Source organism: Hemiscyllium ocellatum, chromosome 2, assembly GCF_020745735.1.
Source record: "Hemiscyllium ocellatum isolate sHemOce1 chromosome 2, sHemOce1.pat.X.cur, whole genome shotgun sequence".
NCBI lineage: Eukaryota > Metazoa > Chordata > Chondrichthyes > Orectolobiformes > Hemiscylliidae > Hemiscyllium > Hemiscyllium ocellatum.
Genome location: NC_083402.1, coordinates 10,802,706 through 10,874,794, shown reverse-complemented (window position 1 = coordinate 10,874,794; position 72,089 = coordinate 10,802,706). Strand labels below are relative to the sequence as shown.

Below are 72,089 nucleotides of genomic sequence, written 5' to 3'. Positions count from 1 at the left end.
AGTATTCCAGGCTTCATAAACAGAGGCATAGAGTAGAAGTGTTACAATGAACTTACCTAAGAACCTGAATAGACTGAGCTGAAGCATTACATACATTATAGAGAGGATGCGAATGCATTGGTGAGAGTGCAGAAGAGATTAACAAGAATGTTTTTAGGGAAGTGGACTGTTCAATTAGGAGGACAGGTTGAAGCATTTTGGATTGCTTTCCACAGTCAGATGTTCAACCTGAGATTTGAAAGAAGTTTTCAAAGTAATGAGGGGTCTGAACAGTGTAGATAGGGAGAAATTACTCCTGTAAATGGAACAAGAACCAAGGGGCACAGATTTAAAGAATTTTGCAAAAGGAGCAAATGCAAGGTTATGAGAAAAGTTCTTGCTGTGTGCTAACGTTAAGGTATGGAATGCAATATCTGGAAATGTAATGGATGAAGATTCAATTAAGGTTTTCAAGTGGGCATTGGATGATTATTTAAATAAAACAATATGCAGGATTCCGGACCAAAAATGGGTGATTGGCTCGAAGTTAAAAAAGCTCACACAGTGCAGACATCAATCTCCCTGTGTCTGTGTGGGTTTCGTCCGGGTGCTTCAGTTTCCTCCCTCAGTGCAGGTGAGGTGGCTTGGCCATGCTAAACTGCCCATGGTGTTCAGGAATGTGTAATGTAGGTGCATTAGTCGGGGGAAATATAGGAAAAGGGGAATAGGTCTGGGCGGGTTACTCTTCGGAGGGTCGATGTGGACTTGTTGGCCCAAATGGCCTGTTTCCACACTATAGGGTCGATGTGGACTTGTTGGCCCAAATGGCCTGTTTCCACACTGTAGGGAATCTATGAGCAAGCGTCCTCCTTCTGTCCTGCAACAATTCTGCCACTGTTATTAAAGATGACCAAAACCATACTGTTCGAGATTAGATTAGATTACTTACAGTGTGGAAACAGGCCCTTCGGCCCAACAAGTCCACACCGACCCGCCACCCACCCATACCCCTACATATACCCCTTACCTAACACTACGGACAAGTTAGCATGGCCAATTCCCCTGACCAGCACATCTTTGGACTGTGGGAGGAAACCGGAGCACCCGGAGGAAACCCACGCAGACACGGGGAGAATGTGCAAACTCCACACAGTCAGTCGCCCGAGGCGGGAATTGAACCCAGGTCCCTGGCGCTGTGAGGCAGCAGTGCTAACCACTGTGCCACCGTGCCGCCCTTAAATATAGATATACTTTCTCTAATAGCCTGTATAACTAAAGCTTACCTTTTTAAATATATGTTCAATTTCCCTTATTATAAAGGATAACCTGCATGCTAACCTTTTGTTATTCTTCATTAAAACAACTAGAATTTCCTCACACCTTGGGAAATCTGCAGCCATTCACCATGAAAGGAATACTCTTTTCTCCATTCTTCCTGCCAAAGTGAACAACTTCATATTTTCCCCACATTGTACCACATCTGCACCAATTTTACTCATTCACTCAACTTAAATATAACTCGTCGCAGCTTCCTTCTGCCCTCCCTATCTTTGGGAGCACTGTGGGGGTTTGGGGCAGAGGGGGAAAGGTGCTTTTTAGGCTCCTAGTTTGTCAGGTTTTTACTTTCGCAGGATACATTGAGCTCAGTATAAGGGACCAGTACAAAACAAAGAGTCACAGGAAAACAATATGTTCATTGATTGGTAGAACATGACAGTGCAGTACAGGCCCTTCAGCCCTCGATATTGCACCGACCTGTGGAACCAATCTGAAGCCCAGTTAACCAATACTAGTCCATTCTCGTCCATATGCCTATCCAATGACCATTTAAATGCTCTTAAAGTTGGCGAGTCCACTACTGTTGCAGGCAGTGCATTCCACACACCTACTATTCTGAGTAAAGAAACTACCTTTGGCATCTGTCTATATTTATCATCTCTCAATTTAAAGCTATGTCCTCTCATGTTAGCTATCACCGCTAATAAGACCAGAAGACATAGGAGTGGAAGCAAGACCATTCAGCCCATCAAGTCCACTCCGCCATTTAATCATGGCAGATGGGCGTGTCAATTCCACTTACCCGCACTCTCCCCGTAGTCCTTAATTCCATGCGAGATCAAGAATTTATCAGTTCCTGCCTTGAAGACATTTAACTTCCCAGCCTCCACTGCGCTCTGTGGCAATGAATTCCACAGGCCCACCCCTCTCTGGCTGAAGAAATGTCTCATTTCCTTTCTAAATTGACCCCCTCTAACTTTAAGGCTATGCCCATGGGTCCTAGTCTCTCTGCCTAACAGAAGCAACTTCCCAGCATCCACCCTTTCTAAGTCATTCATTATCTTGTAAGTTTCTATTAGATCTTCCCTAAACCTTCTAAACTCCTATGGGATCCTCAGCTGGTCATTGTATGTTCGGCCTATCATTCCAGGGTTCATCTGTGTGAATCGCCGCTGGATACGCTCCAGTGCCAGTATGTCCTTCCTGAGGTGTGGGGCCCAAAATTGGACACAGTATTCTAAATGGGGCCTAACTAGAGCTTTATAAAGTCTCAGAAGCACATCGCTGCGTTTATATTCCAACCTTCTTGAGATAAACAACAGCATTACATTCACTTTATTAATCTCAGACTCAACCTGCAAATCAATCTTTAGAGAATCCTAGACTAGCACTGCCAGATCCCTTTGTACTTTGGCTTTATGAATTTTCTCACCGTTTAAAAAGTAGTTCATACCTGTGTTCATTTTTCCAAAGTGCAAGCCCTCACACTTGCGCACGCTGAATTTCACCAGCCATTTCCTGGCCAGCCATTGTTAGTTATAGCTGCTAATTTGGCTGTCTGTTGTAGGTTACTTTCAGAATGAACTTAAATAGCAAAGACTAATAGGAATTAAACAAAAACAAACTAAGAACTAAGTAAATAAAACAGAGATTCAGGGCCAGGCTGTGTGTTGTACCGGAATGTGGGAGCTGGTGGACCCCATTTTGGCTGAGTAACCACATTTGTCACAAGCTTTAGCTGGTTGGAAAATTAAAAATCAAAGGTAAAGGAAAATGAAGTTAGTTATGGGGTGGATTGTTACCACAAAATAAAAGGAAGGCACAGTATGTGTGAATCTCACATTGTACCAAGGAATCATACAAGTCCAGGGAAACTCAAAAAGGATAAACTTAAAGGCTGTGGATCTTGATGCATGAAGCATTTGGAATACGATGTGATTGCAATGTTATTACAGAAGCATGGCTACAAGGAGATCCAAACTAGGAACTCAACATTCAGGGACAGATATCAAGAGTGTGTTGCTGGAAAAGCACAGAAGGTCAGCAGATGAATCGACATTTTAAGTAAAAGCCCTTCATTCAGGGATAGTTGACCATTTGGACAGACAGGAGGAATGGAAAAGCTGTTAATAAGAAATAAAACGAGGACCGTTGTGAGAGGTGATTTAGGCTCGGATGATGTAGTATTCAGTTGAAGTTCGATTGACTAAAGTACAGGTCAGACAGAAGCCTTCATCAATAGGAAGGAATTCTACTTGCTAATGCACAACTGAGCAGCAATCTAGATCTCGAAAATGCTGAGGAGTTTTGACCAGGTGGATGTGGAGAGTATGTCATGAGAGAATCTAGAACTAAGGGTCACTGTTAGAAAACAAAGGGTTGCCCATTTAAAACAGATAAGGAGATATTATTTTCTCACAGAGGATCGTATGTCTTTGGAACTCTCTTCCCCAAAAGATGGTGGAAACATAGTCTCTGAGCCCTCTGGTTGATGATTCTCCCATGAGGGGAAACACTCTCTCAGCGTTTACCCTGTTAAGTCCCTTAAGCTTCCTTTGCTTGTAAGACAATCCCTTCATACAGGGATCATCCAAGTGAATCTTCTCGGAACTGCCTCTTCACTGTATTCCTCATATAGTGGAATCATTTATTAAGCCTGCCTCATTACCCATTACCAGATCCAAAAACTAGCTTGCTCCCTGTTGGCTCCATGACATATTGCTCTAGGAAACTTTCCCTAATGCACTCGATGAATGCGTTGCATAGCTACCCTTTCCAATTTGACTTAATCTTCATGTTGATAGGGTAAATCACCCATAATTATTGTTCTATTAGTTTTCCCTGATTTACCACCTTTCCCAAAGAGTAGCTATTATTTGGAGGCCTGGACACAACTTCTATCACCATCTTTGCTTTTCTATTTTTTTTACTTCCATCAACCCACTGCATATTTCACATCATTTGATGCTTTAAAATTAAGTACCATTACACTTTGAATGTCTGGTAACATGCTGAAACAATAATTGAACTCCTTTGGAGGTCAGTCTTAACTTTTTTTTTTCACATTGCTTTGTGATCATTTTGGTTCCTTGATGGCAATGATTTACTGTCACATCACAGGGAGATATTTCACAGTACTTAGTATGAATGTTTTTGGGGTGCGGGGATCATTTTTATTTGGAAACAGTCGCAGTGCCTTGCTCTACATTCTGGTTGAGTTTAGTCACCGAATCATAAAGTTATACAGTAGAAAGAAATCAGAGTTAACGTTTCGGGTCCAGTGACCCTTCTTCAGAACTGGTGATAGCTAGGAAAAAGAAGATGATTTATATACAGTAGATGGGGTGTTTGGAGTATGGGGAAGAGTAAGCAATAGGTGAAGATAACCTACACAGAGAGGAAAACAGTTGGACAAAGGAGGGGTTAAAGGTTAGTTTGAGGAAAGGTACAACTGCCACAATTGTCCCCATTAGCAGCTATTCATGCTTACCTTGTCAAGACCGTTTGGGACCTTATACACTTCAATCAACTCACCTCTCACACTGTCAACACTAGTGATAAAAAGCCCAGCCTGTCCAACCTTTCCTCATAAAAGCACATGCACATAACAGGTTTCTGAGAGCATTTATTGAGTTGAATTGAATTTATTGTCACGTATACCGAGGCACAGTGAAAAGCTTTGTCTTGTGAGCAATCCAGGCAGATCACAGAGTTAAGTAGCATAGATAAGTAAACAATCAGTAAACAGTAGCAAAAACAAAAACACAGGTACAGGTGAATGTTAAGAGTTTGTGAGTCCACTCAGTATTCTGACAACAGTCAGGTAGAAACTGTTACAAAACCGGCTGGTGCGTGTTCAGGCTTCTGTACCTTCTCCTCGATGGTAGAGGTTGTAGAAAAACATTGCCAGGCTGGGATGGATCTTTGAGAATGCTGGTGGCCTTTCCTTGACAGCGGGCCTGGGAGATGGATTCTGTAGTTGGGAGGTTGGTCTTTGTGATTGTCCGGGCCGAGTTCACCACTCTCTGATCTTGAATGGTTGCCATCCCAGGTAGTGATACATCCAGACAGAATGCTCTCGATGGCACACCTATAAAAGTTGGCAAGGGTATTCGCTGTCATGCCAAATTTCCTTAGCTGCCTGAGGAAGAGAAGACATTGTTGGGCCTTTGTAACCAGTGCATCCACATGAAGAGTCCAAGAAAGCTTGTTGTGGATGACCACTGCCAGAAGCTTGACACTCTCCATTTATTCCATCTCTGTGCTGTTAATGTGCATGAGTAACATCCCACCAAAAGTCAATAATGAATTACTTTGTTTTGCCAGCATTGAGAGCTAGGCTGTTCTCAGTGCACCATTTTACTAGGTCTGCCACCTCCCCTCTGTAGTCTGTTTCATTGCCATCTGAGATTCGACTGACTATGGTGGTGTCATCAGTGAACTAGTCTGCTATTTGGTGACGCAGTCATGGGTATAAAGTGAGTACAGTAGGGTGCTGGGTATGCACCCCTGGGAGGCTCTAGTGTTGAGTGTTAGTGATGATTAAATATTGTCCCCAGTCTTCACCGATTGTGGCCTGTGGGTCAGGAAACTGAGGATCCAGTTGCAGAGAGTGGAGCTTAGTCCGAGATCATTAAGTTTAGTAAACAGTCTCGAGGGGATAATAGTGTAGTCAATAATTAGGATTCTTCTGTAGTTTTTCTTGGTGTCAAGATGTTCTAGGGAGGAGTGAAGGACAAGTGATATGCATCTGATGTGGATCTGTTGATCCGATAGGCAAATTGGAGTGGATCAAGAGCAGTGCGGAGGCTGGAGTTGATTAATGCCATGACCAGCTTTTCAAAGCACTTCGTGACCACTGAAGTTAGGGCCACTGGGCGGTAGTCATCGAGACATGCTGCATGAGCCTTCTTAGGCACAGGGATGATGTTGGCCCTCTTGAAACAGGCAAGGACAGTGGCCTGTTGCAGGGAGAGGTTGAAGATGTCCGAAAAGACCTCTGCCAGTTGATCTGCGCATGCTCCGAGTGCACGGCCTGGTACTCCATCTGGTCCCATCACGTTCCTTGGATTCACATGAAGGAAAACTGATCTGACCTCTGATGCAGTGACTGTTGGGATAGGCTCATCAGAATTTATTGGAATAGATCAGATTAGATTAGATTACTAACAATTTGGAAACAGGCCCTTTGGCCCAACAAGTCCACACCGACCCTCGGAACAGCAACCCACCCAGATCCATTCCCCTACATTTACCCCTTCACCTAATACTATGAGCAATTTAGCATGGCCAATTCACCTAACCTGCACATTTTTTTTGGAGTGTGGGAGGAAACTGGAGCACCCGGAGGAAACTCAGAGACACGGGAAGAAAGTGCAAACTCCACACAAACAGTTGCCTGAGGCGGGAATTGAACCTGGGTCTCTGGTGCTGTGAGGCAGCAGTGCTAACCACTGTGCCACCGTACTACCCATAGGTGTTACTTCTCTGCTGAAATTCTGCTCAAAGTGAATGTAGAAGGTATTGAGATGATCTGGGAGGGAAATGTCATCGTCTGCTATCTTGCAATTACACTTTTCTTAAGAACCTGTGATGCCATTGAATCCTTGCCATAGTCACTGGGTATCTGTCTGGGTCTCTAGTTTGGATCAGCAGCGGTTCTTGGCTGTCTTAATGGCTCTGCGAAGGAGGTCATACTTGGATTCCTTATATTTAATTGGTTCTCCTGATCTGAAGGCCTCATGCCTGGTTTTTAGCAGGTTCTGTATGTCCCGAATCATCCAGGGTTTCCCGTTGGGGAACACCCGGATTGACTTCCTCTGTATACGGTCCTCCACACACTTTCTCTGTCACTGATAAAGCCTGTGACAGTGGTGGCGTACTCGTCCAAGGTGCCTGCGGACTGTTTGAACATGGCCCAATCAGCTGATTCCAGACAGCACCGGAGTTGATCCACTGCCTCTCCGACCAGCGCTGGACCTGTATCTGTGAGGGGGTCTCCTGCTTGAATTTTTACCTGTAAGCCTGGAGAAGAAGCATGGCATTGTGGTTGGAGTTCCCAAAATGATGCCGGGGGATGAGTGATAGGCACAGTGGTGTAGCAGTGGTCTAAAATGTTCGGGCCATTGGTGGGGCAGTAATATTCTGGTGGTACTTGGGCAACACCTTCCTTAGATTGGCATGATTAAAATCGCCAGTCACAATAAACAGGGCGTCAGGGTGTTGGTGGTGGAGTACAGCACATTCAGAGCTTCCTCATCCTTAGTTTGTGATGGTATGTACACAGCAGTTAGCATAGCAGTGGTAAATTCCCCTGGTAGATGGAAGGGGCTGCATTTGATGGTGAGGAAGTCAAGGTTTGGGGAGCAATGCCATGTCCGTGCCCCACAAATTGTTGATTAAAAAGCAAACCCGTCCACACTTCGTCTTATGTGAGGACGCTATACAGTCCATACGATAGAATGTAGAAACATCTTAACATAAGCAGCAAAAAAGAAAAAAATTCATGACTGCATAAGAAAAACGAGTGTACAGTTTGCAGAAAACACAAAAATACGGTTAGGGATTGGGACGAGCACTTTGACAAGAAGGATTGGAGCGATTTGGGGGTCCCCTTACACAAAGCAGAATATGCCAGCATCTGAGTTAGGCAGGCAATTGGGTAACTAGAGTCCTTTATTTCAAAGACCATAAAAGTAGGGAGGTATTGTAAAAAATATACAAGGCACGAGTCAGACCAACCCTGGAAAGATACATTGGCATTAGAGGTGGTCCAGTGATGGAATCAAGAGTGGTACAGTAAAGTGGAGTTGTGGATTATTAGATCAGCCACGATCTTATTGAATGGTAAAGCAGACATATTAGGACAGAGTAGTTTGCTCCTGTGGTCTAACACTTTTTCCACTAATATCCTATACAGACATTCAACCCCAATTAAATATCATTCCTATCTTAAGTTTTTAATTTCTTAATTAACTGATGAGGTCTTCCCCATCAACAATTTTCTATACATTCTTGAATGATTTGTTACATCACCACCTCCGTTGAGTTGCACACACACTAGCTTCATCACTGACTTTACCTAACGGGAACCCAAGAAAATCCGGTCTACTTACACTGCTAAAAGTTTCGAAAAACTTCTTCCTAGTTTGGAAAGCTTGGACTGCCACAAACCATCCTTCTCTAGTAGTGAACCACTCAACAGAAATCAGATCGTGATCCTTGGTTTGTTTTTCTGAATGTTGTTTTGAACGTGAGCCACGTATATTCTTGGAAATGATGGTTTTGAACTTGCTGTTCAAAATGATTTTCTGACTTCCATGAAAAGAAACAAGTCACATTCACAGTTCCGAAAACTAAAATCTCTTTTTCTTTCCACTTCTGAATTCAAGTTCCCAAATAATAACAAAAATTCAAAGAACTATGGATTCTGTTAATCAGAAACAAAACCAGAAATTGCTGGAAAAGCTCAGCAGGTCTGGCAGCATTTGTGAAGAGAAATCAGAGTTAACGTTTCAGTGACCAGGGTTCTGAGGAAGGGTCAGCAGACTGAAACGCTAACTCTGACCTGGATGCAAGTTTACTTGCTGAGCTGGAAGGTTAATTTTCTCTTAATTCATTAACCTTGATTTCTCTTCATAGATGCTGCCAGACCTGCTGAGCTTTTCCAGCAATTTCTATTTTTGTTCACAAATACTAACAATGTTCTACAAACGTTCATCACATTACTTATCTTAATACTAGCAAATTTAGCTCCCACATACTTATTGACGAATATTGTAAATAGTCAAGGACCTGGTATTGCTTCCAATCACAGTCCAGTAATTACAGTTTGCCAAGTTGAAAATGATCTGTTAAGAAAAATTGCCTCTCGTGAAACTATTGGCAAGTTGCCAGAATGAGTTTAAAAGTGGAAAGACAAAGAAAGCAAAGAAAAAAGTGTTAATAAACTGAAAAGAGCTCACTTGGGAGTAGTGAGAAGTGGAGTTGTACAGGAATTTGTTCCAAGTCTTCTGGTAGATACACCATGATCCTACATATGCTGACATATCGACATTGACAGCTTGCTGCACGGCTGGAGGTGTTGCCGCCTGGAAGATGTTCTACCCTTTTAGTTGAATGTAGAATATCACAACTACTTCTAGGAAGAGGGGGGAAGCATTCCCCCTGGTGCCCTGACTTACTTACTTGTCAATCAACATGAGAAAAATGTTGTTATTTAGCCCTCACCTCATTTCTGGGAGCTACACAAACTGACTGCACTGCTTCCTAATAAAGTGACTACTCCTGAAGTAGTTCATTGCTGAAAACCAGATTTGAGTCATCCTGAAGTTATGAAAAGTGCTACATAAATGCAAGTTTTTTCCCCCTCATTAAACTGGTTGAATAATTGGAATTTTGGAGTGGAATATTATGAAATTTTCTTCTTTCTGCACAGTAGGTTTTATGCAAAGGAACAGAAACTGCCTACACAACTGCTCCATCTTGTGGCTGACAGCATTTCCCCAGTCTATCATATTCAGCTGTAATATTTACATACTTCATACACTTTTGGATGCTTCTAAGAACTTGCATCTTCTTCCTATTGAATCTTAGCTGTTAATCCACACAGTTTTCAGACAGGTTGGAAAGTGCAGACATGAAGGCGTTTGGTATGCTTTCCTTTATTGGTCAGAGTATTGAGTACAGGAGTTGGGAGGTCATGTTGCGGCTGTACAGGACATTGGTAAGGCCACTGTTGGAATATTGCATGCAATTCTGGTCTCCTTCCTATTGGAAAGATGTTGTGAAACTTGAAAGGGTTCAGAAAAGATTTACAAGGATGTTGCCAAGGTTGGAGGATCTAAGCTACAGGGAGAGGCTGAACAGGCTGGGGCTGTTTTCTCTGGAGCGTCAGAGGCTGAGGAGTGACCTTCGAGATTTACAAAATTATGAGGGGCATGGATAGGATAAATAGACAAAGTCTCTTCCCTGGGGTCAGGATGTCCAGAACTAGAGGGCATAGGTTTATAGCAAGAGGGGAAAGATATAAGAGAGACATAAGGGGCAACGTTTTCCATGCAGAGGGTGGTACGTGTATGGAATGAGCTGCCAGAGGGTGTGGTGGAAGCTGGTACAATTGCAACATTTAAGAGGCATTTGGTTGGGTATATGAATAGGAAAGGTTTGGAAGGATATGGGCTGGGTGCGAGCAGGTTGGCGTGGATGGGTTGGACCAAAGGGTCTGTTCCCATGCTGTACATCTCTATGACTCTAAAGAAAGAAATTGAGTCAAGATCAGAGTAGTGCTGGAAAAGCACAGCAGGTCAGGCAGCATCCGAGGAGGAGGAGAATCAACTTTTCGGGCAAAAGCCCTTCATCCGGAATGAGACAGGGAGTCTCCGGAGTGGAGAGATAAATGAGAGTTGGGTGGGGCAGGGGAGAAGGTAGTCAAGAGTACACTAGATGGATGGAGGTGATGATGAAGGTGATAGGTCAGAGAGGAGGGTGGAGCAGATAGGTGGGAAGGAAGATTAGCAGATAGGACAGGTCATGAGGGCGGTGCTGAGCTGGAAGGTTAGAACTGGAGGAAGGTGGGGGGAGGGGAAATGAGGAAACTGGTGAAGTCCACATTGATGCCCTGGGGTTGAAGTGTCCTGAGGCAGAAGATGAGGCGTTCTTCCTCCAGGTGTCTGGTGGTGAGGGAGCGGCAGTGAAGGAGGCCCAGGACCTGCATGTCCTTGGCAGAATGGGTGGGGGAGTTGAAATGTTCGGCCATGGAGCTGTGGGTTTGATTGGTGCGGGTGTCTTGGAGATATTCCCTAAAGCACTCTGCGAAAAGGCGTCGAGTCTCCCCAATGTAAAGGAGACCACATTGGGAGCAACGGATACAATAAATAACATTGGTGGATGTGCAGGTGAAACTTAGATGGATGTGAAATGCTCCTTTGGGGCCTTGATGGAGGTGAGGGAGGTGTTGTGGGCACTGGTTTTGCAATTTCTGCGGTGCAAGGGGAAGGTGCCAGGACAGGAGGGTGGGTTGTTGAGGGGGCATGGACCTGACCAGGTAGTCACGAAGGCAATGGTCTTTGCAGTAGGTGGAAACTTCAACACATTCCACCCCGACCATCTCTGACACCACCCCCCCTTCTAGGGCCTTTCCATCTCCAATGATGACCGACATAACACTGACATATTTTACAAACCCACAGCTACCTGGATTACACCTCAGCCCATCCTACCTCCTGCAAAAATGCCACCCCGTATTCCCAATTCCTCCACCGCATCTGCTCCCAGGAGGACCAGTTCCATCACAGAACACATCAGATGGCCTCCTCCTTTAGAGACCACAATTTCCCCTCCCACATGGTTGAAGATGCCCTCCAATGCATCTCATCCACATCCTGCACCTCCGCCCTCAAACCGCACCCCTTCAAACTCAGCAAGGAGGGACCTTTCTGCCCTACCAATCTCTGCATAAACCGCATCATCCGCCAACATTTCCACTACCTCCAAACGGACCCCACCACCAGGGATATATTTCCCTCCCCATCCCTTTCTGCCTTCCGCAAAAACCGTTCCCTCCGTGACTACCTGGTCAGGTCCACTGCCCAACAACCCACCCTCCCATCCTGGCACCTTCCCCTGCCACTGCAGGAATTGCAAAACCTGCGCCCACACCACCTCCCTCACCTCCATCCAAGGCCCCAAAGGAGCATTCCATATCTAAAGTTTCACCTGCACATCCACCAATATCATTTATTGTACCTGTTGTGCCTGATGTGGTCTCCTTTACATTGGGGAGACTGGACACCTTCTTGCAGAACGCTTTAGGGAATATCTCCAAGACACCCGCACCAATCAAACCCACAAGTCCATGGCCGAACATTTCAACTCCCCCACCCATTCTGCCAAGGACATGCAGGTCCTGGGCCTCCTTCACTACCGCTCCCTCACCACCAGACACCTGGAGGAAGAACGCCTCATCTTCCGCCTCAGAACACTTCAACCCCAGGGCATCAATGTGGACTTCAACAGTTTCCTCATTTCCCCTTCCCCCACCTCACCCCAGTTCCAACCTACCAGCTCAGCAACATCCTCATGACCTGTCATTCCTGACATTCATGGATGTAAGACGATTAATGAAAAAAAGTGACATAGAATTATTTCTTACAATGACCTGTTTATGCACTATTTGAAGGGCATGATGCATGTTTAACATAAATGCAAAAGGAAGTTAGATAAATAATTTAATGAAACAGGGCTGCGGGAACAAAAGGCAGAGGAGTGGAATTAGTTCAACAGATGGGAACAGCACAAACTGTAAAGTTCCCTGACAAGTTGCACAGTATCCTAACTAGGAAATACATCACCATTTCTTCTGTCACAAGGTCAAAATCCAGGAATTCCCTCCTCAGCATCACTCTGACGTGCCGAGAACATTGGGGCTGCAGCGCTTCAAAGAGATGACTCATCACCACCTTCTGGAGAGGAAACTAGGGATAGTCAGTAAATGTTGATCTTCCCACTGACACTAACAAATTCTAAGGAAATATTATAGAATAGATTCAACAAAAAGCACGGGTTAGACGAGCTCCTGTGCTGCATCATTGAGGATTTGGGGTAAGGCTTTTATAGGCAGTGTTGACTCTTTTGTCAAGAGGTGCCCTGTAGTATTTGCTTTGCCCACACTATCTCAATGTCAAATGTCAGGGTGACCAACTACACCAGATCCTCTGGCTGTCCTCACTCAATGCTCAACATAGCTTCCAATTTCTCTCTTGACAAAAGCATAAAGGTGGTACATTCTCTCCATTCAGAACTCAGCAGGAATCCACAAGACTTTGCATGTGCCACTTTCTACTGAAATCACATTCCTCAGCAGAGGCATGGTCCTGTTCTGTAACCTACACAGCTATCAGCAGAGTTCCTTTCCAGGGACTTCAGTACATAATAGTGAACTGGCACTAGGGTCCAGTACTAAACACCAAGTACGTACTTGAGACACTTTTTCAGATAAGTCAAACGAATCCCAGTCTCTCAGGTCGATATTAAAGACCCCATGACAATCAGTTAATTTTCTCTAGTGCCCTAGTACAGTACTACCATGACAGTACTATTGGTTTGGATGTGGAGTGGTATAATCCTGGATGCTGAATTTGGCACCAGTTGTTTTGCAAAGTTGACAACCTATCCATCTGCTCTGCCCATCGAATAGAGACACAGTGGAACATTGATTCACAATCTCTAAGCCTTACTTTCTGGTGTACAGAAATGGCCCAGCAAGTATGGAGATAGCTTAGCTGTCATTCCTGGATTCACAGCTAAGACAGATTAATGTCTAAGAAAAATGCATGATTATTTTTAACCAGAATGCTCAGACACTGACCGTTTATTGATAAAGTTTTTTCACTTGACCTGCCTGTGTTCATGAAGGGTTTGATGATCAGATACAATGTAGGCAGGTTGAAGTGTAAAGCTCTTAATTGTAGTCAGCCTTTGTGGTTTGATTTCAAAACCAGCAAGACCTTCTTCAGTCACATTTCTCAATCACACAGCAAGTTCACAGTTTAATGAGATGACAACCTAAAGCAAATAAAGGCAGGGCAACATCACCTTATTCCAAACAGGTTAGGACAATTCAAATTCAATATTCACAAGACACAACAGAAGGAAGGAGCGGTCTCCTACACCTTCAGTATTAATAGCTTTCAACCAACTATTCATTTGGTATGAACCAGAGTTATCAATTCCCATAGTACACCATTAGACTGGTTCCAGAGTAGTGTTCTCCATTTCCAAACAAAGCCAGCACGCTCCTGAAATACACTTTCTAGTAACAGACATATTAATAGAAAGTGGTCAATCTGTGAACTGGCACACACTGGTATTGGCAGTACTGAATCAGTGTATTCACAGTCAGCCCCAACCAACTAGGATGATGTGAACCAAATCAAAGAAGAGCATTTACTTTGACAGCGCCAGGTTGAACAATATTCAAACCATACCTTGTAGACTGCTACAGTGAACTGCTGCAAAATGCTGCCACTTGTTAAACACCGATGATTCACAAAGCCCAGAAGGAGGGCATCCTTTCCCAAAGGAAACTTAAAAGTGGGACATTGATGCTTTTCAATTTTGGAATAGTTATGCTCATTACTCTTTCAATGCAAAGTTGATGTAAAATCAAAATAGGATGTGGGTACAATTGAACGTGTTGTAGTTTTGATCATGAGACATTGGGCTGTAAGGATGGGGAAGGGATGCTGGTTGTGCAGCTCATGCATTCCACTCGAGATGGTAATGCTCGCAGACATACAGCAAGAACTGAACACAGTAATCAAACCAAAGGCTTGGAGGAAATGTACAAGAAAAGGATATGAGGAGGAGAAGAGATAGTGCCTGCGCACTCTTCAACCAAATGAAAGGGAGCAAGAAATTAACCTGAAATAAAGACAAAACAGGCAGGAAAAAAAAAACCATTTTCCTTTTAGTTACACCCTTTTTTTCCAGAAATTATGTCCCATCTTTTTGCAGAGGTGGTGGTGATGGAATGGGAGAAACTGGCGTAGAGAATATCAGGACAGGACAGTCTGGGTACTTTATTACAAATCAATAAAATACTCTGCACAAAGAATCAGACAAAAACAAATACTTAACCAATTATTCAAAATACTTTCATTGTAACATTTTAAAAAATTAATCTTATTTTTATTTTTTGCAAAGGTATCTGCATTTCAACACATGAAATTTGATTTGTTTCCACATAAAACTGCAGTTCCCAAATACTGGTCATCTCAGAAAAGGAGCAGTCTGATGATGCAACAACTCCAGGAACCTTTTTGGTCAAAAGTATTAGTGATTCAGATCTCAGTTACAATAAAAGATTAACTTAAAAAAGGGAAAAAAAACCCAGCAAGATAGTCCCAAAACATAGGGAAACTTACAATCATGCATAGAGTATTCCTTGCCTGCTGCAATATCAACTTCTGAAACCTAGCCTTCAGCACATGTAAGGCTTTGAAAGATTTCCTGAGTAGGAATATTCAGAATTGTCAAAAGCAAGTATTCCTTGTAACTTGGAATTGCATTTCCCACTCTATACCCCACCCTTCAGTTTATTCTCTGCACACTTTCTTGTGTCTCTCACAGATTTAAGATGTACACTCAACTGAAAAAGGCACCACCTGCAGCACCAGAGCAGGAACCACACCAACTGACAGTCCTTAGTATTAAGGAGAGTTGGCCTGCATTTAGCAAGGTGGGTTTGCAAGTCAATACAATGAAAGATCACTTAAACAACAAGGGTTACAAACCTTGTGTAGTGATTACCTGTCACTGACCATGGGAATAGGGAAAGAAACAGACAGACAGACAGATACAAAACAGACATGAGAGTTTGTTGGTGACTGGAATATGCTGGTGCTTTGTTTTATTTCTCACCCTCCCTTCATCCCACTCACCCACCCACCACATGTCTTCCCCACAGCATTTTAAATAGAGCCAGTTGACAGGGTCAGATAGCGAAGGATGGTCAGTTGACAGTGTGTGCACCTTGCAAACGCAGCTCAGTTTCCTATAGGAACCACACATTTCTTCAGAGAAAACTGAAGAGCGAAAGAAGATTTAAATGCAGCTGGCACTTTGTTGGGTACATAAAGTTCAGGACAAAGACTTCACAGTCAAATGTAAATTGGATGATACTGGCGAGAGTTCAATTTCTTTCTGCAAGTTGGACATGTGTGTGAATTTTTGAGACTGTCCCGGATACATTGGCTGCAGAACACGTGACCACATTTTGTCGAGACAATAAGTCTTCCACTTTGTACAATCTAGAAAAGAATCAGAAATAACATTTGGTTATAAGAACTCTTCCACATAACAGCATTGTGGCCAAGCTAATTGTGGACTGAACTTCACTACTCGGCCTTCCTCTTATAACCACTGACTCCCAATTTGATCAAAGGTCAGTCTAACTCAGATTTGAATGACTCAGCTGCCTCTGCTCCCTGGGTGACAGAAATCCAACATCAATAAACCCTCAGAAGACATTATTCCTCATTTCCATTTGTAACAACAGACTCCTGCCTATTCTCTCAGCAGCTACCCTCACAAGCAACCTCACAATCTTTGATTAAAGATGATCTTCTAAACTCGTGAGCGCGCGCGCGCAGGAGAGAGGGGGCGAGCGGGCGGGCCAGAGCGCGCGAGCGGACTGGTAGGGAGTTTATTTTGAGTGTCATTCATGCCTCAGGTAAGGGAGAGAGGTTCAGAAGATGGGAATTTCATTGTGACATTCAGATTAGTTAGCTCAGTTGGCTGGATGGCTGGTTTATGATGCACAGCAAATCCTCCAGCGCAAGTTCAATTCCCACACCTGCTTTGGTCTCCACCTCCTTACCTAAATCACCAATACAGATTGTAATGTGTTAAGGCTCCTGCATGGAATCTTTTGCTGCTCTGCTGGTTTGATTACCAACTTGACATTTTTCCCACTAAATGACCACTCGCTCTCACCTTGCACAGTAACTTTCTTTCAACATAGATTTCTTATGTGCTAATACTAAAAATCTCAGTAACATCTACTGACTCTCCTTTATACATTCTGTATTTTTAAAAACTCAAAAATCTCTATTAAATTTGACCCAATGACCCCCAGCTTTGCTTGAGCTACTTGATGTCAAACGTGGTCTTGAGGTCAAGGGCAATCTCATTCACCTCACCTCTGGAATTCACCTCTTTTGTCCACATTTGAACCAAGGCTATAATTGGTCAGAAGTTAAGTGGCCATGAGCACTATCTATCCTGTCAGTGGAACAAGTATATCTAGGGTTGGTGACGGTCCCTGAGACAGTGGGTAATGAATGGTTCAGTACAAACATGCTAGACGGTTGCATCATTAGTGGGCAGGATAGCATTCCCAACTTTAGCACTAACCCCCAAATGACAAAGAGAAGGACTTGGCAGGGTTGCTCAATCAATGCCAGATGATTCATCTGATTTCATCCCTTCAGGAAGGTTCGTACAACTGAGTGGCTTGCTAGTCCATTTCCAAAGGCAAAAACAAATGACTGCAGATGCTGGAAACCAGATTCTGGATTAGTGGTGCTGGAAGAGCACAGCAGTTCAGGCAACATCCGAGGAGCAGTAAAATCGACTTTTCGGGCAAAAGCCCTTCATCTTTTGCCCGAAACGTCGATTTTACTGCTCCTCAGATGCTGCCTGAACTGCTGTGCTCTTCCAGCACCACTACTCCATTTCCAAAGGCAAAGGCAGCCAGGAGTCAAACTCAGTCTCATGAATCTGGAGTTACATATAGGCCAGACCAGATTCCTTTCCCAAAAGGACATTACTGAAACAGATGTATTTTTACAACAGTCCAATGGTTTCATGGTCATCTTTCAACTTTCAATTCTGTTCAATTCAATTTGCACCATTTGACATGGTGGGATTTGAACCTCATCTCCCAGAACATTAATGCCTCAGATCACTGGTGAAACTGATTCAAAACAACATTCAAAATGGGAATTCAATATATATTTGAAAGGAAAAATTAGCAGGTCGTGGGGAAACGCACTAGACACTGGGATCCAACTAAGAGTCAGCAACAGAGACACAAGTCTGAGTAGTCTCCTTGGATGCTGAAACCGATGCCTTACCTCTGTGTAACCATCCATACATATGGGGCAGCTAATTGTTCCTGAGCAAGCCCTGCGGTGTGTTTGAACAGATCTGTCAAAAACAAAAGAAACAGATGTGACTATGGAAGGTTCTTGCTTCACTAGTTACAAGTCAGCACTCAATTTTATTCAACTAGCAGCAATTCATGTTATTTACTCCTGTTGTTCCTACCTCCTTAAAAAGCAGCTGACTGACCAGTCCAGGAATGGCTGGGTCAAGAACACAACACGGAAAGCAAAACCTTAATGGGTGCAAAGAATGAGAAGACAAATGGGGCTGCAACAGATGGAAGCAGAGTGCTCAAATAACTTCTTCTGGCATCCAAAGGCCTTCCACCAATTCTGTACCAAATGAGAGGCAGCATCACTAACTGGGTTTACAGCTTGAAAGACTGCAGTCTGGAAGTCTTTAAAACAGCATTTTACGTGTCTGCTAAAGGTGGTCACCTTTTCCATCAGTCCAGCAAATATAGGAACAGCTTCATCAGCAACTCATTCCAACCTAGAAGTAGAGTACCACTCAATCATCACTTGATCAGAGCTCTGGAGCTCCCTGCCTGAAAGCACTGCTGGAAGACTCTGCCACAGGTCAACAGAGACTCAAAGCAGTTCACACCCATTTCTTCAAGGGCAGTGCTGACCAACCATGTACCACAGGGATCAGTGCTGGGACTCTTGCTGTTTGTTTTGTACATTAATGATTTTGATGTGAATGTCACAGGTATAAATAGTAAGTTTGCAGAGGACTCAAAAAATGGTGGTGTTTTTGATATGAGGAGGATGGTCTCAGACTAGTGTCTGACACTGACCAGCTGGTAAATTGGACAGAGCAATGGCAGATGGAATTTCATTCTGCATTTTGGGAGGCCTAATAAAGGAAGGATTTAAACAATGAATTATAGATCCTTAGGGAGTGCTGGTCCATAGATCCTCGAAGGTGTCAGCACAGGTAGACAGGGAGATGAAGGCAGCATATAGAATGCTTAACTTCATTAGCCAGGATGTTGCCTGGGATGGAAAGTCTCAGTTACAAGGAGAGGCTGGGCTTGTTTTCCCTGGAGCAGAGGAGGCCAAGGGGGTGGGGAGGAATCTGATTGAGGTGTACAAAATTGTAAGGGGTAGAGATAATGCAGATCATGAGAATGTTTCCCCATAGCAGACATGGCTAAGACCAGAGGGCAGAAGGTTAAGTAAAGGATAAGTGGTTTAGAGGAGATCCGAGAAAAACAAACCTTTGACCCGGAGGGTGGTAAAACATATGGAATGTGCTGCTGTGATGGGGTGAAGGCAGGTACTCATGCAAAATTTAAGAAATACGTAGACGTGTACTTAAAATGTCAGGACAGTAAGCAATGGAACAAGTGCAGGTAAATACGATTAGTGTAGTTTGGCGTTTGTTGGTCAGCATAGACAATGGGCTGAAGGTCAGTTTCCATGCTGTGAGAGTCTCTCAGTGGCATTTAGGAATGGCTAACAATTTCTGGTGATGCCCACATGCCATGATCAAATAAATAAAGATGGTCAATCTTGGCTTTGGAATGGGGTCAGGAGTGCTATCACTGCTGAGTCATATATAATCCTAATCCAGGAGATGAAGGATGTGGAAGAATCTTTCGAAACAAACACTGGTTCATTCTTGCCAAAGTACAATTGGTCAATATTTAGTATCAAAGCAAGGCCAGTTAGTTTAAACGCAGTGTTGGAAAGCTTTTAAAAACAAGAATTTGGACAAAATTAGTCACCCCTTAGGAAGATGCAGATCCATCAAGAACAGCAGCATCAATTTGTTAACAACAAATAACATTGAACTAACTTGCTGGAGCTTTTGGAAGAGTAGCTGAAAGGGATGATGCTGTATATGGACTTCCAGAAAGTAAATGGTCAAAGTGTAACAAGAGATGTGTAAGCAAAGTCATAACTCCAGTAATCTAAGTGCCAACAAGGCTATGGTTTGTTGGAGTGCCAGCAAACAGGAGTAATTAATGTGTGGGTTTTTGGAATGGAGGAAGGAGTGCAGTGGAGTTCCCCAGGAGTTGGTATTTACATTTTCTTCACTCTAATTTGTTCATGGATGTAGGTGTCACTGGTTAAGCTAACATTTATTCCCCATCTCTAATTGCCCAGAGAACAGTTAAGAATAATTGTGGGTCTGAAGTCTCACATAGTCCATTCCAGGGAAAGGTGGCAAATTTATTTCTGGAAAAGACATTAGTCAACCAGAAGGGTTTTTAATGAAAATCAAAAAGCTTTTTAATTCCTTTTTAAAAGATAATTCATGGGATGAGGGCATTATCAGCATTTATTGCCCATCCCAAATTGCCTAGAATCAACCATATTGCAGTGGATCTGGAGTCACGTGACCAGACCAAGTAAAGATGGGAGTTTCTTTCTCTTTTTCTGATAACCAGCAATTGATTCACGGTCATCATTAGATGCTTGATTCCAGGTTTTATAGAACTCAATCTACCAACTGTGGCGGGATTTGAAACCAGGTCCCTGCAGCATTACCCGAGTCTCTGAATTAACAGTCCATTAATAATACCACTGGGCCATTGCTTTCCCTTGCAGCATGTTGCAAAACATTAGCCTGACATTCTGGATTGCTAGTCTAGTGACATTACTACTAAGTCACTACCTCCCAAATTGGGTCCTTTGCTCTTCCTCATATGGATAAATGACCCACTGTTCAGTGTACAAGACACCATTTCAAAATTTAGGGACGATATGAAACTTGGAATCAGTATGAACTATGAAAAGGGAGAGTGTAGAACTTCAAAAGAACATAGGCAGGTTAGTGGAATGGGTGGACGAGTGACAGAGAAAGTTAATGCAGAAAAAGGTGAAGTAATTACTTCTGATAGGTTAGTTATTTCTGGTGCAGGCCAGCTGACTGTGTATATGGTTTTTAAGGACAGTACTAAAGAGAATCGCCTCACCTTTTTGCCTTTTAAAGAGAGTTTCTTACAGACAATGTCAAACTGAACAAGCTGAACCATGAACTGCAGGGAAAGGACACAGACTTAGCACATATGATCAGTGCTGTGAATGCATTCAAGTTCAAACTGGGTCTGTCGTCCTCTGCATAAAAAAAAAGACACAGCTGAGCCTGGAGAAAACTCTGGAAAAAAGATCAAAGACCACCCAGAAAACATCTGTGTACACCTTTGAAGTTAGAGGAATTCAACAGGCAATTTCAGGAATTAGGTGTGATGGAACAAATCATGTCTGTTTCAAATCTACTCCTTCAAGAAAGTATCAGTGGGTTGGCTACCAAATTCCATCAGGTGTTTGATTGACAACAAAGCAAAGTTGAAATTGAGATAATTACTACACAAAATGATATTGAGTTGCAAGTTCAACCAAGGGCCAGCAACCTTTGGGGGCCTGTAAACATAGAAAAATTCTGGATCAGTGGTGCTGGAAGAGCACAGCAGTTCAGGCAGCATCCAAAGTGCAGCGAAATCGATGTTTCGGGCAAAAGCCCTTCATCAGGAATAAAGGCAGTGAGCTTGAAGCATGGAGAGATAAGCTAGAGGAGGGTGGGGGTGGAGAGAGAGTAGCACAGAGTACAATGGGTGAGTGAGGGAGGGGATGAAGGTGATAGGTCAGGGAGGAGAGGGTGGAGTGGATAGGTGGAAAAGGAGCTAGGCAGGTCAGACAAGTCCGGACAAGTCATGGGGACAGTGCTGAGCTGGAAGTTTGGAACTAGGGTGAGGTGGGGGAAGGGGAAATGAGGAAACTGTTGAAGTCAACATTGATGCCCTGGGGTAAAATACCTGGCCCTATCATGTGTTTTTAAAGTGAAAGCTTACTCTGGCTGCATGTACCCCAGTCATACAGTGTTCTCCCAAATAGAGATAATCAAGTCAAGTACTGCACCCACTGCTCAGATACCTATTTGACCTACTGTATACATTAGCAGTCTCCAGTTACAATTCAGACTTCAAGGCACTAGCAGGTATTGCGCAGTTATAGATGTCACAATGAGATTTGAGTGTAAGGACAAATTAATAATTAAATATACTTGGCTTTCGATTTATATAAAACTAGAAATAAACTCTACTCAATATTTTCTTTGGGATAGATAATGACATACACTTAAATTCAAAAAAATGACCTTTTCCTTAACTAGATAGTCTGGAAGATGCTGTTGGAGGAGTCATGGGGAGTTACTGCACTGCATCCTTTAGATGGTACACACTGCTGCTACTGAGCATTGTTGGTGGATGAAGTGAATGTTTGATAGGAATAAACAGGGTGCCAATCAAGTGGGCAGCTTTGTCACAAGTCTCGTTCGGACCACTGAGTGCTTTTCAAGCTGTATATAACCAGACAAGAGAAGAGTATTCTATCACACTCCTGGATTATGGCATGGACAGGATTGGGGGAAGAGAGAAGGCAAGTTACTCGCTGCAAAATTCCCAGCTTCTGATTTGTTCTTGCAGCAGTAATGTGGCTGGCCCATTTAAGTTTCTGATCAGTAATAGGTCCCAGAATGTACATAGTGAAGTTTCAGTAATAGAAATGGTTTTAAACATCAAGGGAAGATGGTCATTGCACCACACATGGGACGTGTAATGTTAGGAGCCACTTATTTGCTGACATCTGAATGTTGTCCAAGTTCTGCTGCATGCAGGTTCTCACTGCTTCAATATGACAGGAGTCAAGAGTGGTACAGAACACTGTGCAGTTGTCATTGAACATCCCATTCACAGCCCTACTTTGAAGAGTAGTTGAAGAGAATGGTTATATTAATAGGTTCAAGGGCTGTCACACAATGTCCCAAAGATAGTCCACCTGTGCTTTTAGTGAAGTTAGCGTGAAGATAAGTTTCCTTCGTGATGGGGGATGGAGGTGTACAGGGACTGGATGTCCATCCTGTACACCTCCATCCCCCATCACGAAGGACTTATCTTCACCATGGACATCCAGTCCCTGTACACCTCCATCCCCCATCACGAAGGACTCAAAGCCCTCCGCTTCTCCCTTTCCCGCCGCACCAACCAGTACCCTTCCACTGACACCCTCCTTCGACTGACTGAACTGGTCTTCACTCTGAACAACTTCTCTTTCCAATCCTCCCACTTCCTCCAAACTAAAGGAGTTGCCATGGGCACCCGCACGGGCCCCAGCTATGCCTGTCTCTTTGTAGGATATGTGGAACAGTCCATCTTCCGCAACTACACTGGCACCACCCCCCACCTTTTCCTCCGCTACATCGATGACTGTATCAGCGCTGCCTCGTGCTCCCACGAGGAGGTCGAACAGTTCATCAACTTTACCAACACCTTCCATCCCGACCTCAAATTCACCTGGACTGTCTTAAACTCCTCCCACCCCTTCCTAGACCTTTCCATTTCTATCTTGGGCGACCGACTCAACACAGACATCTACTATAAACCGACTGACTCCCACAGCTATCTGGACTACACCACCTCCCTCCCTCCCCCCTGTAAAAACTCCATCCCATATTCCCAATTCCTTCGTCTCCGCCGCATATGCTCCCAGGAGGACCAGTTCTAATACCGTACAGCCCAGATGGCCTCCTTCTTCAAGGACCGCAGATTCCCCCCAGACGCGATCGATGATGCCCTCCACCGCATCTCCTCCACTTCCCGCTCCTCCACCCTTGAGCCCCGCCCCTCCAACCGCCACCAAGACAGAACCCCACTGGTTCTCACCTACCACCCCACCAACCTCCGTATACAGCGTATCGTCCGCCGTCATTTCCCCCAACTCCAAACGGACCCCACCACCAGGGATATATTTCCCTCCCCTCCCCTATCAGCGTTCCGCAAAGACCACTCCCTTCGTGACTCCCTCGTCAGGTCCACACCCCCCACCAACCCAACCTCCACTCCCGGCACCTTCCCCTGCAACCGCAGGAAATGCAAAACTTGCGCCCACACCTCCTCCCTTACTTCTCTCCAAGACCCCAAGGGATCCTTCCATATCCGCCACAAATTCACCTGCACCTCCACACACATCATCTATTGCATCCGCTGCACCCGATGTGGCCTCCTCTATATTGGGGAGATGGGCCGCCTACTTGCGGAACGCTTCAGGGAACACCTCTGGGACGCCCAGACCAACCAACTCAACCACCCCGTGGCTCAACACTTTAACTCTCCCTGCCACTCCACCGAAGACATGCAGGTCCTTGGACTCCTCCATCGCCAGAACATAACACGACGGTTGGAGGAAGAGCGCCTCATCTTCCACCTGGGAATCCTCCAGCCACAAGGGATGAACTCCGATTTCTCCAGTTTCCTCATTTCCCCTCCCCCCACCTTGTCTCATTTGATTCCCTTGAACTCAGCACCGCACTCCTAACCTGCAATCCTCTTCCTGACCTCTCCACCCCCACCCCACTCCGGCCTATCACCCTCACCTTGACCTCCTTCCACCTATCACATCTCCATCGCCCCTCCCCCAAGTCCCTCCTCCCTACCTTTCATCTTAGCCTGCCTGGCACCCTCTCCTCATTCCTGATGAAGGGCTCTGGCCTGAAACGTCGAATTTCCTGTTCCTTGGATGCTGCCTGACCTGCTGCGCTTTAACCAGCAACACATTTTCAGCTTTCAGTGAAGTTGCCAGCCAGAAATCAATAGTCCACGTGGTAGGACAACGTGACTTATTTTCATATGGTGCCAGAGTGCTTGCATCATGCTGCTCGTCGGAGATGGGAAATAATCAATGGTAAAAGAAAGTCTCTCTCACAACACAAATCAAAGGCTTAGAACAGAACAGCTAGGATTGATTTGGTGCTGGCTGCTGCTCAGTGGGTAACACTTTGCAATCGTATTAGAGATTTACTTGCTCAAGGCTCACTCGAGATGCTGGAGGGAGCAGCACGGTGGCTCAGTGGTTAGCACTGCTGCCTCACAGCACCAGGGATTCCAGCCTCAGGCAACTGTGTGGGGTTTGCATATTCTTCCCATGTCTGTAAGGATTTCCTTTGGGTGCTCTCGTTTCCTCCCACAGACTAAAAATGTGCAAGTTAGGGTGGATTGGTCATGGGGAAATACGGGGTTACAGGGTAGGAGGGGGTGAAATGGACTCAATGGGCCAAATGGCCCGCTTTCACACTGTAGGGATTCCTTTCTATGATCTAAAGTATGCAAACTAGACTGACAGTCCAACATGACAGAAAAAAAAGAGCCCTGTCAGAATGTGTTAACTTTTGGAAGAGGTATTAAACAAGGCCCATATTGCCCTTTCAGATAGACTGAAAGATTCCACAGAAATTCTGTTATCCTAACCAGTGTTTGGCTCTTAGCCAGTTATTAACAAATACAGAAGATCTCTTCATTATCGGACTGCTGTTAGTGGAAGATTTGCACAAATTAGCGTCCAGATTTCTTACACTGCGACAGCAATAACATTGCAAACGTAAATCCTTGGCTGCAAAGCACTGTTGTACGTGTGAAAAACACTATTTTTTAAAAAAAACTTTTTAACCTTAAGTCTTTGTTGCACAAGGCAGGATGAAGACTGTTTCCCTGAGGTATAGCTGCTGCACTTGTTACAGTCACACTGCTACTTCCATCTGCTCTGGTGTCTTCTTCATCACTGCAGAGAATACAGCTGTCTGATTGTGTTCTGCCTGGCTGGTCATCAGCAGAACTTGGCTGACTATTTGAGGAGAGATCTGCAAAATGACAGTATATGGAACAATAACAATTTGCTATTACTTGGATTTCTTGGAGGAGGATCAGAGCACAAGTGGGGTCCAGCAAAACAAAACAGAAGCTCACGATAAAAACTTAACACTTCACTCAAGTAGGATTCTACTGACGAAAATCTTTCACCCCAAATATGACAAACAACTCAGAGCAAGTTCACTGAAATTAAACTACAACAATGCAGAGTCAAAACGAGCTTAACTGACAGTAACCAAAGAGCCAATTTTCACATATAAAGAGCACACAGCAGGGGAGTGGGGGGACTAATTTTCATGTCTATTATTAACAGCTTGCTTTTGAGAGAAAAGGGGTGACAGGTGCAGCTCCAAATTATTCTCAAAACAATACACAGCATAATGTTTAATCCGCAGGGGTTTGTGAAATAAAATGGGACAATGACAGGCCTTCCCCATTTAATAAGGATTATTGATCGATTAGCAATTAAAGGTTCAGAAGCCATCTAAATATTCAAAACAGAAATGAGAACCACAAGATTGAAACGGAAGACATGAATTTATGCCATGTCTCAATCATGTCAAATATGCGAGTACTTGACATCATTCATTACTTTGATCATTGAATGTGAAACCACAGAAACAAACACAGAGACAAGAAATATACAGTGATTCGGTGTGCTGCCATCAACACTTGGAAACTATTAGTTACTTCACATTACCTACCTAAACAAAAGCATGAGCGTTTATTAGAGAATACATTGAACTAATGAATTGGCGAAGTTTCTTAATTTGCTGAACTCACCTTCATCCACGATCTGGACAACACACAGGTGATGTTGAAAATAAAGAGAGAGAGAAGTAGATTAGACAAGGAAAGGTGTAACAAATATAAATTTTAACATGGAACTGGCAGCATTGTTCTAAAATACACTTTCATCATAATTCATTCATGGGATATGGATGTCATTGGCTAGGCTAGCACTTAATTGCTCTGGAAATTATGGAAACTTTGTAAAGATCTCCAAACAGTTGTGCTAAGGCAGGGAGTTGTAGCAAACAGGAAAATTGAGACAAATCGAACAAGACAGTATCACAATAATCAAGAGTAACTTCAATCTACATATAGACTGGGCAAATCAAATGAGCAATAACATGTATATTGAGGAATAAGCTAATAAAACAGGAAAAGTGGCTGAATCATGATTAAAAATAATTAATTGTGTTAGATTCAAAGATTGGTCATAGAAAGTTGTTTGAAATAGCAGCAAGCCTGAGGACTGGGAGCAGTTTATAATGCAGAGAAAATAAAAGAGATTGATTAAGAGGGGTGAAATCAAATACAAAAGCAATCGTGCAAGCAGAGTTTAAGAGTTTCCAAGTATGTATAAAGGAAAGGGTTAGTGAAGACAAAAGGTAGGACCCTATTAGTCTGATACATGAGAATTCAGAATTCAGGAAATAGCTGAAAATGTGTTGCTGGTTAAAGCACAGCAGGTTAGGCAGCATCCAAGGAATAGGAAATTCGACGTTTCGGGCATAAGCTCTTCATCAGGAATGAGGAGTGTGTGCCAGGCAGGCTAAGATAAAAGGTAGGGAGGAGGGACTTGGGGGAGGGGCGACGGGGATGTGATAGGTGGAAGGAGGTCAAGGTGAGGGTGATAGGCCGGAGTGGGGTGGGGGCGGAGAGGTCAGGAAGAAGATTGCAGGTTAGGAGGGCGGTGAGGGAACCAACTGAGACAAGGTGGGGGGAGGGGAAAATGAGGAAACTGGAGAAATCTGAGTTCATTCCTTGTGGTTGGAGGGTTCCCAGGCGGAAGATGAGGCACTCCTCCTCCAGCCGTCATGTTGTTATGTTCTGGCGATGGAGGAGTCCAAGGACCTGCATGTCCTCGGTGGAGTGGGAGGGAGAGTTAAAGTGTTGAGCCACGGGGTGGTTGGGTTGGATTCAGGAAATGTCTGGGTTCGATCCCAACCTTGGGTGACTGTCTACATGCAGTATGCGTATACCCCCTGTGTGTGTTGGTTTCTTCCAACAGTCCAAAGATGTACAGGTTAGGTGGATTAGCAATGGTAAATGTTGCACTACAGGGATGGTATGGATGGGTCTAGATGGGATGCTCTTTTGAAGCATCCCATCCAGATGCGATGGACTGAATGGCCTCTAGCTACACGGTAGAGATTCTAACGATTTTAATCGAGATCGAGAATAACAACATGTTCCAATAATTAAACAACTACATGAGTTCTATACTTAGCAAAGACACAAAATACCCCAGAAATGTTAGGGGAGAAAGGGTCTATTGGGAAGCAGAAATTGAAGGAGATTAATATTCCTAAAAACAGTACTGGAGAAATTAATGGGACTGAAAGCTGTCAGAAAACATAGAAAAAAGGAGGCGGCAGCCATTCAGTGCTTTGAGCCTTCTCCGCCATTCATAACTGATCATCCAACTCAGTACCCAATACCAGGGGAATCTGATCAAGGTATACAAAATTATGACCGGTATAAACAAACTGGATTCTGAGAATCTCTTCCTCATGGTAGATGTGTCTAAGACCAGAGAGTATAGGTTCAAGGTGAAGAGCAAGTGGTTTTGCGAGGATTGAGAAATAATATTTTCACCTAGAGGGTGGTGGAAATGTGGACTATACTGCCTGAAAGTATAATGGGAGAGGCACACACTCTTGATATTACTAGGTTATGGACCAATTGCAGGTAAATGGGACTAGTGTAGTCTGGTTTGTTGGCCAGCATAGGCATGGTGGGCTGAAGTGCCTGTTTTATACTGTACAACTGTGACTCTTCTAGCTTTCTCCATATACCATTTGATCCCTTTAGCCCTAAGAACTATACCTAACTCCTTTAAAACATTCTTTGGCCTTGACTGTTTCTTATGGCAGAGAATTTCACCAGTTTGCCATTATCTGGGAGAAGAAACTTCTCATCTCAGTCCAAGATGACGTATCCCAAAACTGCCATTCTGGGACTCAGACTGGTAAATCTTTATTGCAGTCATTGATGGCCATCTTTCCTTAGAGTGACTCCAGAACTGCACATAATACTCCCTGCATGGTCTTAACAAGACCTCACACAACTGTAGCATTACGTCCTTGCTTGTCTACCTGAATACTCTTGCTACGAAAGCCAATAAAGCAGTCACCTTCTTCACTACCTATTTCACTGGGCAGGTGTACAAAGACCACCCCAGATCTCACTGCACCTCTCGCTTTCCCGACCTATCCCTATTCAGCTGATCACTTGCCTTCCTCCTTTTGCGACCAAAGCGGATCACTTCACATTTATCATTCTATTTCATCTGCCATGAATTTATCCACACACTCAACTTTTCCACATCATCCTGAAGAATCTCTGCATCCTCCTCACATCTTATGCTCCTGCCCAGCTTTGTTTTGTATGCTAACTTGGAGATATTACATTTAGTTCCTTCATCTAAATCATTAAGATGTTCTGAATAGCTGGGGTCTCAAATGATTCCTACATTACCCCAACAATCACTGTCTGCCACTCAAGAAGTAGCCCCATTTATTCCTATGTTGCCTGCCTGTCAACTATAAAGACCCTAAGACATAAGAGTGGAAGCGAGGCCATCGAGTCCACTCCAAAATTTAATCATGGCTGATGGGCGTTTCAATTCCACTTACCCACACTCTCCCCATAGCCCTTGATTCCTTGCGAGATCAATAATTTATCAATCTCTGCCTTGAAGACACCCAACGTCCCGACCTCCACTGCGCTCCGTGGCAATAAATTCCACAGGCAGAAAGGGATACCATGCATTGGCTGAGAAACGAACATGGGCCTCCTTTGTGACAGGCGAGAATTCTACCACTGAACAACCAGTTCTCTCTCCATATCAGTACACTACTTCCAATCCCCATGCTTTAATTTTGCATTTCAACTCATATCCAAGACCTTATTGAAAGTCTTCCGAGAGTACACAAGTCCACTATATCAACACTAAACAAACCCATGTCTTATGGTACTAAAGGAGGCAGGCATAGAGATAATGGAAACATTGTTTGTCAATCTTCAAAATTCTGAAAATGAGCTACAGATCTTCTTAAAACTGGCTTCAGAATTCTGTAAGTTCTGAAACAATCTCAAGCTTTGAGGGTGGCAATTGCACCACCACAGTTTAATAAAGGAGGATGGATGAAAACAGAATTACAGACAGCATAGCTTAACATCAGTAATCAGCAAATACTTCAGTTTATTACAAAGGATGAAATAACAGGACATGGAAAATAGCAACGGGATTACCTAAGGTCAACATGGATTTATGAAAGGGGAAACATGCTAAACTAGTCTACTGGAGATTTTTGAGAACGTAAAGTGTAGAATAGATAATGGTAAACCAGTTCATGTCTTGTCTTTGGATTTTCAGAAGGTTTTTGATAAAGTCCCACGTGGTTAATGTGCAAAAGGATGATTCTGGAAGAAGGATATACCAGATGATAACAAAGGCAGAGCTTATTAAAATGCATTCATTAAACAAAATGGCTGCAAAGATAGTGGAGGCATTGGTCAAAACATTAAAAACAGGGAAGACTTGCTATAACTAAGTAGGGTTCAGGTGAGGCCTGGAAGTACCGTGTACAGTTCTGGTCCCTGTAATAAAGAGATATACTGCCATTGGACATAGTTCAAAAGAGATTCACAAGGCTGAATCTTGGGATGAAGGGTTGACTTATCAAGAACGAGGGGTGATCTTATTGAAACATACAAGATTGAGGGGGCTTGACAAGTTAGATGTTGAGAAGATGTTTCCACTAGCAGGGAAATCTCAAACTAGGATGTGTACTTACAGTATAGAGAGATATTCATTTAAAATGGTAAAGGAAAGGAATTTCCCCTCCCAGAAGGTCACAAATGTCTGAAATGATCTACCTCAAAAAGGTATAGAGGCTAGAACTCTAAAAGTATTTTAAAATGAGGTAGATATATTTTTAAAATACTGGAGCATTGAGGGCTGACAATCAGACATAAGAGAACTGAAGACCTGGGGCAGATCAGCCATGACTTCATTAAAAGGCCAGGAAAGCTAGAGGGAAAAATGACCAAAATCGTAAGGTGGCTCCATCTATTATAAACTCATGAGAAACAAGCCTACAACAAATCAACTCTAATTTGCAAAAGTATGGGTGACAGACACTTGGAAGCCTCTAAAAGGAACCCGATAGTGTCAGCAGCACTGAAATTTGTACACATGAAAGCAGTTTCCTTAGAGACAAATGAAATAACTCTGCATACACATACAGTGAGTTATAAATGATGTTATCTTCAAATCAAGCAGGAGGAGAGGACATGGCAACATTGAAGAAGTGCTTATACATGCAAAAGAGCTCTCACTTCAATAGCAGCTAACAAACCTCTATTTAATGTTAAACTGTTAAAATGACATACTGATATTTGCATCTTAAACAGTCCATGCAAAGCTTTCACATTCCACTTACAAAAGGAAAGTCTAACAATTGTGACAATTCAAGTCAGTTTAACTTAAATTTAAGTATAAAGTTAGGACCGCAGGTGCTGGAGATTAGAGTCAAAACGTGTACACTAGAAAGCACAGCAGGTCAGGCAGCATCCGAGCAACAGGAGAGTCAACATTTCGGTTGTAAGGCATTCCTGATGAAGGGCTTATGCCCGAAACATCGACTCTCCTGCACCTCGGATGCTGCCTGACCTGCTGTGCTTTTCCAGCACCATGCTTTTTCACCTTTAAACGTAGGTATGTCAACTTCAAATTCAAGTTAACAGTGTGCACAGATGTCAATAGTGGACTTTGATTACAAAATTATATTGATTCTTTTTCCATTTACTGAAGGAATGGAGAATACATTAATGTGTTATCGATCTCCTGTTCAGTGGCACTTTAAATGGTGGATCAAACGACAATATTGAAAACTATAAAAGGCATGAAAAACACACCATACTTCAAATGATAATATTGCCACTCAATCGTGTAAACCAGCACTAAAAGTTTTCCTTAACATTTTGGTCTGAACGACGAGGTTGTAGGTGCAGTAAGACGGGACTCGACTTGCTGTCAGCTTCTAACAGATAACATTGTTCTGCTCTTCGTTTCCCTTCAGTATTTACTGTCATTTTCAAATGCAACTGAAGGATTGGTCAGCCAATCACTGCAAGTGATGACTGAAGTGAAATGGAGCTCACCATCACTTGGGTGGCTCAGTGGTTAGCACTGCCATCTCTCAGTGCCAAGGACCTGGGTTTGATTCCAGCCTCACGCGACTGTCTGTGTGTAGTTTGCACATTCTCCCCATGTCTGCATGAGTTTCCTAATCCATAAACTAGGAGCCCTCCCTCAGACCCATAGTCTCATTACCTGGAATACCAACTTACAGACTGGCCAAAGAATTACACGCAAGACTGAAATATCTAGTAGAAGTGTCAAAGCACTCCATTCACTCCACCCAGGAATTCCTAAAAATCAAAAACACCAAAACAGAGGAAGACGAAACAATGATCTCACTCGACGTAACAGCACTGTTCACCTCCATCAACATCGACCTGGCAAAGAAAACACTTACCACACTTTTAGAAGAGACCACCTCACACACACACCAACCACCAATCACATTGCCAACGAAAACATCATGATGCTAGTGGGCCTGTGCCTCACCACCCACTTCACCTTCAACAGCATAATTCTACAAACAAACCAACGGCACACCCACCGGATCTCCGCTATCAGGATTTATAGCAGAAGCGGTAATGCAAAGACTAGAACAAATGGCCCTACCAACCATCAAACCAAAAATCTGGGTCCGTTACGTAGAAGACACCTTTGTCATCACAAAACGAAACAAGATAGAAGAGACATTTAACATCATCAACAACTCCCTCACAGGCATAATTTTCACCAAGGAGGAAGAAACCGATAACAAACTCACATTCCTGGACGTCACAGTCGAAAGGACAAGGGAGAACTACAAACCTGCATTTACAGAAAACCAATAAACACTGACCAAATACTCAACTACACAAGCAACCATCCCAACACACAAACAAAGCTGTATCAAAACACCATTCCAACGAGCCACCACACACTGCAGCACAGATGAACTTCAGAAAACAGAGAACCACGTATACAACGTATTCAAGAAGAACGGATACTCAAAAAAATACAGTCCGCAGATTCCTCAAGAACAAACCATGACAAGCAGACCAAACACAGCCAGAAACCTTAACCACCTTACCATACAAAGAAGTTTCAGAAATGACAGCCAGACTACTAAGACCCCTCGGAATCCTAGTAGTACACAAACCCACCAACACTCTCAAACAAAAACTAACAAACTTAAAAGACCCAGTACATCCAAGGGACAAAACCAACATCATCTACAAAATTCCATGCAAGGACTGCCACAAACACTATGTAGTACAAACAGGAAGAAAGTTAACCACCAGGATACACGAACACCAGCTAGCCACAAAAAGACACGACTCTCTCTCCCTTGTAGTCCTACACACGGAGGAAAAAAAACACCATTTCCACTGGGACAACACATCTATCTTGGGACAGGCGAAGCAAAGACATGCCAGAGAATTCCTAGAGGCCTGGCACTCCAACCACAACGTCATAAACAAACACACAGATCTAGATACCATTTATTAACCCCTCAGAAAACAAACAGGAAATGACATCACCACAAACGCCAGGAACCCCATCCAGGACAAACACAGAAATAGAAAGCAGGAGACAACAGCTTCGCTTCACTTGGAGGTCGCCACTGATGATGTTACCTAGCCAGGTAATGAAACATCTGGATATCAAACCTACAGCTCAGCGAGCAAAACTACACCCTAAATCTCAACGTGAGCAACAAACCTTCACAAACCTTGCAAAAATCCAAAGATGTGCAGGTTAGGTGAATTGGCCATGCTAAAATTGCCCATATAGTATTCAGGGATGTGTAGATTAGGTGCATTATTCATGTAGAGCAATGGGGAATGGGTCTGGGTGGGTTATTCTTTGGAGGATCAGGGTGGACTTGTTGCGCCAAATCGCCTGTTTTCACACTGTAAGGATTCCATGAAAATTTCTATGAAATCACTTACCTCAACAGAATCATTATTGGTTAGGTCAACAACCACAGGTTCAGTGGATTCACATGTCAAGTCAACTACTTCTGCACCTGGGACACCAAACAAACAATCCTTTTAAGAATTAGGCTGTCAAGTTTAGACTTACCATAAGACCAACTTACACTTCAAAAGAACAGGTAGTTAGATTCATCTTGACGCAATTAGTCATTGGTAGTACAGAACTTCAGTATTGCAGAAAGACATTCAAAGCTTTTTGTCTTTCATTCGCCAGGGTAGTTCACAAGAATGTAAAGGCAAAACAATATTTATACCGGATAGAGAAGTATGCTGATTGGCTAACAAGTTCACTTTAAATGGTAAAGACACATGGACAATGCACCAAATAGAGAAACACTGATAGTTAACTAGGAGAAAGTGAGGACTGCAGATGCTGGAATCACAGCCCTTCATCAGGGAGTCCAGGAGGGATGCTCTTTGGAAGATCAGTGTGGACTTGATGGGCTGAATAGCCTGCTTCCACATTGTAGGGATTAAACTATAATAAGCATCCTGAACCACATTCTGACCTTTATGTTTGTAAGCAAAATTTATCCTGATCACTCCCTTCAACATCGTGATTCCTTGTCAATAAACAACACGCCCAGAGAAAGTGTCTGCTCATTCACCCCACGCGGAACAGTAATCAATATAAATTCTTCAGCAAAGCCTCCTCCTGGACCTTCTTTGCACCATCGGAAATAGATTATTTCTAGCCCTCAAGTGCCATTCCTTTCTTATTCCCATCTCCAACTTTCTGGACTATGTGGAACTTGTCCCAAATTATTAACCACTTACTATGAATACTCTGAGTAGGTCATGAAGAAAAGGATGTCATTACCTAGAGCAGAGCTGACATTTATCCCATCAGAAACAGCAAGACTCACCAGTCTTTAACAGGGGAGGTGATAGCCTAGTGGTACTATCGCTAGACCAGTAATCCAGAAACTCAGCTAAATGTTCTGGGGACCCGGGTTCAAATCCAACCATAGCAGATGGTGGAAATTGAATTCAATAACAAAAATTTGGAACTAAGAATCTATTGATTCTTACTAATCTGCTATTGATGACCATGAAACCATTATTAATTGTCAGAAAAATCCATGTGGCTGATTAATGCCTCAATGTGAAGACAGGACTTTGTTTCCACTGTGGTCACTTTTAGCAATATTATCATGGACAGATGCATCTCCATGTTGATCTGCCATCCTCACCTGGTCTGGCCCTGCATTTAACTCCAGACCCATAGTAACATGGTTGACTCTCATGTACTCTCTGAAATGGCCTAGCAAGCCATTCAGTTGTATCATTGCTAAGAGGTCTCAAAGAAATGAAACCAGATAGACCACCTGGCATCAACCGAGGCAATGGCGAAGGCAATGGCAGGAACAGCCCTGTTGACCCTGTAAATTGCTCCCTTCTAAATCTGGGAGCTCGTGAGAAAATTGGGAGCACTCGCTCACAGACCAGCAAAGCAACAACCCAACATTGTCTGTAAAGTACGATTCGTGAGTAAGACTATGCGCCTGGTACCACATTACCATCACTGGCAGGACAGACCCAGCAGAGGTGACAGCACAGTGGTATACAGTCCAAAAGAAGCTACCACGAAGGTCCTCAACATTAACTCTAGATTCCATGAAGCCATATGGACAAGGAAACCTCTTGCTGATGACCATGCAGTGCCTTCCCTCAGCTGAATGATTACTCCTTGATGTTGAGCAACACTTGGAGGAAGCACAGAGGGTGGCAAGTGTGCAAAATGTACTCTGCACTAACTCAGCACAAATCTATTCATTCAGTGATGCCCAGTTTGGGTTTCATCAGGGTCACTCAGCTCCTGAACTCATTTCTGCATTGGTTCAAGCATGGACAAATAAACTGAATTCCAGAGGTAAGGAGGGTGTGACAGCATCAAGGAGCCCTTGCAAAACTGGAATCACTGGGTACCTAGGAGCAAACTGTTTGGAATTATACCTGGCACATGGGAAAGTAGTGATTACAATGAGGTCAACCAGGTGGACCTCAAAACAAATTGCTGGAAAAGCTCAGCAGGTCTGGCAGCATCTAGGGAAAGAATTAGAGTTTGTCTTTTGGGTTGAGTGACTGTTCCATACGACAAGAGTTAATCTAGGCCAATTAAGGAACTCTGGCTGACATAAAAGGATGAAATGACAGACATCCTATTCACTCAGAGAGGACCCTCAGGGAGCTAGACCGGTGTCAAGGGCTTTCCACATGCAACTTAAAGGTGACTTAGTGATACCAGCCTCTGTGGAGTTGTTTCAGTGATGACAAGAGTGAGATATGTTACTGAAAAAACTCATTGCAATATTCATCTTCAAGTTGGGGTCAGCATTTCTGGCATTTAGGAGGTTTCAATCACTGAACACTGCTGAAGACTGGGCCCCCAATACATGTTTTTTTTCCCAGGCAAATGACATTGGGGCAGATGAAAAGCAACGAGTAACTTTCTTGACAGCCTGTGGACCTGCAGTTTTTTTTTTGTTATTAGGAGCCTAACTTTCCTTGAGGGATCAAATGTTAAAACAACCCTAAGCCTCTTCAATTCTGAGGTGCTATTGTGACAATACTATGGCTTTAAGAGGTGTCTTTTGTCCTTTGGTTTTAAAGGATAAAGGTGGAGACAGAAGTACTGAGCAAGCTGCTCAAAGCCAATACAGTAAATACCTCAAGGAGCCTTGGGATGTTATGTTTTAAAATGTTGGGACAATAGAAGCAACCTAAATGGGTGGGATCAAGTGACCACAGAACCAGAATTTTTAGTTTTAGCTTTTAGCAGTTGCTGAGGTCTTGAAACTGGATGGGGAAAACTTATTCCCCTCTCTGTTACCAGGAGAAACTGGGGCTCTCTTCCTGGTTTTGGAATTACTGAGTTTTCCTTTGCCAAGGGTGTGCTAGGGGATGTTGGAACTGTTAATTAGTTAATATGTATCATTTTAGGCATTTTGATCATTACAATTAAGCAAATTACTTTCTTTTCTTTGTATTTTTACATTATAGCTAAAATCCAAGTGTGGCTTGCTTAAAGTCAAGTAGCTTGACTAATCGAATTGCATTTGGAACACATCATCTTACACTTTCCTTTTGAACAAGATAAAGTTACAGTCTAAAACGTGCTGCAAATGTGTTGCTGGTCAAAGCACAGCAGGCCAGGCAGCATCTCAGGAATAGAGAATTCGACATTTCGAGCATAAGCCCTTCATCAGGAATGTTACAGTCTAGCCTAACATCGTAATATATTTTGAGGGTGTTTGGGCAGAGGCAGTTTTCCCTGGAGCATTAGAGGCTGAGGGGTGACCTGAAAGGGGTTTATAAAATTATGAGGGGCATGGATATGGCTATATGAATAGGAAGGGTTTAGAGGGATATGGGCCAGGTGCTAGCAGGTGGGACTAGATTAGATTAGGATATTTGGCTGGCATGGATGAGTTGGACTGAAGGTCCGTTTTTGTGCTGTACATATTTTTGACTTTGTGTGACTTCAATTTAGTTTTTAAATGAGATGCTTCGAGATCGGTTGGTTTGTGGAATTAGTGATGTATATGCCAAAGCACCTATCAGCTGAAGCTCAGCTGGACTTAAAACATGCACCACAACTGGCTTTTTCATTGGAAAATGTGGCAAGTGGAGCACGTGAATTGCCGGATATTCTGACAGAAGTCAGCTGTCAGGACACCTGTGCCAGTCTGACTGAGCTCGAGGGGAACACCACTTGAGTGGTGGCATATGCATAGCCTCACTCAGGACATATCCTGAACAAAGGAGCCCTAGGTCAGCTCACAGCAACACCCCCAAAACAAAGCCAAGCTTCAGCCAAAGGGGTGAAATTTTGATCAGGGTCCAGGTCTACCTGACAGTCCTTGCCAGTATGCTGAATCAAGACAGCAAAGCTGTCCCACTAGACCTAAACTGACTAAGGACAGCTCATAGATTAGCATCAAGAGCGCACACCCTGGGAAGTTCACCGACATCTGGAACAGTTAAATTGCTCAGTATGATCTAAATCAGAACCAATTGAAATGGTTAAATGGTCATCTGTTTTGAATGGAGGGTGAATGGACACTGGCATGGCCGTTTCAGTGATCACAACAAGCCTTGAGCAAAACCAGTTCTGGACTGCAAGACCACTGCTAGAATGAAAATGTATAAATGTTCCCTGATATAGGTTATGCGTACAACTTTGGTTCCAGTCACTGACGAAAAGCAGCTGGGCCCATTATCAGTGATTGTAGTAGAGGGCCCGGGCACAAGCTTGCTGGGGAAAACTTGTTAGAGAGAGAGCCGCGAGCGCCAGAGCGAGCGAGATATTCACGTGGAGGTCTTCAGGAAAATCTAGGGACTATCAAACGTCACCTTGCATGTTAACTAGGAAGCAATTCCACAAGGCCTGCCCAGTCCCACTTGTCTCACAGGAAAAACAGAGGCAGAAATCAGAAGGCTGAAAAGGAGAAGAAATCCTCAAACGAGCCCAGCTTGCAGAATGGCAGCACTGGTCACGTCAATTTTGAAGCCCAGCGGATTGATTCGCCTTTGTGGAGATTTTATACCAACAATAAACCGCTTTCTGCAGTGGTTAGATATGGATTCTCAGAAATATTTAATAACCTTAAGATTTGTAACAATATATGAAACGTATTTGGTTTATTGTCATCCCGTGCAATAACAGGGAGGAATAGGAGAACACAGAGAACTTGGACACAGTCTTTAGACATTTCTCCCAGGCAGGCACACATCTAAGGACTGAATAACAGGTTTTCCCCACATGGCATACTTGAGCTAGAGTTGACAAGACCGAGTTAAACCCATTGGAAGATAAAGTGAGGGTGATCAAAGATACCCCAGCTCCCATGTTTGTACCATAGCTCAGGTCTTTCTTTCAGTTGGTACATTATTTTGGAAAGTTCATTCATAACCTGGTTTCCAGCTTGGCAATTTTGCATTAACTCCTTAAAAAAAAAGTCAGCCTTGGGAATGGTCATGTAGCTAAGCTATAGCTTTCAGGGAAGTGAAGAAACAGCTATCAACCTGAGGTGTTGGCACACTATCGATTCCAAGATCTGGAATTGGCATGGTTTGCCTCCCTGTTTGGCATTGTGGTAGTATTAGCGCATAGGTGACCAACGGCAAGGAACTGCTCAACAGCATCTACATCTAGGACTTTGTCTAATGCAGTGCTAAATAGGCCTAGATACAGAAGGAAGGTTTGGCAGACACATTTGGAGAAAGTGAGGACTCCAGATGCTGGAGATCAGAGTCAAGATTGTGGTGCTGGAAAAGCACAGCAGGTCAGGCAGCATCCGAGAGCAGGAGAATCGACGTTTGGGCGTAAGCCTTGTCAGGAATGAGGCTTGTGGGTTGGGGCTGAGAGATAAATGGGAGGGGGGTGAGGCTGGGGAGAAGGTAGCTGAGAAAGCGATAGGTGGATAAAAAGGAGAGGGAGAAGATAATAGGTCGGGGGGTTGGGAGTGATAGACAGGTCCGGACGGCGGTGCCGGTTTGGAGGCTAGGGACTGGGATAATGTGGGGGGAGGGGAAATGAGGAAGCTGTTGAAATCCATATTTATCCCATGTGGTTGCAGGGTCCCAAGGTGGAACACGAGGCATTTTTCCTCCAGGCATTGGGTGGTAACAGTTTGGCGGCAGAGGAGGCCCAGGACCTGCATGTCTTTGACAGAGTGGGAGGGGGAGTGTTCAGCCATGGGGTTGGTGAGTGCGGGTATCCCAGAGATGTTCGCTGAAATGATCCGCAACAAGGTGTCCTGTCTCCCTGATGTAGAGGAGACTACACCTGGTGCAACAGATGCAGTGGATGACATTGGTAGAGGTGCAGGTAAATTTCTGACGGGTGTGGAAGGATCCCTTGGGGCTTTGGACGGAAGGAAGGGGACTGCTGTGGGCGAAGGTTGTGCGCTTCCTGCGGTGGCAGGGAAAGGTGCCAGAAGTGGGGTGCGGGAGCATGGACCTGATGAGGGAGGTAATGGTCTTTTCAGAACGCTGATAGGGGTGGGGAGGTAAATATATCTTTAGTGATGGGGTCGGTTTTTGAGGTGGTGGAAGTGGCAGATGATGTGATGTATGCAGAGGTTGATAGGGTGAAAGAGGTGGGGTTCAAGGGTGGTGGTGCGTGAAGTAGAGGAGATGGGTTGGGAGGGCATAGTCACCCAAGTGGGAAGAGAAGTTGTGACCATGGAAGAAGGAGGCCATCATGGATTTTGAGGTGGAATTGGTCATCCTGGGAATAGATGCGGTGGAGCGGAGGAATTGGAATAAAGGATGGCATTTTTACAGGAGGTAGAGTCCAGGAAGGGGAGGGGAGTGTCTGAGATGGTCCAGATGAATTTGAGGTTGAGGTGGAAGATTTGGTCAAGTTGATGAACTGTTCAACCTCCTTGTGGGAGTATGAGGCTGCACCAATACAGTCACTGATATAGCGGAGGAACAGGTAGGGGGTGGTGCTGGTGGAATTGCGGAAAATGGACTGTTCCCATACCCGACAAACAGGCAGGCATAGCTGGGGCCCATGCGGATGCCCACGGCTACCCCTTTGGTTTGGAAGAAGTAGGAGAATTGGAAGAAGTTGTTGAGGGTGAGGACTAGTTCAGCCAAGCAGATGAGGGTGTCAGTGGAAGGGTACTGTTTGGGACGGCTTGAGGGGAAGAAACGGAGGGCCTGGAGACATTCGTCGTGGCAGATTGATGTGTACAGGGACTGGACGTCCACGGTGAAGATGAAACGTTGCGGACTGGGGAGAAAAAAATCTTGGAAGAGGTGAAGGGTGTGGGTGGTGACACGAATGTAGGTGGGGAGTTCCTGGACTAAGGGGTCGAGGGTGGAAGAGATGAATTCAGTGGGACAGGTGCAGGCTGAGACAATGAGTCAACTGGGGCAGTCAGGTTTGTGAATTTTAGGAAGGAGGTAGAATCGGGCAGTGCAGGGTTCATGGACAATGAGGCTGGAGGCTGTGGATGGGAGCTCCCCAGAGGTGATGAGGTTGTGGATGGTGTGGGAAATGATGGTTTGGTGATGGGAGGAGAGGTCGTGATCAAGAGGGTAGTAGGAGGAGGGATCTGATAGTTGGTACCTGCTGTCCTGTGAGCAAACCCATTGTAACAAGACACTGGTGAGGAGCAGTTATGAAAGGGGATATAATCAAAATTGATGGACAATACTCATGGTCTGATGTTGTTCAATTCAATGTTGAGCCTAAAGGCTGTGAAGTGGAAAATGAGTCACTGTTCCTCCAGCTTGAGTTGAGTTTCACTAGAACCTTGCAGCAAGCCTGAAGCAGAAATACAAGTAAAATAACAAGATGGTGTGCTGCAATGGTAATCAACGAGAAGGTCAGGGTCATTCTTACAGACAGAGCAGAAGTATTCTATAAGCAAACAGACAGCAAACTGGGTTTGGTTTAATCAATGTCGAGGATATTGTACTGTGAAGAGTGAATAAATTAGCTTGAAAGAATGTGGTAAAAGGATAAGTGTTATATACATTCTGCAATTACACAGGAAGGTGAAGAGGTGTTAGGAGTGAGGAATGGACAAGAGTGTCATGGAGAGAACAGCTCCTACAGAATGCTAGCAAAGGAGGGTCGGGTAAGGTGTGTAAGAGATTGTGCCATCCTGCAGAGGTGATGTAAATTGGGAAGGATGACGCTTTCAATGCAAGGGCTGATGGTGGCAAGAAGGACAAGATAAACCCAACTGTTCTGGGCAGAAGTGGACAGGGTGAAGATAGATAACCATTGGGGAAAGAAACTAAGTTCAAGGAAAACAAAAAGACATATTGGAGGCATCTCCGAGGTGGATCGATCAAACTGGTGCAACAGATGGGGACAATGTGGGATTGTGTAATGGAGTTCTTATGGGAAGCAAGGTATGAAGAAACATAGTCAAGGTAATGGTCAGAGTTGGTGGGTTTGCCTTGGATATCAGTGAATAGTGTATCACCAGTAATGGAAACAGATGCCAAAGGAAGAATCAAAGATGGATCAGGCAAGGGGGAGGGGAGGATGGTAGTTCGACATTTGCTAACAACTCATTTGAACCTCTGATATTCCATAAGGATCAATTCTCAGCCACCTATCTACTCCTCACCTACAAGCTGCCATCCAAAATCGCGACATCAGTTTACAAGGTACTGACAACACATTCACTGAGGTTCCTACAACATTGCTAAGTTATCAGACTGCTGATCCAGTATCCACGACTGCACTTCCTCCAAGTACTGTAGCATTGATTTCAGTTCCCACTTCAACCCATTCCCTTAGCCAGGCAAAAGTGAGGACTGCAGATGCTGGAAACCAGAGTTTAGATCAGAGAGGTGTTGGAAAAGCACAACAGGTCAGGCAACATCCGAGGAGCAGGAAAATCGACATTTTGTGCAAAAGCCTTTCATCAGGAGTGGAGGCAGGAAGCCTCCAGGGTGTAAAGATAAGTGGGGTGGGGGGGACGGGGGGAGAAAAAGGAGTGTTGGGGAGAAAGTAGCAAAGAGTACAATAGGCGAATGGGGGTGGGAATGGATGTGATAGGTCAGAGAGGAGGGTGGAGCATATAGGTGGGACGGGAGACTGGCAAGTAGGATTGTCCCCTCCATGACTACCTGGTCATGTCCACGCCCCCAACAACCCACCCTCCCGTCCTGGCACCTTCCCCTGCCACCGCAGGAATTGCAAAACCTGCACCCACACCTCCCCCCAACCACCATCTGTACCTGACTTTTAAAAAAATAGTGCCTGGATGGAGACAGAAAATGTACAGCTGTTGTATAGATAATGCCTGTCAATCAAAGCAATACTGCACTTTCAAATCCTGCTTCACACAGGTAAGAACAAACCTAGGAGGATGTCTAACTTAAGATGGCCTAGAAGCAAATTGATCACGCGTGGTCATGTTTTATTACCAAATACTGACACAGTAACGATTTTCCATTAGCTTAGTTCCTGTCACAAGAAGGGGTTTTGCAAACAAAGCTTGCTCCTTACCAGTCTCTACGATTTCAGCCTCTGGTTCAGCTGGTTCTACTGATCTGCGTTGACGGCGTGCCCTTCTGGATTGCTGAGGTGGTACCATCCTACGTTTTCTTTGTGTCTGAAAATATAAAACAATCTAAATTTTGCTGACTGTGACAAATGTATGGTCTAATGCTTAAGTTTAATTGCTTTAACTGCTACTCTCAATTTTTCACAAAAAGCAGTTTTTCTGGGAGTGAATTGTGGACTGTATCTTTACAGAAATAGAAAAAACAATTGCTACAGTTCAGTAAGGGCATGGTTCCAGAGGGACCTTGCTAAAGTACAAAAAAAATTGGTAGACATAAAAAGGTAGTGTCAGACCAGAAGGTGATAAATCAACTCCAAGCAAAGAGGAGGAAATCCTTCTTATGCAAGTTCTGGAAAGTGGAGCAGGACAACGAAAGCTTTAGTAATCTTCCTTCTTTCTTGAATAATGGTACGACATTAGTGATTTCATAGACAAGGGTGTAGGTTTGCTCGCTGAGCTGTAGGTTTGATATCCAGACGTTTCATTACCTGGCTAGGTAACATCATCAGTGGCGACCTCCAAGTGAAGCGAAGCTGTTGTCTCCTGCTTTCTATTTATACCTTTCTCCTGGATGGGGTTCCTGGGGTTTGTGGTGATGTCATTTCCTGTTCGTTTTCTGAGGGGTTAATAGATGGCATCTAGATCTGTGTGTTTATTTATGGCGTTGTGGTAGGAGTGCCAGGCCTCTAGGAACAAACACATAGATCTAGATGCCATCTATTAACCCCTCAGAAAACAAACAGGAAATGACATCACCACAAACCCCAAGAACCCCATCCATGCCCTGTTTGATATTTCAAAACTGTAAAGCCAATTACCCTTTAACCTCAAATTCAAGGGAATATAACCTTATTTGTTGATTGCATGCTATAATTTAACCCTTGAAGTTGAGGATTCAGTCTGTTTAATAAACATTGCATTCCCTCCAAGAATCCTTCCTATTGGATGGCATGGTGGCTCAATGGTTAGCACTGCTACCTCACAGCACCAGGGACATGGGTTCAATTCCAGCCTTGACTGACCATCTGTGTAGAGTTTGCATATTCTCAACACATCTGCATGGGTTTCTGCCAGATCCTCCAGTTACCTCCCACAGGCCAGGCCGAGTGGATTGGGTATGCTACACTGCCCTGTGGTGAAAAGGGATGTGTAGGCTGGGTGTTTTAGCCTAAATGTAAGATTGTGGGAATAGGGTAGGAGGCTGGGTAGGTGCTCTTTGGAGTGAGATTGCCAACTCATATGGGCCAAAATGGTCTCTGAGATGACTACAGGGCACAGAATTCCATAGCATTCTAGATGTAGTCTGAGTAGGACTATTCAGAGAAAACAACTTTTAATCCATTATATTCTCTTGCTTGACACAAAAGTTAGCATTCTATTAAAAAAATACATATAGGCGCAACAAATAAAATGCCTAATTATCAGTATAACCAGTACATTATAGTTCTTGGAACCTGCACTGTTCCTAGCTTTCCACTAGTTAGAAAGTAGCCATTTTATCAATTTTAGTGCCAAAAAGTACTTGCCTGGGTAGAATTCATTTGCCACAGTTTTGCACACAAAGTATTTCCAAACATGACTGTATTAGCATGAAACCTTTTTGGGACTGCCTGCTCATGCAATATTCAGTCCCACTTCCACTCATTCAAGGGTCAATGTCTTCTCTATATTTCGTGTCGCTCCATTTAATCTTCAAATTCTTCATTTGGGGAAAATATCTTTGCGTCATTATACTATCATGGCATCAGTACATGATTTGACATCATCATTTGTTCTTTCACGTATATAACCTTAAATCCCACCAAATGGGTTTCAGGCCCATCCGAGAGCAGTGAATTTTGGTAGTTTTATATTTAATAGAAAAGCATAATGGAACACTTATTGATTACCAAAACACCTGAAATGTGGGTTCAGCTATAGTGTATTACTTGGCAAAAGTTGGGATATTGACTTAAATGAGAAAATAATTGCACTTACTGTGCTCATTGCGTTCTCAAATTATTTGAAATTAAGACAAGAGTTGAGAAGATTCAAAAGATTTTCATCAGTACTTTCAAGGAATGTCTTCTGAATGAACGCTTAACTTCTGACTGGCCACATGTCTTCTGTCTGTAGATTTTGTAGATCTGGCTCCCTTAATTTATAGTTAGTATTAAAATGTCCTTTGCGTTGTCAAATGAAATTCAGAATCTTTGTGAAAGCAGATGATGCTTCAGAAGAGAGAATCTACCAGTTCGCATTCCAACCCGACATGACATGGAGATATGCTGTAACAAAAAGGAAAATAAAATATGCATTTATACAGTGCCTTTCACATCATCTTTGGACTTCCTGAAGTGCTTTGATACTAATGATGTATCTAAATATCAGTCTTTGTTACTGCATCAAAACTCCAGTAACCAATTCACATATAAAAGCGCTCCATAGATCACAATGGGATAAATTCCCTGTGAATTTGATTTAGTGATATTGATAGAGTAAAGTATTGGCCAAGGCACGAGATACACTCCTTTGTCTATCTTTGAACTCATGGTGGTATCTTTACGTTTACCTGATAGGGTTCTGTTGAATGTTTTATCTCAAAGACAGTACTCAACCCATGGTAACTTACAATATGCACTCAATCTCGGAGTGGGATTGGAATCCAAAATCTTCTGATTTAAGAGACTGACAGAACTAATACACCATAATACACATTAGATGCTGCCTCACACAGTACAATCCCTGACAAATGAAAGTATGAAAAATTATCACTTTTGTTGCTGTATGTGCAGCGCACTGACATAACATTTCTAAACTTCCCAGCCAGTTGGGTGTTGGCATGAGTTCAGGATCTAATCAGTTGATGCATAAAGACAGACAAATTGTCAAATATATTTAAAACATGAAATCAGGGAGCAGGATGATATGTTGAAGAATGATAATTCTTTGCATGACCATAAACCAATCAAGATCTGGGTTGGCTAAGGAACACTGAACAATGAAAAATACACTCCTGACAAAATGGACTTTACATTGCATTTCACCCATCTCCCCACACAGTTCTTAAATGTAATAATTCCATTGGCAGTTCTCAATGCTTTGTTCAGCACAACAGCACAGCTCTGTGTACTGAAATAAACCTGATTGAAGATCTACATCTTGAGAATTAGGACAAGTCACAGTCCTTCAAACGTGTTTCATCATTTAAATTTGTTCAAGCGGATCTGTACCTCACCTCCACTGACCCACCTGGAGTCCTTACCCAGAGCTTCCTCACCACTTTGTAAAGTCAACTGTACATTTTTTCCAACAGGTGCTTCACAAACATGCTTCAAGGTGCTGTATAATTCTCTCAAAGCTATCTCACTTTGCTTCTAAAAATAGCCAAGGAACACATGCCTGTATTTGCAATGATTGCCAGTAAGATGCTCTTAAAATTGAAATCATGCAACAGTACATTTTCACAATCAGAAAAGGCTGAAAAATGACAACGAATTCATTCAATTCATCCATGTAAATAAAATGGAATAATATAGAAATGTCTTTCATTAACATCTTACAATTTAAGCACTTGCGAAAGTCTAATTGTGTATAATAAAGTTCCACAATGAAAGATAAAGGACCAGATGCTGATTGAGGTACCATTAAATTAAAATGTCTACACAACACAACAAAAAAAACCATTTGGCTCATGATATCCAAGAGGTTCTGCAGAGAACACCCCTGTCAGCCCTATTCCACCCTTCCATCTCCACAATGCTGCATGTTTGTTTCCTTCAAGTGCCCACCCTTTTTTACTTTCTGTTCCATCATCTTATCGGCAGCAAGGTCCATAGTATTACTAGATTATTATGATGCAAGGAAAAAAAATCCTTACTTCGACCCTGTATTTCCTTTGTAATATCCTAAATCTATGATTCCTCTCCCCAGCCCCATCAGCTACCAGGAAGATTTACTAATCTATCTCATCTCAAGCCACCAATTTTGTACATCCCTCTCAGATTTCTCTTCAACTTCTCTTGCTCAAAAGATAACCCCACCTTCTCCAATGCAGACTTCCTGTACTCCTGTTAATTCTTGCATTCATAGAACCATTATAACCTTTCTGCACACTCATCCCGAGGTGTGATGACTTAAACAGAAGGCACTATTTGTGGCTTCAGCAGCTTCACAAAAGGTTCAACGTAGCTTCCTATTTTTGAACTAATACCTCTAATTGTAAAAGGCTAAGAACCCAAATGGTTTTTTTTGGGCAAATCATAGAACATACCTGTTCTTCCTCAAATAATGCCATGGGATTCTTTTGTCTGCTGTGAGCAGACAATTGAAATTTCTCAAAGTCTAATCGCACACGAGTGGGTTGGTGTCGCTGAGACGCTGTTGCAAGGTCAGGGACTTGAACACGAGATTTCACAATGCCCTGCCAAATTGAATAGTTAGACTCCTTTGTGTGTCCACCTGCAGACAGTGTGGAGACTTTCGAAGAGAAGCTGATTTCACAAGGCTCAAGCCGAAGAGAGCAAGTAGGTATTCTGCGGAAGTCAAAGAATGTGTGGTAGAGTAGGTTGGGTTGGGCAGGAGGTAAATTCTGGTCACAATGATGGTTAGATGAGTACTTAACACATGGAGTCAGCTCCTTGCCTCCTTTAAGCTGCCAGATTTCCTGAGGGCTGTGATTAAATATTAATGATTGTTATAATAATTAAGGCTGTGTCTCTTCATTTTAATATTCAAATTAACAACCTACTTCTTGCCAACAGATTGATTACCCAATAATGCTGAAACCAGAACAGACAGCTTTGAGGTGGTTTTGGTTTATGTTTGAGATCTTGTAAACTTATTGACATGTAACAGAACTCCAATACACAGTTTGGGGAAATTAAGAATCAGCCCCTAGTGTTGAATTATGAATAGCTACAGTGGAAGTCAGGCTCAGCTCCTTCTCCACACAGTCTCCATCTTAGAGAAATGCGAGATAGAAAGTACCTGAGAAAGCCACCTGGAAATGAGCTGCACTTAAAACCTGCTTGTAACAGGTGACTACTTCTCAGCCACTGAAGACCATGGACTCAGAATATAAGAAAATGGGCTCCCAAAACAAATTAAATATTTGGAAATTTGCAGGGATAATATAAACTAATACAATGGAATACCTTGGCTTTAGTATTTTAAACAGTGGACCACAACTTCACTTTCCCCCATTTTTAAGGCCAATTGTTACGTCATAATGTGTCTCTTGGGTCACCGTTGTTGCCCAGTCATCCCTATAACCTAGTGAATCTTACCAGGGCAACTATCTGAAGAAACAAACAGAGGTGGATAAAGCCTTTGGAGTAAGTCATGCAAGGCACTTCCACATCAATATAATCTTCCAGCCAAAAAGCTTCCTTCACTGCCAATAGAGTCATAAAGGCATAGAGATGTACAGCATGGAAACAGACCCTTCAGTCTAACCCGTCCATGCAGACCAGATACCCCAATACAATTTAGTCCCACCTGCCAGCACCCGGTCCATATCTTTCCAAAGCCTTCCTATTCATATACCCATCGAGATGCTTTTTAAATGTTGCAATTGTACCAGCCTCCACCACTTCCTCTGACAGCTCATTCCATACCCGTACCACCCTCTGGGTGAAAAAGTGGCTCCTTAGGTCTCTTTTATATCTTTCCCCTCTCACCCTAAACCTATGCCCTCTAGTTCTGGATTCCCCAACCCCAGGGAAAAGATCTTGTCTATTTATCTTATCCATGACCCTCATGATTTTGTAAGCCTCTATAATGTCACCTCTCGGCCTCCAACACTCCAAGGAAAACAACACCAGCCTATTCAGCCTCTCCCAACAGCTCAAGTCTTCCACCCTGGCAACATCTTGGTAAATCTTTTCTGAACCCTTTCAAGTTTCACAACATCTTTCCGATAGGAAGGAGACCAGAATTGCACGCAATATTCCAAACAGTGGTCTAACCAATGTCCTGTACAGCCGCACCATGACTTCCCAACTCCTGTAATCAATACTCTGACCAACAAAAGAAAGCATACCAAACACCTTCTTCACTATCCTACTTTCAAGGAGCTATGAACCTGCACTCCAAGGTCTCTTTGTTCAGCAACACTCCCTAGGACCTTACTATTAAGTGTATAAGTCCTGCTAAGATTCGCATTTATCCGAATTAAACTCCATCTGCCACTTCTCAGCCCATTGGCCCATCTGGTCCAAATCCTGTTGTAACCTGAGGTAACCCTCTTTGCTGTCCACTACACCTCCAATTTTGGTGTCATCTGCAAACTCACTAACTGTACCTCTTATGCTCGCATCCAAATCATTTACGTAAATGGCAAAAAGTAGAGGTCCCAGCACCAAACCTTGAGGCACTCCACTGGTCACAGGCCTCCAGTCTGAAAAACAACCCTCCACCACCACCCTCTCTGTCTTCTACCTTTGAGCCAGGTCTGTATCCAAATGGCTAGTTCTCCCGGTATTCTGTGAGATCTAACCTTGCTAATCAGTCTCCCATGGGGAACCTTGTCGAATGTCGAACTGAAACCAATATAGCTCACATTTATTGCTCTGCCCTGATCAATCCTCTTTGTTACTTCTTCAAAAAAACTCAACCAAGTTAGTGAGACATGATTTCCCACGCACAAAGCCATGTTGACTATCCCTAAATCAGTCCTTGTCTTTCCAAATACATACACATTCTGTCCCTCAGGATTCCCTCCAACAACTTGCCCACCGCTGACGTCAGGCTCACTGGTCTATAGTTCCCTGACTTGTCCTTACCTTCCTTCTTAAACAGTGGCATCACGTTAGCCAACCTCCAGTCTTGTGGCACCTCACCTGCGACTATCGATGATACAAATATCTCAGCAAGAGGCCCAGCAATCACTTCTCTAGTTTCCAAGAGTTCTCGGGTACACCTGATCAGGTCCCGGGGATTTATCCACTTTTACCCATTTCACGACATCCTGCACTACCTCCTCTGTAATCTGGATGTTTTGTAAGGTGTCACCACCTCTTCCCCTACAGTCTATGTCCTTTGCCATAGTAAATACTGATGCAAAATACTAGTTTAGTATGCCCCCCATTTTCTACATCTCCACACAAAGGCCGCCTTGCTGATCTTTGAGGCCCTATTCTCTCCCTCATTACCCTTTTGTCCATAGTATATTTGTAAAAACCGTTTGCGTTCTCCTTAATTCTATTTGCCAAAGCTATCTCATGTCCCCTTTTTGCCCTCCTGATTTTCCTCTTCAGTATACTCCTGCTTCCTTTATACGCTTCTAAGGATTCACTTGATCTATCCCATCTGTACCTTACATATGCTTCCTGCTTTTTCTTAACCAAACCCTCAATTTCTTTAGTCACCAAGCATTCCCTTTACCCTGGACAGGAATATACTTTCTCTGGATTCTCGTTAACTCATTCCTGAAGGCTTCCCATTTTCCAGCTGTCCCTTTTCCTGCAAACACCTGCCCCCAATCAGCTTTTGAAATTTCTTGCCTAATACCATCAAAATTGGCCTTTCTCCAATTTAGAACTTCAACTTTTAGATCTGGTCTATCCTTTTCCATCACTATGGTCGCCGGCCCCAAAATGCTCCCCCACCTGCACTGCCTTATTTCCCAAGAGGAGGTCAAGTTTTACGCCTTCTCTAGTAGGTACATCCATATATTGAATCAGAAAGTGGTTTTGTACGCACTTAAATTCCAAACATAGACTGGGACTGCCATAGTGTTAAGGGTTTAGATGGAGAGGAAAGTTAAAATCCTCTCCCAAAACTACCCTATTATTCTTACAGATAGCTGAGATCTCCTTACATGTTTGTTTCTCAATTTCCCTCTGACTATTTGGCGGTCTGTAATACTATCCCAATAAGGTGATCATCCCTTTCTTATTTCTCAGTTCCACCCAAATAACTTCCCTGGATGTATTTCCAGGAATATCCTCCCTCAGCACAGCTGTGATGCTATCCCTTATCAAACATGGCATTCCCCCTCCTCTCTTGCCTCCCTTTCTATCCTTCCTGTAGCATTTGCATCCTGGAACATTAAGCTGCCAGTCCTGCCCATCCCTGAGCCATGTTTCTGTAATTGCTATGATATTCCACTCCCATGTTCCTAACCATGCCCTGAGTTCATTTGCCTTCCCTGTTAGGCCCCTTGAATTGAAATAAATGCAGTTTAATTTATTAGTCCTACCTTATCCCTGCCTGCCCTGCCTGTTTGACTCACTTCTGTTCTCAACTGTACCAGTCTCAGATTGATCTCTTTCTTCACTATTTCCCAGATCCCAAGCCCCCACCTTACTAGTTTAAATCCTCCCGAGCAGTTGCAGCAGGTTTCCCTCCCAGTATATTAATCTCCTTCCAATTGAGGTGCAATCCATCATTCTTGTACAGGTCACTTTGACCCCAAAAGAGATTCCAATGATCCAAAAATGTGAACCCTTTGCCCATAAACCAGCTCCTCAGCCGTGCATTCATCTGCTCTATCCTCCCATTCCTGCCCTCACTAGCTTGTAGCACCAGAAGTAATCCAGATATTACTATCCTTGAGGACCACCTTTTTAAACTTCTGCCTAACTCTCTGTAATCTCCCTTCACACAACCTTTTCCCTTGCAATGTCATTGGTTCCAATGTGGACAATGACCTCCTGCTATTCCCTCTCCCCCATGAGAACATTCTGCACCCTCTCCGAGACATCCTTGATCCTGGCACCAGGGAAGCAACACACCATTCTGTTTTTTCACTGCTGGCCACAGAAACATCTGCCTGTACTTTGGACTAGAGAATCCTCTTGGAACCAGACATACCCCTCGTTGCATTAGAGCCAGTCTGAATACCAGAAACTTGGCTGTTCGTGCGACGTTCCCCTGAGAATTCATCACCCCCAACATTTTCTAAAACAGCAAACTTGTTTGAAATGGATATAGCCACAAAAGACTCCTGCACTGGCTGCCTGCCTCTCTTACATAGATGGGTTAACTTCAGGAAAGGCGAGTGTATCTGAGACTTCCCCCCCAGTCCTATAACTGCCATCCATCACATACTGTTGTTGTGACAAATTCCTTATTGGAAAGGCAGTTAGAAGCAACCGATCCACTCGATCTGGTAAGATTCGCAACCAACAGCATTTATGATTTGTAGATGCTGGTGCTGGGGTGTACAAAGTTAAAAATCACAACACCAAGTTATCGTCCAACAGGTTTAATTGGAAACACTAGCTTTCGGAGCGACGCTCCTTCATGAGGTGGTGGTGGAGGGCTCAATCATAACACACAGAATTTATAGCAAAAATTTACAGAGTGTGAGGTAACTGAGATTATACATTGAAAAACTGATTGTATTCTAACAGATGAAAGGCTTAGCAGACAATGATAGTTTCACTTCTTTCATGTGTAAATCACAAAACCGTTTTTTTATAATTAAAAAGTTGCAATCTCTGGTTAGTTTCTGGATTAGTGGTGCTGGAAAAGCACAACAGTTCAGACAGCATCCGAAGAGCAGTAAAATTGACACTTCGGGCAAAAGCCCTTCATCAGGAATACAGGCAGAGAGCCTGAAGGGTGGAGAGATAAGTGAGAGGAGGGTGGGGGTGGGAGAAAGTAGCACAGAGTACAATAGGTGAGTGGGGGAGGGGATGGAGGTGATAGGTCAGGGTGGGGGGGTAGAGAGGGTGGAGTAGATAGATGGAAAAGAAGAGACGCAGCTAGGACAAGTCAAGGGGACAGTGCTGAGCTGGAAGTTTGGAACTAGGGTGATGTGGGGGAAGGGGAAAAATGAGGAAAACTGTTGAAGTCCACATTGGTGCCCTGGGGTTGAAGTGTTCTGAGGTGGAAGATGAGGTGTTTCCTCCAGGCGTCTGGTGGTGAGGGAGCGGCGGTGAAGGAGGCCCAGGACCTCCATGTCCTCGGCAGAGTGGGAGGGGGAGTTGAAATGTTAAACCATAGGACGGTGTGGTTGATTGGTGTGGGTGTCCCAGAGATGTTCCCTAAAGCGCTCTGCTAGGTGGCACCCAGTCTCCCCAATGTAGAGGAGACCGCACATTCTACCCTGACCTTAAATTTATCTGGACCATCTCGGACACCTCCTACCTCCTCCTGGACCTCTCCATCTCCATTAATGACGACTGACTTAACACCGACATTTTTTTTTAAACAAACCCACCGACTCCCATAGCTACCTGGATTACACCTCTTCCCATCCTACCTCCTGCAAAAATACCATCCCATATTTCCAATTCCTCTGCCGTATCTGCTCCCAGGAAGACCAGTTCCACCACAGAACACACCAGATGACCTCCTTCTTTAGAGACCACAATTTCCCTTCCCAGGTGGTTAAAGATGCCCTCCAATACATCTTGTCCACATCCCACACCTCCACCCTCAGACCCCACCCCTCCAACCGTAACAAGGACGGAACGCTCCTGGTGCTCACCTTCCACCCTACCAACCTTCGCATAAACCAAAATTATCCGCCGACATTTTCGCCACCTGCAAACCGACCTCACCACCAGGGATATATTTCCCTACCCACTCCTTTCCGCCTTCCGCAAAGACCGTTCCCTCCGTGACTACCTGGTCAGATCCACGCCCCCCTACAACCCACCCTCCTGTCCTGGCACCTTCCCCTGCCACCGCAGGAATTGCAAAACCTGCGCCCACACCTTCTCCCTTATCTCCATCCAAGGCCCTAAAGGCGCCTTCAACATTCAAAAGTTTTACTTACACATCCACCAATATCATTTATTGTATCCGTTGCTCCCGATATGGTCTCTTCTACAGAGGTGAGACTGGACGCCTCCTAGCAGAGCACTTTAGGGAACATCTCCAGGAGACCCACACCAATCAACCACACCGCCCTGTGGCCCAACATTTCAACTCCCCCTGCCACTCTGCTGAGGACATGGAGGTCCTGGGCCTCCTTCACCACTGCTCCCTTACCACCAGACGCCTGGAGGAAGAACGCCTCATCTTTCGCCTCGGAACACTTCAACCCCAGGGCATCAATGTGGACTTCAACAGTTTCCTCATTTCCCCTTCCCCCACCTCACCCTAGTTCCAAACTTCCAGCTCAGCACTGTCCCCATGACTTGTCCTATCTGCCTATCATCTTTTCCAACAATCCACTCCACCCCCCCACCCCTACATCCCCTCCCCCACCCCTACATCCCCTCCCCCACATACCTATTGTACTCTATGCTACTTTCTCCCCACCCCAACCCTCCTCTCACTTATCTCTCCACCCTTCAGCCTCTCTGCCTGTATTCCTGATGAAGGGCTTTTGCCCCAAACATCGATTTTACTGCTCCTTGAATGCTGCCTGAACTGCTGTGAGCGCGAGGCGAGAGCATCCATCCACGCACCATGCCTGTGGGCGTGTGTATAGTGCAGTGGCGGTCACCTGTAATGTGACATGAACCCAAGCTCCCGGTTGAGGCCCTCCCAATGAGTACCGAACTTAGTTATCAGCCTCTGCTCGGCCACTTTTCTCTGCTGCCTGTCCCGAAGTCCACCTTAGAGAATGGTCACCCGAAGGTCCGAGGCTGAATGTCCTGGACCATTGAAGTGTTCCCCAACTGGGAGAGAACCCTGTCTGTTGATTGCTGTGCGGTGCCCATTCATCCGTTGTCGTAGCCTTTGCTCGGTTTCCCCAATGTACCATGCCTCCAGGCATCCTTGCTTGCAACGCATAGCATTGGCTGAGTCACATGAGTATCTGCCATGTACAAGGTGGGAGGTGTCCCCACACGTAATGGTGGTATCTATGTCCACAATCTGACACATCTTGCAGCGCCTACCATGACAGGGTTGTATGGTACTGTCCTGAAAGCCGGGCAGCTTGCTACGAACAACGATCTGTTTGAGGTTGGCGATTGTTTAAAGGAGAGCAGTGGAGGTGTGGGGAAGGTCTTGGTGAGGTGCTCATCCTCATTGATAATGTGTTGCAGGTCACAAAGAACATGGTGTAATTTTTCAGCTCCTGGGAAATACTGAACAACAAAGGGTACCCTGTTGGTTGCAGCACGTGTCTGTCTCCTGAGGAGATCATTACAGTTCCTTGCTGTGGCACGTCGGAACCGGCAGTCGATGAGTTGAGCATCGTACCCCGTTCTTGGGAGGGCATCCCTGAGTACTTCCATGTGTCCGTCACGTTCCTCCTCAACTGAGCAGATCCGGTGTATGCGTAGGGCTTGTCCATAGGGGATGGCTGCTTTAATATGTTTTGGGTGGAAGCTGGAGAAGCGTAGCATTGTGAGGTTGTCTGTGGGTTTGCTGAGGTGTCCGTCCTTGATGGAGACGCACGTGTCCAAGAATGAGACAGACAGTCGAGTGTAGTCCATGGTGAGTTTGATGGTGGGATGAAACTTGTTGATGTCACTGTGTAGTTTTATCAGTGACTCTTCGCCATGGGTCCAGAGTAAGAAAATGTCATCAATGTACCCGGTGTATAATGTTGGTTGGAGGTCCTGCATAGAGAAGAAATCTTGTTCGAACCTGTGTGAAAATATTGGTATATTGGGGTGCAAATTTGGTCCCCATGGCTGTTCCGTGTGTCTGGATGAAGAACTGGTTGTCAAAGGTGAAGACGTTGTGATCGAGGATGAGTTGTAGGATGGTGTTTGGAGACTGGCAGTTGTTGGTGTTGAGTACTGAGGCTATTGCCGCGACGCCGTCATTGTGGGGGATGCTGGTGTAGAGTGCAAAAACGTCCATCGTAACGAGGAATGTTCCTGGTTTGACTGGTCCGTGGGTGCTGAGTTTCTGTCAGAAGTCCGTAGTGTCGTGACAGAAGCTCAAGGTCTCCTGTACAATAGGTTTCAAGATGCCTTCCACATAGGGTCCCATTGCCCGACATGATGGGACGTCCTGGTGTGTTGGTTTTGTGTACCTTTGGAAGGCAGTAGAAGTCACCTATACGAGAAGTACGTGGGATGAGGGTGCATAGGGAACTCTGAAGGACTGGATCCAAAGTTCTGATCAGTGTGCTTAATTCACGGGTGTGTTCTTTGGTCAGATCAGCTGGTAGTTGCCTGTAGTGTTCCTGGTTGTTCAGCTGTCGGTACACTTCCTTGCAATAATCTGTTCTATTCTGAGTAGCAATGGCTCCTCCTTTATCTGCTGGTTTGATGACAATGCTGTGATTGGTTTTGAGAGCCTGGATGGCAGTGCGTTGTGAACAGGTGATGTTTTGCTTTACCTTGTGGGTAGAGCTGATTAATCTGGCATTTATATATTTCCTGATGGTTTCAGCATACATGTTAAGCCCAAGGCAGTGGCCCTCCGGTGGGGTCCAAGTTGACATCAAGTTGATTGCTCCTCTACAGATTCGTGATCTCACTCCCACACAGGAACTCTCACACACACACACACACACACACACACACACACACTTTGTGGGGTGAATTTGTACTTGCAGGGTTACATTGTACTTTGCTCAAAAACTGCATGCATTCATGTAAAACTCCGTTATCTCACTTTTTAGATTAGAATCAATCTAAATATCAGGTCATAGACAGAGAACACAGGGGCCAACACCTTCAACATATTGTCTAGCTATCACCGTTGTTAACTGCTAACCAGAGAATGCAACTTTTTAATTAATATAAAAGGTTTTGTGATTTACACATGAAAGAAGTGAAACTATCACTGTGTTCTAACAGATGAAAGGCTTAACAATCAATTTTTCAATGTATAATTTCAGTTACATCACATTAAATTTTTGCTATAAATTCTGTGTATTTGGATTGAGTCCTCCACTACCACCTGTCGAAGGAGCATCGCTCCAAAATCTCGTGTGCTTCCAAATAAACCTGTTGGACTATAGCCTGGTGTTGTGAGATTTTTAACAGCATTTATGGCAGATATAATCTGTAGTAACCCTTAAACTCTGTAAGCTCTCACATCTGACAAGAAGCATATTTCATTCTACTAAAGGCCATTTTTGGCTCTTCACAATCGACAGACCCAGAAAGTAACACCGTCTTATACCTCTACAAATACTGCCCCAAGTTATGGCTTATATTTTAAGCTTAACTGAAAGGCGCATCTCCAAAAAACAGTCAAGAAAGAACCCACTCTACTCACTACTGCAGGCAATCTCTCCAATAAAGTTTCCATGTCAAAAGCACTACATGTCTTACTGCATTTTACAGTTGAACATCATAGCTTTCTTGATTTACCCAAGCTCCTGCTGCAAAACATCCCATTTTCAGATAGGATCCTCATGAATACACTGCACCAGGGAGAACAGCACTCAAAAGTGATAAACTTAGCAACCAAACCATTTATATAAACAATACAAAATAAACACAGCAAGCAGGAAAATTTCTTCTCCAGACCAGAGGCAACTTTGCTGACTCTGGGACATTTGCAGAATGAAAGGTCGATATGTGTCGAAGGATTTTCTGAATAAATGGAGCAGCTGGAGAGAGAGAGAAGCCCAAAGCTCTGCTTCAGGATACACGATAGCATGAAACAATTGGCCTATACATTCATTTCTGTACTAGAAAGGCACTAGCTGGTCAGAGGGGGAAATATCAACGTAACCTGCGAGCTGTGTGCATCACCACGATAATCAATAGCTTGGCAAAAGGCACCAGTTGCATGCCCAACAATTTACATTGATGGGTCTCAATTCTGAAGGGGTGCACTCAAACATACATGAGGCAAAGTATGCAGTTAAAGCAAATACGGGCCCCCAATTCATTTACCTGAGCAGCTCTTTATCCTCATGCTCAATAAAGTTAATAAAGACATTACTTTATTAAAATAAGATGAGAGACCTCAACAAAAATTACAATCTGATGTCACAACCCCAAAGATGGGCATTTAGCCAGTTAGGTCTGTGACAAGAGCAATTTACTAATCTAAATAACCCTGCAAATTTTCCTGCTTCAGATTATTATTCAATTCTCTTCTAATTACTAATCGAATTACCTTTACACTCAGGCAATGCACTCCAGATCCCGAACACAATATCTTAAATAACTTTTCCCCACGTTGTCTTTTCTACTTTGGCCAGTAACCCTAAATCGGTGCCCTCTGATTTTCAATCCTATCACCAACGGGAACAAATTCCCCATCCTGAGCGATCACAACTTTAAAACACCTCTATAAAATCCCTACTCAACCTTATTTTCTCCAAGGACAGCTTCTCCTATCTAGTAATATAACTGAATCTCCTTATTCCTGGAAACATTCCTGTTAATCCTTTCAGCACCATTCTTAATGTTTTCACATCCACACCACATGGTGCGGTGCCCAGAACTGCAGACAGTTGGCAGTTGAAGATGATTCATCAAATGATTCATCATAACCTCCTTGCTTTTATATGTATCTACTTAAGGACAACTGTTCTGCATGCCTTTTAAAATCACAACTTGCACTACCACCTTAAAACATTATGCACATTAATTCACAGGTCTGTATATTGATGAACCTCCCTTTATGATTGTAAAATCAACAACACTGATTCTCCTCAATCTCCTATTCAGCTACGTCTCCTTTCACCAGCTTGTCCATGCCCTCTTGAAGGCAAAAGTGAGGACTACAGATGCTGGAGATTAGAGTCAAAATTAGGAGTGGTGCTAGAAAAGCACAGCAGATCAGGCAGCATCCGAGGAGCAGGAAAATCGGCATTTCGGGCAAAAGCCCTTCACCAGGAATCACTACTCTAATCTGGACCCCCATGCCCTCTTGAAGCTCGTCAATAACCTTCTAGAAATCACACTATTGACAAGTCTGTGTCATATTGAAGCTGTGCCCGGCACATCCAAATCAAGGTCCTTAAACGTTGGTCAAAACAAAACTGGTCCTGATCAGTATGGTCTTCGGGAAATCCCATGACATTTTATTCTTCAGTTTGCCTTTACTCTGTCACTCAGCCAACTTCATATCCAAACTGCTACTTCCACTTTCATTGAATGAACATCCTGACAAAGTTGAAGCTCATTGTGCAACACTTAAAAGACCTTGATAGAAGCCCATATTAAACTGCATTACCCTGAGTAATTCACTGTTATTGCATTTTAAAACAAAAGGCAGTCAAGTCTGCATGGTCTTTGAACAAAATTAATCCACATATCTCCAAGTAATGGTTAAATTTAAAACTGACTCGGCAAGTTGGTGGCGATTCTGTATAACAACTGTGGACAGCTCTGCCTAACAGCCAAGGCATGCATACTGGTGTTTTTTGCCATCCCTGGCCAACTTATGTGGTGGAATTATTAGTTTAAAACCTTACAGAACACATACTTGTTAATATTTGGAAATGGGAAGGATGCCAAAGGAAAAAGGAGCAAGCAAGCAGCAGCAGGGAGGACACTCCCCTGCAGCACCTACCACACCAGAGACGGCAGCAGCCTCTCCTGAACCCCCTGGGGACCTGACAGACTCTCAGGATGTGGCTGAGGATATGGAGAGACTTACCTTGAAAGTTGGGGCTGCGATTGAGGAAATCCTTGGGAAGATTCGTGCCCAGGTCCAACCTATTGCATCCATGCTGCAGAAGAATGAACAGGAGATCCAGGGCCTCGGGGGGGGTCGGACTAAGGCCTTGGAAGCTTCGATGGAATCCTCATCCAGTCGGATCCAGGTGCTGCAGCAATAGGTGCGAGCCTTGCGAGACCATATTGACGATCTCAAAAAGAGAGGTTGGAGGATAAATCTCTGAATTGTTGAGCTCCCTGAAGGTGAGGAAGGTGTGCAGCCAGTCAGATTCTTTGAAAACTGGCTGCTGAAGTTTTTGGGCCTTCACATCAAGTCCAGCAGGCTACAGATTGAAAGGGCTTATCGGGTTACAGTGCACAGGTCTGGGGTGGTGTAGCGTCCCTGCTCCGTCCTAGTGCACTTCCATTCATCTGAGGACAAGCAAAATGTCACAGAAACTTCCAGATCCCTGGGAAAAGATCCACAGGCATTGCTGCACAAGGGGTTAAAATTCATGTTTTTTCCAGGATTTCTCTGCACATGTAATTCAAAAGAGGAAGTCCTTCGATTAAGTTAAAAAGAGGCTAAGGAACCTGAGCATCCAGTACTCCATGAGATACCCCGCAGTGCTTCGTTTCAGCCACAAGGACTCAGTTTATACAACTGACTCAGCGGATAAGGCTAAAAACTTTGTGGACACAAATAGATGGATTGGCCTGAACAGTATGGTTAATGTTTGTGCTCTTTTCCACTATTTTTCCCTTCTGTTTTTTAAAAAATTCCTTTCTTTCTCCCTAATAGTTTCCTTTTTGGAAAGGGGGGAAAAGATTTTGGAATAAGTTGTTACTATTTTTTTCAAATAAGTGGATTTTCTGATGGGAAATTTTGTGGATGTTCTTTGTTGTCTTTCCCCTTTTTTTCCTGTTTGCTCTGCTTCTCTGTTAGTCACAAGAAGGGGTGACATGAAGCCAGGGATGGGTGGAGTGCTCATCCTGACTTGGTCTTTTTTCTCTTGATTTAAGGATCATCTTGTTTTTTTTGGCCTAAGGCTAGGGCACAGTCCAGGTTTGAAGGAGGGGATGGATAGGGTTAGGGATTTCATCCAGAAGAAGACGACTACACTTCTCACTAAGCCCTATAAGCCCAATACAGAGAGGTTGTCGCTACGTTCCACAAGCATCCTTTCCATTAGTGCCCTCTGCTGGGTGGCAGGGCCTGGCAGGATATTAACCAGTTATGAGGGGGTCTGGGAGCAAGAGCTGGGAGTGGAGATCGCTTCTGAAACATGGGAAAACATATGGGAGAATACTCAAAAAGATCTCAATCTGTAAGAGGACATGCGCTATGCAGTTAAAAGTTCTGCACAGGGCTCATTTGGCAAGGTTTAAAAAAGGGGCATCTTCAGTGTGCCCTAAATGTAAAATAAGTGTGGGTACTCTTACCCATAGCTTCTGGACATGCCACAGACTCAGTATTTACTGGGAGAGATAGGGAGGGTATTGAGTACTGAAGTCAAAGTCAACCTGATATCTCTTCTCGTAGGTCGACCAAATTTACCATCTTTAGACAGGCATGGGAAAAAACTATTTAATATTCTTGCATATTGTGCATGGAAGAATATTCTGATGAATTGGGTGCCTGAGAACCCGCCAGGCCTGCTGGGATGGCAGAAATTAATTATGGAGCACAGTCCCTTGGACTTTTTTTTTTAACAACATGGTGCACCACACAACAGACCATTTTTATAAGACATGGCAGCCTTACTTGAGTTATTTGGATATAGATTTGTCAGTTATCCTAACTAGGGCGTTTGTCTAACCAGGATGGTTAGGTTTGTCAAGCCCGGGGCCCTGGAGGGGGTCTCCTGAGTTAATACGGGTTTGTATACAATGCTCCCGTTCCTTTGTTTGGGAGCTTTGCGCAGAGTTAGCTGTTCCGTATTTTGTGGGTTTTTTTCGGTGTTGCTTTGCAGTGTTAGGATTTGTTTTGTATTGGGGGTAGGTTAACAGTTAGGAGATGGTAGTTGAATTGTAATTTGTGTTTTTTTCTTTTTTATACTGATATCTGGTATTAATGGTATTTTTCAATAATTTTAAATGTTTGTAAAGTTTTAAAAATTTGCTAATAAATATATTTGCAAAAAAAAATTTAAAACTGGATCATTTCCAAAAGCTTTCCTAGCATAAAGGTCAAATTCACCAAGTTTCAGAAGAAAGCGATTTGGAAGTCAATGTCCATGAAATACAGAAAGGTAGCATCCAAATTTCATGGGTAATGTTGGCCTTTACTTCAAAAGGGATTGGTGTATAACAATAGGTAGGTAGGTTTTAATAAAACTATACAAAATGTGAGTCAGACCACAGCTCGACAGCTTTTGGCTACTTACTGAAGGAAAGACACTGGCATTGGAGGCAGAGTAAAAGCACTATCCCTTACTGGCAATTCTTCCACCTCCCAAGGAGGAACTCCACTCCAGAACACCCTAGGTAGTCTCCTGCTTCAAGGACTGCAATTTCCCATCTCACATGGTCAATGGTGCCCTCCAGTACACCTCCGCCCTTGAACCCACCCCTCCAACCCCAACAAGGACAAAACCCCCGCTGGTCCTCACCTTCAAATCATAGTAATATCCAGATACAGCGCATTATTCTCCACCATTTCCACTGTATCCAGTCAGACCCCACCAGAGATATATTTCCCTCCCCCCACCCCTTTCAGCATTCCAGATACCATTAGTGGGCAGCACGGTGGCACAGTGGTTAGCACTGCTGCCTCACAGCACCAGAGATCTGGGTTCAATTCCCACCTTGGGCGACTGTCTGTATGGAGTTTGCACATTCTCCGCGTCTGCGTGGGTTTCCTCTGGGTGCTCCGGTTTCCTCCCACAGTCCAAAAGATATGCAGGTTCAGTGAATTGGCCATGCTAAACTGCCTGTAGTGTTAGGTGTAGGGAAATAGGTCTGGGTGGGTTGCTCTTCGGAGAGTCAGTGTGGGCTTGTTGGGCCGAAGGGCCTGTTTCCACACTAAGTAATCTAATCGCCTCCATGACTCCTTTGTCAGGGCCACATCACCCACCAGCTCATTCTGCACTCCTGGCACCTTCCCTTGCTACCTCAAGAGGAGTAGAACCTGCACCCACACCTCCACACGAAGGGCCCAAATGGATCCTTCCTCATCTGACACAGACCTTCCTGCAAAAGCACCTCATCAACTGTGCCTATTGCTCTCAATGTCATCACCACTACATTGGAGAGACAGGACGCCAACTCGCGCAACATTTCAGAGGACATTTCCAGAACACACGTACGAAACAACTCCACTGTCCTGTGGCTGACCATTTCAACTTAACGTGGTGCCACTGCTTAAGAAAGGTGGTAAGGACAAGCCAGGGAACTATAGACCAGTGAGCCTGACGTTGGTGGTGGGCAAGTTGTTGGAGGGAATGCTGAGGGACAGGACGTAGGTGTATTTGAAAAGGCAAGGACTGATTAGGGATAGTCAACATGGCTTTGTGTGTGGGAAATCATGTCTCAAACTTAGAACATAGACCAATACAGCGCAGAACAAGTTCTTTGGCCCTCGATGTTGCATCAACCTGTGACCTAATCTAAGCTCATCCCCCTACACTATCTCATCATCCTCTGTGTTTATCCAAGGAATGTTTGAATCTCCCTAATTTGACTGAGTAGCCCTACATTGGCAGGTAAGGCATTCCACACCCTTACCACTTTGTGTAAAGAACCTGCCTCTAACATTTGTCTTAAATGTATCACCCCTCAATTTGTAGTTATGACCCCTCATACAAGCGGACATCATTATCCTAAAAAAAAGACTCCTACTATCCATCCTATTTAATCCTCTGATCATCCTGTATATCTCTATCAAATCCCCTCTTAGCCACCTTCTTTCGAAGAAGAACAGACCCAAATCTCTCAGCCTTGACTCATAAGACCTTCCCTCCAGACCAGGGAACATCCTGGTAAATCTCCTCTGCACCTTTTCCAATACTTCCACATCCTTCCTGTAATGGGGTAACCAGAACTGTACACTTGATTGAGTTTTTTGAAGTAGCAGCAAACAAGACTGATGAGGGCAGAGCAGTGGACATGATCTACATGGGTTTCAGTCAGATGTTCGACAAGGTTCCCCATGGGAGACTGATTAGCAAAGTAGATCTCTCAGAATACAGGGAGAACTAGCCATTTGGAAACAGAACTGGCTCAAAAGGTAGAAGACAGAGGGTGGTGGTGGAGGGCTGTTTCTCAGACTGGTGGCCTGTGACCAGTGAAGTGCTACAAGGATCACTACTTTTTGTCATTTATACGTGATCTGGATGTGAGCATGAGGTAGAGTTATCCGATGGGATAGAAGACACCGAAATTGGAGATGTAGTGAACAGCAAACAAGGTTACCTCAAAATACAACTGGATCATCATCAAGTGGGCCAATGGGCTGAGGAGTGGCAGACAAAGTTTAGTTTAGATAATTTGGGAATGCAAATCTTAGTAGAACATCTACACTTAATGGCAAAGTTCTCAGGAGTGTTGCTGAACAAAGAGACCTTGGATTGCAGGTTCATAGCTCCTTAAAAGTGGAGTCGCAGGTAGATACGATAGTGAAGAAAGAATTTGGTATGCTTTCCTTTATTGGTCAGAGTATTGAGTACAGGGGTTGGGAGGTCATGTTGTGGCTGTACATTGGTTAGTCCACTGTTGACATATTGCATGCAATTCTGGTCTCCTTCCTACCGGAAGGATGTTGTGAAACTTGAAAGGGTTCAGAAAAGATTTACAAGGATGTTGCCAGGGTTGAAGGATTTGAGCTATAGGGAGAGGTTGAATAGACTGGGGCTGCTTCCCCTGGAGCGTCAGAGGCTGAGGGGTGACCTTAGAGGTTTATAAAATCATGAGAGGCATGGTATAGGATAAATTGATAGTCCTTTCCAAGGAGTCCAGAACTAGAGATCATCGGTTTAGAGGGAAAGAGGGGAAAGATATAACAAGGACCTAAGGGGCAACTTTTTCGCAGAGGGTGGTATGTGTATGGACTGGACTGCCAAAGGAAGTGGTGGAGGCTGGTACAATTATAATATTTAAAAGGCACTTGGATAGGTATACTTCTCCAGCACAGCCTTTTTAAACTGTCCTGTCAATCTTCCTTCCCACCAGTCTGCTCCAACCTATCACTATCATCCCGTTGTCATCTATCTCCTTCCCAGCTACCTTCCCCCCAGCCCCACCCATCTATATCTCAGCCCCCTTGGCCACATCTATTGAAAGAAAGCCAAGTTAAGATTTTGAGTCTGATGCCCATTCAGACTCCAAGTGATAGGCAAAAGTGAGGATTGCAGATGCTGGAGATTAGAGTCAAGAGTGTGGTGCTAGAAAAGCACAGCAGGTCAGACAGAATCTGAGGAGCAGCAAAAATTCCTTCATCGGGAATGAGGCTGGGAGCCTCGGGGGCTGGGGAGATAAATGGGAGGGGTGGGGCTGGGAGGAGTAGCTGAGATTGCAATAGGTGGATGGGGGCAGGGGTATGAGAGATCAGACAGCAGGGTGGTGCAGACTGGTGAGAAGGAAGATGGACAGAGGGGACAGGTCAGAAGGATGGTGCTGAGCTGGAAAGTTGGAACTGGGGTTAGGGGAGCAGGGGAAATGAGGAAATTGGTGAAGTCCACATTGATGCCATGGGGTTGGAGGGTCCACACGTGGAAGATGAGATGTTCGCCCTCCAGGCGCCAGGGGGTAAGGGACTGGCGATGGAGGAGGCCCACGATCTGCATGTCATAGCAGAATGGAAGGGGGAGATGAAGTGTTTGGCCACAGGTCGATGGGGTTGGTTGGTGCAGTTGTGCCAGAGAACATCTCTGGATCATTCTGCAAGTAGACATCCTGTCTCACCAATGTAGAGGAGACTGCATCGGGAGCAACGGATACAGTAAATGACATCGTGGAAGTGCAGGTAAAACTTGGATGGATACGGAAACTGCTTCTTTGGGGCGCTGGACAGAGGTGAGATGAGCGGTGTGGGTGCAAGTTTTGCAATTCCTGCAGTGGCAGAGCAAGATGCCAGGAGGGGAGGGTGGATTGTTGGGGGCATGGACCTGACGAGGTAGTTGCAGAGTGATTGACTTTTACAGAAAGTGGATAAGGGTGGGGAGTGAAATATATCTCTAGTAGTGGGGTCTGTTTGTAGATGGCGGAAATGGTGGACAATGATGCGATGTATAGAGGTTTGTGGGGTGGAAAGTGAGGACCATGGGGCTTCTGTTCTTGTTGCGGTAGGAGGGGTGGGGTTCAAAGGTGGAGGCATGGGAAGTGGATGAGATGCACTGGAGAGCATCAACCATCACATGGGAGGGGAAATTGCAGTATTTAAAAGGAGAATGCCATCCGGTGTGTTCTTTGGTGGAACTGGTCCTCCTGGGAGCAAATGCGGTGGAGGCGGAGGAGGAATTGGGAATTGGATGGCAAATGTTGCCTGCTTCCTCCCTACTGACGCTGCCAAAGCTGTTGAGTTTCTCCAGAAATTTCTGCTTCAGACCTCCCCAGTTCTTCACTTTATTTCACAACATTCAATGAACCTACTTCATTCTTGCCGCTCAAAATGCATTGTGGACAGGCCGGAGGCTGGAAGAACACAGCAAGCCAGGCAGCATCAGGAGATGGGGAAGACGACATTTTGCATATAACCCTTCTTCAAAACACATTACCTGTTATTCACACAAAACCACATCTACTTTGTTAGATTTTTTTAAGCCTGCCCGAGTGTCATAAAATTTATCTTTTGTCAAGTCCCATTTTTTTTTAAAAACATGACCGATAAGTTACAAAATTGTGTCCAAGTCTAAATCATCTATCAGTACGCATTAAAAAATGCACCAACTTCGAAGATATACCACTTATAAAATTTGGGTATGGGATTACAGACAATCATCATTCATTAGTTACGCTTACTTCAACTGCTGCATTTTCATTGTTTCAGTTGGACTTTGATGGAAGTGTTGCAATCAGCATTCTCATATTATACAAAATAAATATTGATTTTCCACTTATATGGTATGCTGACACGTACAAGACAAAATGCTTTGACAAACTATCTAAAATTACTATGTTGCAGAAGAATCACAATAATTATGGCTCAGGTGGTCATTCAGCCTAACAAGCTTGCAATGGTTCTATTACTTCGTATATCCATACATGTTCCACAATATCCCTGCACACCATTTCTAACCAAATCCTCGAGGAGAAAGTGAGGTCTGCAGATGCTGGAGATCAGAGCTGAAAAATGTGTTGCTTGAAAAGCGTAGCAGGTCAGGCAGCATCCACGGAACAGGAGATTCGATGTTTCGGGCATAAGCCCTTCTTCAGGAAGGGCTTATGCCCGAAACGTCGAATCTCCTGTTCCGTGGATGCTGCCTGACCTGCTGCGTTTTTCCTAACCAAATCATCATCAACACCCTGCTGAATGCATTTCTGTAATTACCTAGCAAAGGTGTTGCTCTGGAACTTCCCCATAAACTTTGTTGTCTGAATGCCCTTGACCTCCTCAAGGACCCACTCAAACCTCTCACCTTCACAACTCACAGCCCTCCACTCCAACCCCAAACTCACTATCAAACCAGTGGACCGGGGGTGCAGCGGTAGTTTTCCAGACTGACCTCTACACACTGAAGCCAGGTGCCAACTTGAAGACACCTTATCCTCCCGCCCCCTTGACCACAACCTCACCTCCATCATCAAACCATCATCTCCCAGACCGTACACAACCTCACCACCTTAGGGGATCTCCCATCCACAGATTCCAACCTCCGTTTGGGGATCCCGCACCACCCAGATCTTCCTCCTACCCAAGATCCACAAGCCTGAACGACCCCAGCCGACCCATCATCTCAACCTGCTCCTGCCCCATGAAATTTTGCACGTTCTCCCAGTGACTGCGTGGGTTTCCTCCGGTTTCCTCCCACAGTCCAAAGATGTGCGGGTCAGGTGAATTGGCCATGCTAAATTGCCTGTAGTGTTAGGTAAGGGGTAAATGTAGGGGTATGGATGGGTTGCGCTTCGGCAGGTCGGTGTGGACTTGTTGGGTTGTAGGGCCTGTTTCCACACTAAGTAATCTAATCTAATCTAAATCAAATTCATCTCCACATACCTCGATACTGTCCTATCCCACAGTCCAAGAACTCCCCACATACATTTAGGACACCACCCACACCCTCCACCTCAAGACTTCCGCTTGCCTGGCCCCAACACGTCATTTTCACCATGGACATCCCGTCTCTATACACCTCCATCCGACATGACCAGGGCCTCAAAGCCCTCAGTTTCTTCCGCTCCTGTCACCCCCATCAGTACGCTTCTACTGATACTCATTCATTTGGCTGAACTGGTCCACACCCTCAACAATTTCTCCTTCCAATCCTTCCACTTCCTCCAGATGGAAGGTATAGCCAGGGCCATCTGCATGGACCCCAGCTATGCCTGTCTATTTGTCGCCTATGTGGAACAGCCCATCTTCCATAGATAAACTGACACTATTCCCCTCCTTTTCCTCCGCTACACTGATGACCGCATCGGCGCTTCATGCTCCCATGAGGAGGTTGAACAATTCATCAATACATTCTATCCTGACCTTAAATTCACCTGGACCATCTCTGACACCTCCCCCCGCACCCCTTCCTGGACCTCTCCAGCAACGGTGACTGACTCAACACTGACATTTTCTACAAACCCACCAGACTCCCACATCTACCTGGATTATACCTCCTCCCACTCTGCCTCCTGTAAAAATGCTATCCCTTATTCCCAATTCCACTGCCTCTGCCGCATCGGCTCCAAGGAGGACCAGTTCCACCACAGAACATACCAGATGGCCTCCTCCGTTAAATATAGCAATTTCCCTTCCCATGTGGTTGATGATGCCTTGCGCGCATGTCATTCATGTCCCACATCTTCGGCCTTGAACCCCACCCCTCCAAACGCAACAAGGACAAAACACCACCGCTCCCCCCCCCAACCCATGTCCACATTTTCCACCGCAACAATCTCTGTATATAATCAGATCATTCCCCGCCATTTCAGCCAACTACAAAGCGATCCCACTAGAGATATATTTCTCTCCCCATCCCATCCGCTCTTCGTAAAGACTGTTCCCTTAGTGACTACCTTATCAGGTCTATGTCCCCCTACACCCCACCCTCCCCTCCTGGCACATTGGCCTGCCAGGAACTGCAAAACCTGAGCCCACACCTCCCCCCTCACCTCCATCCATGGCCCCAAAAGGAGCCTTACACATCCATTTAAGTTTCACCTGCACTTCCATATGTCACTTACTGTATCCATTGCTCCTGATGCAGTCCTCTCTATATTGGGAAGGCAGGATGCCGACCCACAGAGTGCTTCAGAGAACATCTCTGGGACACCTGCACCAACCAACCCCATTGTCCTGTGGCCGAATGCTTCAACTCCCCTTCCCATTCCACAAAGGACATGCAGGTCCTGGGCCTTCTCCATCACCACTCCTTGACTACCCGACTCCTGGAGGAAGAATGCCTCCAACCCAATGCATCAACATGGATTTCACCAGTTTCATTTCCCATCCCCCGACCTCATCCCAGTTCCAACCTTCCAGTTCAGCACAGTCCTCATGACTGCCCAGCTCCCTTCCCACTTATCCACTCCACCCTACCGTCCGATGTATCACCATTACCCTCACCTCCATTCACCTATTGCACTCTCAGTTACCTTCCCCCTCCCCTCACATTTATCTCTCCACTCCTGAGGCGCCCAGCTTCATTTCTAATGAAGGGCTTTTGCCTGAAATGTCAATTTTCCTGCTCCTCGGATGCTGCCTGACCTGCTATGCTTTTCCAGCACCACCCTCTTGACTCTGATCTCTAGCATCTGCACTTCTCACCTGGTGACCCCTCAAGGAAATCCTGTTTCTCGAGCATTGCAGTTTTACTTATTACAATCACATTACCTGCTTTTTAGCCAAACTCAAGATTACTTTGGTGCACATTTTAAATTTAAGTGCAAGATACATTACTAAAAGATTGACAGGACTTGATTGGAAGAATGCTGAAAGCGTGCTTCCTCTTGTCGCATTATCCAGAACGAGGAGTCATTTTAAAAACAAAAGGAGGCAGGCATCCATTTAACACAAGTTCATAGAATCCCGAGTGTGGAAACAAGCCATTTGACCCAACAAATTCGCACAGATCCTCCGAAGAATAACCCACCCAGACTCATTCCCTTAATATTTACCCGCTGGCTAGAACACCTAATATATACATTCCTGAACTCTATGGGCAACTTAGCATGACCAATTCACCTGACCTGCATATCTTTGAATTGTGGAAGGAAATGAGAGCACCCAGAGGAAACCCATGCAGACACAGGGAGAACGTGCAAACTCCACACAGACAGATAGTCTCCCGAGACTGGAATCAAACTCAGAACCCTGATGTGAGGCAGCAGTGCTTACCACTGAGATGAGAAATCATGTTTTTTTCTCCTGAGGATTGAGACACTTGGAATTATTTTCTCAGAAGGCAGTGGATACAGAATCTAAATAAATATTTTTAAAGGGAAGATTGGTTATTGATTACATAGGGAATTAAAAATATTTGGGAGCACGTAGCAACGTGGAATGGAGGTTAAATTTAGATCAAATCTTACTGATTGGCACAGGCTCAAAAGGGTGACTGGCCTACTCTTGATCCTTGTACTAAGTTGGACACTGTTCTTTGCAGTCAAAGATGTAAACATTGCACCTGTTTCAATTTAAAATAGGCAACAACCATTCTCTGGATCACTACTTACAGAAATTAACACCTTGACGAGAGTCAACCTTCCGAGTTTAAACAAAGCTTCAAAGTGAAATGACAAACCTCAGCAGGTTTGGCAGCAATAACAGGTGAAAGCAGAGTCAATGAGTCAGATAGCTCATCAAAACTTCCTCAGGAGTTATTGGTCTCAATGTTAACTCTGCCTTGTACCCTAGATCTGCTGGGTTTTGTCAATTCACTATTTTTGTTTCAGAATTGTACTTCTTAGTTCAGTTTCAGGTAAACTAAAACAGAACTATCATATTTATTACAATCTATATGATCACATCTCTATCAAAGTTTGTTTGCAAATCAAATACTCCTTGCAAAAAGTTAATAAAAACATTGTTCTCTTTTTCATAACTGGTCTTGTGAGTACCCTGACCAATGTAAGCTGGAAAACTTGGCCAAAATTAATCGTTTTTCAACAAGACTGAAGATATCATTTTGTAATTCAACGCTTGTCCAATTAAGAACCTGATTTTAGAACACAAAAAGCAGGAACTCTGAAGTTGAGATCCTGAAAGAAAAAGGAGGACCAACAGGAATGAACTTCAATTGCAGGACAGTGAAATTTTAAAGTGAAAGATGAACAGGATGCTATATGAAAAGGTTACAGTAATGGATACAAAACAGAGACACATAGATACAATAGATATCAACAGTGAAGCAAAACTCCTTAATCTATTCAGAGCCAGAAAGTTACTAAAATTATAGTTAACATTACAGGTAAAACAAAAGCTGTCACAGCAAAAATTCCTCAAGAACTAGGTTGTTTAAACAAATAACAACCTTTAGTTTTAGTTCCACTTACTTACATCACATGTACAATCGGGCTGTGACTCTGACAGCTGCAAATGTGTTGCTGGTCAAAGCACAGCAGGCCAGGCAGCATCTCAGGAATAGAGAATTCAACGTTTCGAGCATAAGCCCTTCATCAGGAAGGACTAATGTGACTCTGACACCCTGCTCACAGCCACAATGTACATACAGCTTAAACATCAAACAATAAGTAGTGAAAAATGGCACTGGAACAGACTGGAGACATTTAAACACAAATAAACCAAATATCCCAAGCCTCACTCCAGACAAAAAAAAAGTTACATGCAAACAGAAGGGCACAGTTTCATAGAACAGTATAGGTGCTTCAACCCTCGATCTTGTACCAATGTTTTTTCCTACTCAGGATCCAGTGGTGCCACTTAAAGGCTCAAATGAAGAAGAATTTCTTCCCTCTGAGCTTTAAGAATCTTTGGAACTTCTTGTAACAGATAGCTGTGGAGAGCGGAGGCCTTGTACACTTTTAAGTACAAGATAAGTTGTCGGATCATCTGATCAGTAGGGAAACCAAGGGAGTTGGGGAAAGGGAAGGAAAATGGACAAGAGAAATGTCGAATTGGCGATAAATTAGAGTAAAATGGTGGAGCAGGCCCGAACAACCGAGCAATCTACTCCTGTTCCTCTTTCTTGTGGGCTTATACTTTACAGCGACCATAACCAATCTTTACAAAACAGACTTTCAGACCTGAAGCTTGTTGGGAAAACGTGAAATATAAAACTGAGAGATCACGTATAAGTGCATAAACATGTCGCTGCAGAGGCCTAAAACAAACCAGGTGAAGGGAAGCCTGCCCATTACCGGCAGCAAAAAAATAAAACAGACATAACACACACAAAACAAAACGGAGAACAACACCTACCACCTTTCCGGGGCATAACTTCACAAAACGAAAACGCAGGCACCTCTCAGATTAAAGAAAAGTCCAGTCACCAGCAAAGGCCTTCAATCTCGGAAAAGTCGATACCGGCGGAAGGAAAAAAAGTGAAGCCGTACCCCCCACGTGACGTCACCATAGCCCGCCTCCCCATGAAATTCCTCGCTACCGATTGGCCAGTCTGCGCGTTGACCGTCACCACATCGCCGCGGTAACGGCCCGCCCACTGGTTCGTGTGTTCCCCCGGCCTCACCCAGTCGGGGGGGTCGAGGTGGTGGGCGGGGCTTCAGGGAAAGGTCAAGGAGCGATCAGACGGCGCAGAGCATGACGGTTTTCTTTAAATGAACCTATCCGGAACGGCCATAGCTCCCAGAGGGCGGTGC

At 44.2% G+C, this 72,089-nt stretch overlaps 1 protein-coding gene across 2 annotated transcripts; it reads right to left on the bottom strand.

Moving 5' to 3' along the window:
* Positions 1-14,356: 14,356 nt before the first annotated feature.
* Positions 14,357-71,848, bottom strand: rnf4 (ring finger protein 4). 2 transcript variants are annotated; one of them, XM_060842778.1, is made up of 8 exons: positions 71,692-71,848; positions 44,728-45,017; positions 42,693-42,798; positions 33,662-33,738; positions 26,360-26,372; positions 25,377-25,566; positions 17,895-17,967; positions 14,357-16,067 (listed from the first exon to the last, which is right to left on the bottom strand). In XM_060842778.1, exons 2-8 carry the CDS (start codon positions 44,734-44,736, stop codon positions 15,918-15,920), a joined length of 618 nt encoding a protein of 205 aa, XP_060698761.1. In that variant the 5' UTR covers positions 44,737-45,017; positions 71,692-71,848; the 3' UTR covers positions 14,357-15,917. The 2 variants fall into 2 exon arrangements, with proteins under 2 accessions (XP_060698761.1, XP_060698751.1); XM_060842768.1 differs by lacking the exons at positions 44,728-45,017; positions 71,692-71,848 and adding an exon at positions 43,239-43,332.
* Positions 71,849-72,089: the final 241 nt, after the last annotated feature.

Coding starts and splice junctions, on each gene's coding strand:
- rnf4 (XM_060842768.1), bottom strand. Junction 33,739..42,692: donor GGCTGAAATCGTAGAGACTG/GTAAGGAGCAAG, acceptor TTGGTGTCCCAG/GTGCAGAAGTAGTTGACTTG. Junction 16,068..17,894: donor GTATGGATGGTTACACAGAG/GTAAGGCATCGG, acceptor ATTCTTTTCTAG/ATTGTACAAAGTGGAAGACT.